General features: G+C 34.9%; 5 protein-coding genes across 8 annotated transcripts; 3 read left to right on the plus strand and 2 right to left on the minus strand.

Moving 5' to 3' along the window:
• Positions 1–12,442: 12,442 nt before the first annotated feature.
• Positions 12,443–16,674, plus strand: LOC133308709 (probable cyclic nucleotide-gated ion channel 16). The gene is made up of 6 exons (XM_061509389.1): positions 12,443–12,889; positions 14,099–14,311; positions 14,444–14,754; positions 14,874–14,985; positions 15,147–15,383; positions 15,790–16,674. The coding sequence occupies exons 1-6, from the start codon at positions 12,443–12,445 to the stop codon at positions 16,528–16,530; spliced, it is 2,061 nt and encodes a 686-aa protein (XP_061365373.1). The 3' UTR covers positions 16,531–16,674.
• Positions 16,675–29,140: 12,466 nt separating this feature from the next.
• Positions 29,141–31,529, plus strand: LOC133308713 (U-box domain-containing protein 19-like). The gene is made up of 2 exons (XM_061509395.1): positions 29,141–29,910; positions 30,034–31,529. The coding sequence occupies exons 1-2, from the start codon at positions 29,232–29,234 to the stop codon at positions 31,287–31,289; spliced, it is 1,935 nt and encodes a 644-aa protein (XP_061365379.1). The 5' UTR covers positions 29,141–29,231; the 3' UTR covers positions 31,290–31,529.
• A 15,806-nt stretch (positions 31,530–47,335) lies between these two features.
• On the plus strand, positions 47,336–48,618 carry LOC133308718 (protein DSS1 HOMOLOG ON CHROMOSOME V-like). 2 transcript variants are annotated; one of them, XM_061509401.1, is made up of 3 exons: positions 47,336–47,464; positions 47,634–47,732; positions 48,230–48,618. In XM_061509401.1, the coding sequence occupies exons 2-3, from the start codon at positions 47,642–47,644 to the stop codon at positions 48,358–48,360; spliced, it is 222 nt and encodes a 73-aa protein (XP_061365385.1). In that variant the 5' UTR covers positions 47,336–47,464; positions 47,634–47,641; the 3' UTR covers positions 48,361–48,618. The 2 variants fall into 2 exon arrangements, with proteins under 2 accessions (XP_061365385.1, XP_061365386.1); XM_061509402.1 differs by having other exon boundaries at positions 47,344–47,398.
• A 2,106-nt stretch (positions 48,619–50,724) lies between these two features.
• On the minus strand, positions 50,725–51,177 carry LOC133308705 (RING-H2 finger protein ATL56-like). Its single transcript, XM_061509383.1, has one exon. The coding sequence runs from the start codon at positions 51,175–51,177 to the stop codon at positions 50,725–50,727; it is 453 nt and encodes a 150-aa protein (XP_061365367.1).
• Positions 51,178–53,994: 2,817 nt separating this feature from the next.
• Positions 53,995–58,745, minus strand: LOC133308701 (serine/threonine-protein kinase STY13-like). 3 transcript variants are annotated; one of them, XM_061509379.1, is made up of 7 exons: positions 58,348–58,745; positions 58,137–58,236; positions 57,365–57,486; positions 55,428–55,624; positions 55,136–55,310; positions 54,642–54,776; positions 53,995–54,523 (listed from the first exon to the last, which is right to left on the minus strand). In XM_061509379.1, the coding sequence occupies exons 1-7, from the start codon at positions 58,474–58,476 to the stop codon at positions 54,317–54,319; spliced, it is 1,065 nt and encodes a 354-aa protein (XP_061365363.1). In that variant the 5' UTR covers positions 58,477–58,745; the 3' UTR covers positions 53,995–54,316. The 3 variants fall into 3 exon arrangements, with proteins under 3 accessions (XP_061365363.1, XP_061365362.1, XP_061365361.1); XM_061509378.1 differs by having other exon boundaries at positions 58,137–58,251; XM_061509377.1 differs by having other exon boundaries at positions 58,137–58,745.
• Between the last annotated feature and the right edge of the window lie 845 nt (positions 58,746–59,590).

A 59,590-nucleotide genomic window follows, 5' to 3' on the forward strand; every position in this document is an offset into this window, starting at 1 on the left:
ATAAAATATCGCCTGTATGTAAATTGCAATAAGCTTTCTACTGAAATACCTCAATATATAAATAAATGTGTATCTAAAATCACGGATCTACAACTCGTAGTCCAGACTGTATCCTGATACATTATTACAACTCCAAATAAAACAAGACATAAACAATACTATGTGTCATGGACAATCCCCATGCTCACCAAATAAACAGCGTAAACAACAAGTCTCAACATTAAACTCCATAACATAAACTGAAGCTATAAGCATATAAGCAGCATGCAAATCCAGCATCCAACATGTCAGCATAAATAACAGCAAATCTAACTCAGCTTCGGCCTCCTGCCGCCTGAGATCTCAACATTACCTGACCCTGAAATAAACATTCCCCAAACGTGGGGTGAGATCTCTAAACAAGAAACCTCAGTAAGACAAGGGGTCCTCAAGGATCTTCCACCCCAAGCTCACTTACGTGTGCAATATAAGTTCTAAAAGCATTTATATCATTATCAGTTCCAAAACTATGTAGTACAACAGATATCTATGGCATGTGTATAATCACTATCTACTGGCCAGAGAAATGTAGGAATACGTATATTCCTTACATGTAGTACAAGGAACACCGCTTGCACCTCACCCTATTGTATATTCTACATACTCAGGCTTACCGTATAGGTGGAACACCTCCATGCATATCAACAAGGCACTAACATACAATAGCTCAACAGCATTTCCAAAACATCAAAAACATGTAACACAGCATGCATATACCATACCCCCATGGGACATGGTGGAACCACAACATGGCTAAACCGAGGACACGAAAGCTTACCTTGCAAGCTAACTATCCAAGGCAAGAGTCCACACTAGCTCAAAGCCCGCAAACAGTACAATCAAAATATGTTTATACAGTAAGTAATCATCAATAACCATCTATCAAGGTTACATTAAGTGATTAAGGCTTTCCATCTCATTATAAGTCATTTTATGCATTTTCTGCAGGAGGTATTCTAATACTCCTCGATGAGTATTCGAATACTCCTCGATGAGTATTCGAATACTCCTCGATGAGTATTCGAATACTCCCTGTCTCCAGAAAGTATTCGATTACTTCTATTAAAGTATTCGAATACTCACAAGTATCCGAATACTTTTCCCCCCAGTATCTGAATACCTCAGTATCCGAATACCAAACCTTACTGTATTCGAATACTTTCCAGTATTCGAATATTTCTTCAAAGGTATCCGAATACTTCTCTTCCCAGAAAAGTATTCCAATACTCCTGCAATGAGTATTCGACTACCTGATGAACAAGTATTCGAATACTACACGAAAAGTATTCGAATACTTCTTCAACAGAATGCAGAAATTCGAGCCAACTTCTGCATAATCCCAAATTTAAAGGTCCAAATGTGATTGGGAGTCCAATGACTCCCTAAACAGATAATCACCAACATGTTATGAACCCAAAAACACATTCTTTTACTAAAATGGTTAAAGTTCCTATTTTTAATAGATTAAACAAGCTTAAGACTCCAAAATGACAAAGAGTGATCATGGTATACCTCCAAGAGGTTAAAACTCAAAAAAGACTCCTCCTTGGAGCTTCCAACAAGGCACACAGGTTCTGACTTCCAAAAAACATGAAACCCATATTAATGTCTTAGAAAGAAAAATAAAGTGTACTTGGGGTCCTTCTGAGAAATTACTAAGAAAATTTCAGTTCTTTGAAATTATAGTCCCTCTAAAATTAAAAGAAAATCCACGTTAGTCCCTCAAAAATGATTAATATAGATACTTTTTTTAAGGGATTAAAATGGATTTAGTGTATTTTATTGATGACCATATTTACTCTAAATTACCTGTATTGCTGTTATTATTTAATTGTCTATATATTAGTTAAGAAAGAAGGTTATGTTAGAGAAATTAATAAAAGTTAGTTAGATAAGAGTCATAATAAACGCATAAGAGTAATAATAGACATATAATTAACAACATAATCATAACCATACAAAAGAAAAAGAGTCATATTTCTGTTTTATTTTATCTCAAGAAATATCATTTTGGATAATCATAACCAAACAAAAGATGAAAGCATTAAATATGGAGAATTATAACCATACACTTGTCATTATTGTACGTAAAGCGGCTTTAGAAATAATTTTACCACACACACACACATATATAGATATATTGGACTTTTGTAATGTTTGATTGAAATAGAGTTTGTATATATATATATATATATATATATATATATATAAAAGATATTGTAACAACCAATTAGTATTACTACCAATCAATTTCATTGTTAGATCGACTATGTTGATCCAACGGTTATATTTATTTCCATCTTTGTATGGTTATGATTCCCTATAGTTAATACTTGGTATTTATTTTCACCTTTTTATGGTTATGATTTCTCGTATTTATTTTCACCTTTTTATGGTTATGATTTCTCGTATTTAATGCTTTCACATTAAATATAGGGAATCATAACCATACAAAGATAGAAATAAATATAACTGTTGGATCAACATAATCGATCTAACGATGAAATTGATTGGTAGTAATATTGATAGTAATACTAATTGGTTATTACAATATCCTATCTCATATATATATATATATATATGAGAAAAATATTTCTTCGGCAACTTGAGATAAGTTTTTCTCTGGCCACCCCAAAATTACGTCGTTTTGTTTATTTATTTCCTTATATTTATTGGTTCACCTTTAAATGGTTATGGTTTTCTTTTTCTCTCTCTTCCTTTATTACCATTGATCCATCTTTGTAAGGTTATGATTTAGTGACTGGAGATAAAGTTATCTCAAGCAACTTGGGAAACGATGAGCCCATATATATATACACACTCTCTCTCTCTATATATATATGGGTAGGATCCTTTGAGTCTGATGTCAAATTTAAAGTTTGACACCTCATCTGAGAGCCGTTAGATTAAAAAAGATCAATGGTGTCACATGCTTACAAATCAGAGTCGTTGATCTTTTTTGATCTAATGTCTCTCAGATGAGGTGTCAAACTTTAAATTTGACACTAATGTCAAAGGATTTTATCCCTATATATATATATATGGTTGATTCGGGGGAGACGAAAATTTTAGGAAATTTGGGATTTACTGTTAATTTTACAAAAGTGTTGCATGGCTTTCCACGTTGTAACACCCCACTTGCACGTTACTTAAACATTATGCCATGTTTGATGCGTCGTATAAGGCCTCATAGTATAAGCTTATACTATATATTATGATATTCTCAGTTATTTGGTATGACTATCGTATTCTATAAGCTTATACATCATGACCTCTTAATACATCAAAATGATGTATAACCTAATCAGGTCTACAGAGGTGGGGTTAGACCTGATAAAGTTTTGATGTATTAGTTCCATATCTCTCTTCCCTTTCTACCCTTCTCTTACCCATTCACGTTCGACCCTCACTTTTCTTCTCCCTACGCCACCAGCCTTCTGCTATCACCGGAGAAGCGTTGCCACCGTTGTCGCCGTTAACGTTGTCATCCCTTTCTTTTCTGCACTTTCAAGTCAAAAAATAATAATTCCACTACCCCCTTCATTCCTCACAAACCCATTTCGTTTCAACCCCACAAACTCCCTTTCCTGATTCAACTCTCGATGACCTCTTCTTCTTCCTCCACGTGTATCTTACCGTGCTTTAATTTCTGGGTTTTCCAAGTCCCATCGAGAACAAGAAGCATTGTACCTCTTCTTTCAGATGACAAGTTCCTCTATTGACCCCCAATGAATACACCTTTATTGCTGTTTTAACTGCTTGCATTCAAATTTTGCATCTTCAATTGGGTCTTTAGATACATGGAGCGGTAATCAAAAGCGAGCATTTGGACTCTCTTTTTGTTGCAAAAGTGTTTATGTGCGAAGTGTGAGTATTACCAAGTTGTGCTTAAACTGTTTGATGAAATGCACCAGAGAGATATTCATTTTTTTTTCTAGCAAGGTTTGAATCTGTTCTCACTACATTAGAAGATGTTGCTAACAATAACCCCCAGAGCAGCAGAGTTTCTTGGCGTATTTTTGCAAAAGTCATAACAGAGAGTGTAGTCACATTAAAAGATATTGGCAAGTTAATACATGATGGTGGAGAGGAACCTGGGAGTTTCTTAAAAACTGGACTTGCAAGTGATGTTCTTGGAAGCATTTTGGAGGTAATAAAATCTTAGAAGGGTGATGTGGTTCTAAATGAGATTCAGAAATCTTATGTAGAATTTTTTTCTTTGTGAGATAGGTTGGGTAGAATTTTATATATGGAATTTCTTTGTCTTGATATTATTTCTCTGACATCTTCACTGCAATTGTAGAAGGTTTAATTGAGCATAAGAAATTTTAGGCTGAATTATTATGTCTGCTTGATCAATGAGCATCGAGAATCTTTTCATCTTGTTCTTTATTTACTGCACTTATGGTCGAGATCCATTTTATGCGATCAATGCTGTCAAGTTACTCCATATTTTTTAAGTTGTCCTATAGTAATGTATGCATTTTTTCTTGGCGTTTCCAAATCATCCAAAAGTAGGAAGTTGTTCCATAAAAATATTTACAAGAATTCTATAAATTGTTTATTAAATGGTATTTTTATCAAAAATATTTATTTTTATCCTATCTAGTATTATACAGTGCATTACCAAATACTGAATAGTATTATCTTATACAATACATTATCTTATATAATGTCATGCCAAACGCTTGATAGTATTACTATCAGGCCATATCCTATCATATGCACCAAACATGCCCGTGTCAAATTTAAACTTTGACACCTCATCTGAAATCCATTAGATAAAAAAAGATCATTGGTGTCACATGCTTACAAATCAGAGTCGTTGATCTTTTTTGATCTAATGGCTCTCAGATGAGTTGTCAAACTTTAAATTTGACACTAATGTCAAAGGATTCTACCCCTATATATATGTGTGTGTGTGTGTGTGTGTGTATAGGAAGGTTATACTTACAACCTATTTTTGTTTACAACCATAATCTTAACCGTTGATTGTCGCCAATCAACAGTTATCATTTATTGCGAATTAATAATTAATTAATAAATTTAATTTATGAAAATAATAACAGTTGATTGGCGAAAATCAACGGTTAAGATTATGGTTGTAAAAGGTTGTAAATAAAAATAGGTTGTAAGTATAACCTTCCACACACACACACACACACATATATATATATATATATATGGTAAAATCATTTCTGCAGCCACTTTACGTACAACTACGACATGTGTATGGTTATGATTTCCCACATTTAATGCTTTCATTCTTTATATGGTTATGATTTCCTGCATTTAATGCTTTCAAGTATATATATGGCAAGTATTTGATTGTTGTACATACAACAGCTGCAGAAATGTAAACCCCTATATATATATATATGGTTGATACGAGGGAGATGGAAATTTTAGAAAATTTGGGATTTACAGTTAATTTTACAAAAGTGTTGCATGGCCTTCCACGTTGTAACACCCCACTTGCACGCTACTCAAGCATTAGTATAACACCTCGCATTTCTAAGTTTAAATATTAAAATATTAAATGAGAATTAAAGAGAAGGATTAGTGAAAATCCTGAGTATAAGGTCAAAATACAAAGAAAGGGCAAAACGGTAATTAGCCAACACACAACCCTAGGAAGATAAAATTGAGTAGAAGGTCTCAGATGATAAAAAAAACCCTGGAAATGGATTCAGAACGAAAAATCGAGTGGATAGGCAAATTCGGGAAAAATTGATGAATAGTAATTTTTCCGGTGTAAAAATACTGCAGTATAATTGTACCGATAAGCGTGAAATTTTTATCAGTATTTTTAGGAAACAAAAATATGACATGAACGAGAAAAATACGTAGGTCATGAATTTGTGGTTGAAATTAGTGATTGATTAAAGTTAAATCGCGTGTGGGGCCCACCTATGGCTTAAGTGACTTAAAAGTAACATTTACATGACACATTGTCTCTCCTCTCCTCCCTTCTTCCCCGTGGAACAGCCCTCCCCCATTGTTCTTCATGCAAGTTTTGGTTCAAAACTTGTCTCCCTCCTAACTTCATCAATTCTTAACCGAATCGGACGATTCTTGTCTTGAAATTTGATGGAAACGATCATTCGAACTCATTCCACCGATTAGTTTCCCTTGAAACCTTCTCTATTGTGAGAAAAGAGGCATTTACAGCCACGGATTTTAGGGAGAAATTGGGGGTTTTGGAGTTGTTGCTCAAGCTTTGCTTAGGGATCAATTGGAGGAGCCTTTGTGACTTAATTGTGGATAAGTTTCAACACTTTTGATGGCTTAATTTGTGGATTTATTTTCATGAACCCTAGACTTGATTTTGTTGATTTGTGTTGTTAGAGAGCTCAAATGCAAAATGTGTATTAGATGATAATGCCTTAGAATGATGTGTTAAAGCTAGAAATGCCATGAAAATTTTAGGTGAAAAATATGGATTTTAACTTAGTGAAATTTTTGGTTGTCATGACTTTGGATTTTGGAAATATCTTAGGATTGATTGGTGAGTTGTTGCATGATTGTATGTTGATATAATGAGATTGTATGAGGTGTGGAATGATTAAAATTGAGTGAGAATCCTTTGAAAATTCCAAGTGATAATTCGGCCATATAGAGTGTTTTGAGGAATTGAGGTCGTTTGCATTGCTTGCTTGATGTGTCAAGTGTTAAATGGTATTTAGATGAGTTGTGTGTTGGTTGGAAAGAGAAAGAATCAATAAAAAGTAACAAATGGTGTTAAGGGTCATAAAGAAACATAGAGTGAATTATTAAGCAAAATGATGCTTAAAAGACGTAAAACGGAAAAACAACACTTGAATTATCCTCTTGGAAACCTAAGGATATGTAATAAAATGAGAAAGGAAATTTAGAAAAATAAATTTGGATTTATGCCTTGTTTGGCCGAACCACCTAGTGTAGGTGTAGGATTTTGACGTTTTTCGCGTTTTGATGGAACTGTCGTGTGCTGACGCTTCGTACATGGATGTTGTAGGTTATCGTACGTCGATTTGAACCCCGAACCGTGAGTCGGAGGATTGCCCTTGGTCCTGGACCAAGTGGAGTGAGGTAAGTGGTTGGATCAAAGCATGTATAATTGTAAATTGGCATGTGTTGTATGAGTTCTTGAGTAATTGGGAACGTCCTATGTGTAGGCGTTCTGTTGAGTAACAAACTTGGAACCTAAGCTGCGGGGGAGCTAAGTGGAGTAACATATTGAGGTAACCTCTTGGTACTGGAGCTTGTTCCCCTTGTGTGTTCCACCACACCTGTTGAGGGTGATGGTAGGAAGTGTATATGAGTAGTGTAGAACAACATGAGCATGCATGTATCATTTATGAGGGTACTTATGTACCGAGTCTCTGGCCAGTAGAAAGTTAGCCTTCGGGCAGTTTCGGACTTCCACTGGATAGGTCTCCGAGAGGGAGTTCCAGTTGACCTAGGGTCGTGGTGTGTAATCTGGGTAGGAGCACACTAGGAAGTCTCGGGTGTATGCGGATGGGAGGGTTACCTTGGTTGGTTGTTCTTGGAACACGCCTTGGATGAGACCCGTAGGCTTATATATGTCGAGGACGTTGCGTGGTATTGGTAGCTACCATCCCGCTTCGTCGTATTTTGTATCCCGATATTCCCCAGCTTCTCTAAATCCCTTGCTATATACCGTTTTGAGAGATGTTGTTTTATATTATTTATATACAAATTTTAGACGAACTTCGGGAGAGCATATCTCCCTCCACAGAGGTCCGATAGGGACGTGCCATACGCCGTTTTGAATCTTGCGATGTCCCCTACACTTTGTTAAAATCTTAGAATTGTATGGGTTGTACGCAGCCTTGTGGAAGCCATTGAAGACGGACTGCCCAGAACGCATTTGTACAGGGGCTGTTTCTGGCAGTTTTTGGGAATTTTATTCCCGCTTCGTTTCTTGGTCAAATTAAGCGTACGATATATCAAATTGAAGGTTGAGGTGACTAGTTTATGGTGTAAAAATTTGTGAGCAATTGGATGAGTGGATTTTCTGCAGTAATTAACGTAGTGAGAGACGTTTGGAGCCCGTTTTGGGGTTGGTTGGCAGTTTTGCTTGTCCAACTTCAAACGGCGATATCCGGAGCAAAGAGATCGAAATGACTCGTGTGATGACTCTTTAGAAAGGTAATTAGGTCCTGTAAAAGATACTAAAAGGTGAGACGAACACGAAGAAAATTGGGAGAGTATGAATGAATATACCGAACCACGTTCGAATAGGTAGAAAACGTAAAAGTGTGAAATTGGTTAAGCGGGTTTATGGGAACCCCTTAGTGACTTATAATAACTAAAGTAAGTTATAAGAATAGTTTAAATAAGTATTCCGCAAGAGTTTACAGTTATGGTCACAGCTTTTAATTATTACGCTTTTTATGGTTTTAAATGCTCGCGTAATAATCGGGAAAAATTTACTCGTATTTTTTTAAATGAATTGTTGTGATTGTAACTGCGCTTAATATCATAATTAATGTTAACAATACCGGTGTACAACGGGCTGTTACAATTAGTGTCTTATAAATAAGGGAAAAATGTGTGTCATTTTAAAGGATATAAAGTTGTGTCATTTTAAGTGAGAGAAAGAGATAAATTGTGGGGGAGAGAGAGTGGACAAAAAAAAAGTAAAGGTGTGGGTCCCACCTCTTTGTGAGAGTGAAGTGATACAAGTTATGTCATTTAAAAGGACAAACACTTTTCCCTATAAATAATTTAGGGAGAATTTAAAAAATCAAGAAATATGCACACATAATTTTATTTAAAATGATACAAAGTTTCATGCTTTAAAATGATAAATATTTTTTCTTATAATTATTCAAGAAAACTTTGCAATATTATAGCACTTAATGTTTTTAATAAAAAAATATAAATATTGAATGAATGAATTACATAATTTATTAATTAAAATTTATACTACTAATAAACTAAATTTAAAATCAAAAGATGATATTACACATAAAAGTTTAAATAAGAAATTACTGATATAAAAAAAAATAAGAAATTACCAACATCCTTTGAATAACAATATGAATATTGAAACAATTTAAAACATGTTCATCAATAATTTCTGATTTTTTTATTTACTTTTGAAATGTGTTAAAAAAATTACTCAATAAATCATTATTTCAGATACACAACAAACAACCGTAAAAAGTATTAAGTTAAAATTATAAATATTATATAATAAAATGAACAATAATATAAACACTTGCATGTCAAAGTAAAAAGAAATACATTAAATACAAAAATAAAATAAAATATGCGTTAATAACAATAGATGGAAATGATAAACTACACACTTACATATATAATAATTAACAAAATAATTAATCAATCAATAATTGTTCTCTCTTAATAAATTTCAACGTAATATATATTTTTCTTTTAATAACAAACAACTAAGCTTTTATCTCTCCTGTTAGCCACTATCTTTATAAATTTAATAATTAAAATATTATTATATTTAATCAATAATTTAATGTTATATAACAATATAAAAGTACATGCCATCATACATGCACATATAACTATATAACTTAATTAGAAACAGTAGTAAATTATTGTATCACTGGTTTCTAATGATAATAAATAAATTACGGTGTTATTATTATTATTATTTAAAAAATACATTGATATTTCTATTTATTTTAAAAAATATATGAAAAACTCTTGATTTATAGTTATTAAAAAAAAAGGTACTATATAGCCATAGCTATTAATAACTTAATAGAGAGAACATTTATTTATTTAATAAATTTAATTTGTTTAAGGTAGCAAGAGACAAATGACTCTCTTTTTTTTTGGTAAGCTGACAAATGACTCTTTTTAATCTAATAAAACTGAGTAAATTTACTCACATAGTCACATATATGAAAGCATAAAAAATAGTATTCCTCAATGATTTTGAATTCAGAAAAAATATAATAATATAAATTAAAATAGAAAATCATTTAAGAGAATATTTAAATTTTAAAATAAATAAAAAATTTATTTAAATGTATTTAATTTATGTAAAATAAATAAATAAAAAATTTCAACTTATCAAACGACGTGTATACTAATTTAAAAAATTCAAAAATAAAATTATAAAAAAAATGAGGAAGGTTATACTTACAACTAGGGGTGTAAATGAGCCAGGCTAGCCCAGCCCAGCCTACAACCCGGCCTTTCAAAAAAGTAGAGTAGACTTAGGCTTATAAGAAAGCTTTTTTAACAAATAAGCCATAGGCCAATTTTGTCAAGCCCGGCCTAAAGCCTTGTAGGCTGGACTATTTAATTTATTAAAATAAAATAATAAAGTAATATTTATTTTATGTGGCAAAGTACCAATACCAACCTTAATTTTTATGTGCATCGCTGCTTCTCCCTCTCGGCTTCGTCTTTTCTCTTAAAACCCCTGTGCTTGTAGCCGACCATTTCCGACAGCCACCTCTGCTTGGAGACTTTATTTCAGCACCCGATAATTATATTTTTCTTATTTTCCTCATTTCTTTGACTTTATTCCTCTATGATATACATTCTAGAGCTGGGGTATTTTGTTGACTCTTTCTTGTTTGTCATTTTTTTCTTATGAGAAGTACTAGTGCATGCATGAATGGAACTTTCTTTGCTCTATATAATTATTTTCTTTGCTTAGTATCTACATTGGGAGGCCTACAAGGCCTGTGGGCCATGTCAGGCTTTCTTATTTTAAAAAATAGGCCAGACTTGGCCTACAAATAAAGTCTTTAATAGGCCAGTAGGTCAGATAGGCTTAATTTCTTTTTACGTAGGCTTGGGCCAGGAAGGCCAAAACCCAGCCTAGCCAGCCCATTTACACCCCTACTTACAACATATTTTTGTTTACAACCTTTTACAACCATAATCTTAATCGTTGATTTCCATTTATTATTTATTGTGAATTAATAATTAATTAATAAATTTAATTTATGAAAATAATAACCGTTGATCGGGGAAAATCAACGGTTAAGATTATGATTGTAAATAAAAATAGATTGTAAGTGTAATCTTCTTCAAACAAAATATAGAAAGACACCTATGATCACTTTTTCTAAAAAAAAATAGGTAAATTAAAAAAGGGGGAAATAATTTCTGCCGTGACAAAAATTATTCCCTCTGTCATAGATACAAAACAGGAGAGAGAAGAGCATGAGTCAATGGCAGAAAGAATAGTTTCCTTTTGAAGCATAAATGATTTTCCCATTACTAGTCTAGTGTAATTTAATATAGGAAAAAGTGTTTTTTATTTTAAATTACATAAAATTATGTCATTTTAAGAGAGAGATAGACATAAGAAAATATTTTTTTATTTAAAATTTAAATTAAAAAAAACCACTCACTTTCTCTTCTATGATTTTCATTCCTTGTGTCTATCTCTCTCTTAAAATAACATAACTTATATCATTTAAAATGACAAACACCAAACCTTTTAGTATATACATATATATTTCGAAAAAAATTATAATTATTGATATTTGTGTGATATACTCTTTTACTCATTCAAAGAAGTAATAGAAATTTTTTTATATTTTGTTTTAACGAAGAGAGAATATGATTTACTACTGATTTCTCATTATTATCAATTGTTATTTATTTGATTTATTTAAAACCATGAAATGATATTTAAAATATATAATTTTATTCAGAAAATTAAAATTTTCAAAATATAGTACACAAATATGCAAATATATATTTTTTGTGTATAAATTAATAAATAATTTATAAATATCATCGAAAAAATTAACATGTAATAAAAAATATAACTAACATATTCGTTTACCAAAAATATATATGTTTATCAGACTCGATTGATCATACGTAATTTATAAATTTATTAACTGTGTTAATTTTTTTATTTTTGAATTACCTTTTTATTTTATATATTCATTATTATTTAATGAATAAATCATATATATTAAATATTATCAAACATTTGGATAAAATTAATTTTCAAAGTTAAAATTAAGAATTTTAAGTAAATTTATAGTAATACAATCATATCTCTATTAACCAACAAAAAAAAAAAAATACACAATCAGATCTCTTTTTTTAAAACATAATATAAGTAGTTTTTTTTCATTAAAATCAAATTATTTTTTATTTTCTTTATTCATTAACTGAATTAAAAAAATGTAAATGACTGATAAGTATAATTTATATTTTCTAAAGAAATTATAAATACATTTATCCAAAACAAAGTATATAATTATGTTCATATGAAACTTGTGCGTCCTTCGTCTGAGATTCAGTTCTCCTTTCATCCGCTCCACATTTTTGGAATCATTTTCTCTCTCCCACTTTCTTTCTCCGTGATTTTCGAAGAAAGCCCATTTGTGTTGTGATGAGAGAAGAAGAAGAAGATAAAAGGGTGTAAAACACAATGATGAACAGCGATCTCCATCGATTCGGAGTGTCATCTCATTTCAGGGGGCGTTTCCCGAAATCGTTCTCTCTAAGAAAGAAAGTGCCATGGTGGTACCAAATCCTTGATCCACGTTCAAAGTTCATTGCACAATGGAACCGTTACTTCCTATATGCATGCATTGGCGCTCTGTTCCTCGACCCTCTCTACTTCTACTTCCCTGTCTCCGGAGACAAAGCATGCATGGAGACAGACTTGGTCCTCGGCGTCTTCGTCACATTCTCACGCACAGTCGCCGACCTCTTCTTCCTCTTCCACATGGTCCTCAAGTTTCGCACCGCCTTCGTTTCTCCCACTTCCCGCGTTTATGGCCGCAAAGAACTCGTCACCGATCCCGGCCAGATCGCCTCTCGCTACCTCAAGTCTGATTTCATCGTTGATCTCTTCGCCACCCTTCCTCTTCCCCAGGTAATATATATATGGGAAATAGTAGTTTGTAGGAGATTACCATCTTACGTAGTAGACATTTCGATAAGTGTGTTTTATTTTCTTTTCTTTTCTTTTTTTTTAGTGGTGGATCTCATTATTTTGTGTCTTATCATAAAATATACTATCTCCTAAGAGTAGACAAACATATATATATATATATATATATGCGCGCGTTATCTTATCTATGCAACCATGCATACAATTTTGGTACAAGGATTAGCAACAGTTCTAAGGTTGCTTCTTGTGATTATACTAAGGTTGCTTCTTGTGATTATACTAAGAGCCCGTTTGGATGGACTTTTTTTCTTCAAAAGCTATTTTTTTTAAGAAAAAAAAAAGTGCTTCTCGAAAAAAGTCTGTTTGTATACATGCTTTTATAAAAAGCAGAAGTCATGAAAAAAGTCAAAAATTTACTTTTTTTCGGAAGCTAAAAATTTTAGCTTTTAAAAAAAGCAGAAGTCAAAAGTCAAATATTTTTTTCAAAAATCAAATATTTTTAAAAAAATATAAATAGCTGTAACTTTTATAGAAAATACTTTTAAAATAAGGAAGTGATAAAAAAAGACTTTTTTAAAAAGGCAATACAAATGAGCCCTAAGTTGTGGATCAAAATAAAGCCATATTTGATGTTTTTTATATAAAAGTTTAGTCTAGTGATCTAGTTAAATTTTGGGCTCGTATCCAGAAGAAAGAGTTCGAATCTAACTAGCTGATGTGAGGATCTTATTACTGGGCAATTTATAATCACTTCTAGAAATTTTCAAAAAAGTTGGAAGGTTTGCCTTGAATCTGATGGGATGTCCATATCTAACTCCGTCTAAACTTTAACAACCAATTTTTTTTTTTATATATAATTTGACCTACTCAATTGCAATAGATTCGAATCATGGGAATCACATGTCATGGGAAGGAACAAATACTCTGAGCACAGGATGCGACAGTAGTATTATAACTATGTACAACTACCGGTTGTGATTGTCTTGATGTGTCACACTCTTGTTGGTGCGATGTACATACCACGGTATTCCCCGGGAAAATGGAGAGGCTCAAATAGTAAAATGGATTAATCAGGCTTGTTAGACACATGTATCTTAAAAAGCATGTGTGTTTTGAAAGAAGGATTGATGGGGCGCTTCTTCATTGATTAATTTTTTTTAGTAATTTTTATTTTCATGTATGGAAGTGCAGATTGTGATTTGGTTCGTGATTCCGGCGGTGAAAGATTCAACGGCAGCTCATGTGAATCACACGCTGTCCCTGATTGTTCTGATTCAGTATATTCCTCGGTCATTTCAGATTATTCCCCTGCAACGGCGAATCTTGAAGACAAGCGGGCTCATAACAAAAACTGCATTGGCAGGGGCATTGTACAATCTTGGTTTCTACATGCTGGCCAGCCATGTAATTTTTTTATTCATTGATATTAATATTTCCAAATATGTTGAAGGTGGAAAATGACATATACTATATGGTTTCACAAATGTTGATTAACTCGTGTGTTCGGGAATGTTGTGTTGTCACTTGTCAGTGCAGGTTCTAGGAGCTTCGTGGTATGTGACATCCATTCAGCGCCAGTTCGAGTGTTGGAGAATAACTTGCAAGAAAGAGATGAATAGAACGCACTCTCCATCTTGTAATCCTTCGTTTCTCGATTGTGCTACCCTCGGCAACCACGAACGCCAAGCATGGTTCAGACGCACTAGAGTCCTCACTGATTGTGATGCTCTCAATGATAAAAACTTTCAGTTTGGAATGTTCGCTGATGCTTTTACTGATCATGTCTCTTCATCAAGATTCTTCCAGAAATACTTTTACTGCCTCTGGTGGGGTTTAAAAAATCTAAGGTAACACTTTTCAATTCAATTTATAGTTTCAGCTCATTCTGCTTATTTCATGTCATAATAATAATAATAGCACTTTTTAAGGTTCTCTAATGTGTTTTGAACCCCTTTCTGATGTTCAGTTCATATGGACAAAATATTCAGACCAGCACTTACAGTGGTGAAACATTATTTTCAAGTTGCATCTGCATAGCAGGTCTAATCCTCTTTGCGCATCTCATTGGTAACATGCAGGTATTATAGAATTATACAATCCAATTCTTGTCATCATTGGGAAGCAGAATATCAAATTCAACTGTCTTTTTCTTTTCATGAAAAAAAAAAGAAATGGTTGACAAATTCTTTTAACAATGTTTCTTTGATTTTGTTTACCTTATTTTTTGTCTTGAAAAAAGAACTATCTACAATCTACAACTGCAAGACTTGAAGAGTGGAGACTTAGACAAAAAGATACAGAAGAATGGATGAATCATCGCCAACTTCCACCAGAACTGCAAGAACGTGTTCGTCGGTTTGTTCAATATAAATGGCTTGCCACTAGAGGTGTAGATGAAGAAGCCATTTTGCGATCTTTGCCTTTGGACCTTAGGCGCCAGATACAGAGGCATCTCTGTCTTGAAATTGTTCGCCGGGTAAGTCTTTTGTTATTGGTTTAAAATGTATATATATAATTGGTAGGAACATATCAAATGATTTGCATTCATAAATTAATTGGGTTCAGTTATTGTTTTGATGATAACATATCCAACTTATTTTTAGTGTATGAATTTGCAATGAAATCTTTTATTTTATTTTATTTGGAGTTCTCCCCCATAACCCCATAAGTTCTTTATGGACTAATCCAGAGTTTGAGGCGAATCCAGTATTAAGATTTCAAACTCCTCTTAAAGATGGTACTCGGAGGATCAAACAACATATTTTTACTCTCACGTACTCAGCTCTCTCATGCATTAACTGAGCTACCATCATTTTTACACTCATATTTGATTATAGGTATGGACATGGTTCATATGGATTTCTAATTCTCGTTATGTTTAGGTTCCTTTTTTTGGTCAAATGGATGATCAGCTCCTAGATGCTATATGTGAACGCCTTGTTTCATCCTTGAACACAAAAGACACTCACGTGGTTAGGGAAGGTGATCCAGTTAGAGAAATGCTTTTTATCATTAGAGGACAAGTAGAGAGCTCCACAACTGATGGTGGAAGATCAGGGTTTTTCAACACTATCACTCTCAGACCCGGTGACTTTTGTGGTGAAGAATTGCTAACATGGGCCTTGATGGCAACTTCTAGTCTTAACCTTCCATCTTCCACTCGAACAGTTAAGACCCTCACTGAAGTTGAAGCATTTGCACTTAGAGCTGAGGACCTCAAATTTGTAGCCAGCCAGTTTAAGCGCCTCCACAGCAAGAAACTCCAACATGCTTTCAGGTACTATTCCCATCAGTGGAGAGCTTGGGGGGCTTGCTTTATACAAGCTGCTTGGAGACGTCACAGCAAGAGAAAATTGGCAATGGAGTTGTTAGAAAAAGAGAACTTGTACTACACAAATGTGATGGAGCTAGAAGATGATGAAGAAACTAGTGCAGGAGAAAGTTCAATGGGGGATATTGCTAGCCTTACTCAGAATCTTGGGGCTACAGTTTTGGCTTCAAAATTTGCTGCAAACACTAAAAAAGGGGCAATTAAAAAGGTATCAATCCCTGATTCTGACAGTTTAAAGATGCCCAAGATGTTCAAGCCAACAGAGCCTGATTTCTCAAAATTCCAAGATTAGCTGAAGTCACATCTGAGGACCGAATTAAGATTGGGAACATAAGGCTTTCTTGATTCCTGTTTCTTTGTATCTATCTAGTTATTTCTCAAAATACCAAGAAACAGAGAATTTTCTCTCAATAGTTTATCTAAGTTGTTGCATATAAGATCAAGTAATTTATGTTGACGTTTGTATTTAGTAAATTGGAGCAATAAATTTTCTTGTCAAAATTTAAATATGGTAGTTTTAAGTCAAAGTATTATGTGGGCTATTGGGGTAGACTATCAGAAGTTAACAATATTCTTGACTGAATTGAATATCGCAAGTTTTTAAATGGGAATGGAAGTTGGCCTAAAAATTTGAAACGGGAAAGGCCCCAAAAAGTAAAAGAGAGATATGTAATTTAAGAAATCATGATGGGCTTAAAGAAGTTTTAATCTTACCGTACAACTGTTTTAAAAGAAATTCAACGAGACATATATATTTGTCACCAAAGAATACAACAAACCAAAGAGGGGTTCACCAAATATTGTACCTGTGATGTAGATTTGAACCATAACCTGAAGTAAGAGTGGAGTTATCATTGGCCCTGAATTTGATTTTCTGAAAATGCAGAGTTTGAAAACAAAGGAATAGAGTCACAAAATGAGAGATGGGAGGTAAACTAACTTAATGAGCAGCCATTGAATAAGTACCCATTGATGTAGCAAAATACATAAATAGAGCGTAGAAAGACATCTAAACATCAGAACTTTATATTCTGATACATTAAAAGGCTATAACTATTCCACATAAAGAACCACAAATATAATATAACACTTGACGCACACTTTGGCATCAACGTAAAAAATACAGGGGCAGCAAGACCAAGTAATCTCAGAAATTCCTTCCCTGAAGGAATGTAGAAGGCAAATGCATTGTATACCTTGTTTGTAAGGCCCGACCGCTTCAAGAATCAACGACTATCCCCACATATTAACACGAGACTTTTCAGTGCGCTTTTTCCTCACTCGCACACTTCCTAAGAAAACTTCCTAGGAGGTCACTCATCACAGAATTGCCCCAAGTCAAGCACGCTTAACTATGGAATTCTTTTGTTCCGGGCTAACGAAAAGAAGATGCATCTTGTTAGTATAGGTAGTATCAATCAATTCTTATAAGCTATCCCAAACTGCAGTTTCATACCTGCACAGTCTTTGGAATCTCTCTTTCGGGTGTCGATTCGATTCATTCGCTCATGTAACCCCCGCTGGAAGCCTGGAGCCGCTCCTTGTCCATGTCCTTTCACACCGGCGATCACTCCCCGCCATCGTCAGCGCTCGAGATGTTACATTGTTGTTTAGAGTTTGAGTCATTGGATAGGCAGCAACAATCTAGAAACAGAAAGGGAAGATTAAAAGCAGTACATACTGATTTTATTACATTCAAAATAGGTGGAACCATATACAATAACATCAATATATCCATATATTGTGATGCATAAAAGTTTGTTCTGCATACTTGTGATGCACATTTCAATTCCAACTTGCGCGTTTATAGTTGCTGAAATTTTTATACGGATGCAATTATGTTACAAAGTTTAAGGAGTGTTACATTTTAAAATGTGTTAGTCCAAGTGTATAAGGTGTCACGTGAGCAACGCCTCACGATAGGTGTTATTCCATGTGTATAAGCAGTCATGTGACCCACATAGCTTGTGACATTTTTTTTTTAAATATAGGTAAGGTTTTAGAAGGAGCCATATAAATTGACATATTATAAGTGCGATATGCCTTATTAAAAAAATAATTACGTGGTAGCACCTCATGAGAGGCGTAAGTTCACATAACGCATTCAAGACACTTGAATGATTGAAAAACATTAGAACACCCATTAACCTCAACATATAGGCTGAGATGTAGTGTTGGAGTCGGATCTCATTACCTTTGTAATTGTTCATTGACGTTTGTGAAATGATCGACCGTCTGTAAATTTGTCCTCAAGTGGTTATATGTCCAACAATCGAAATACAAGGGTTCGCTACGCTACACCATTAAGTAGGGATGTGCATGGGTCGAACCGAATCAATTTTTTTGAAAAACCAAACCGAATTGGTTTAAATGGTTCAGTTCGAAAATGGTTCGGTTCGAAAGTGGTTCGGTTCGGTTGGAAACGGTTTGGTTCGGTTCGGAACCAGTTCGGGTCGACCCTCTTTTGAAAAGAAAAAAAAATTAAAATTTAAAATATAAAGTTAGAAAAATCAATTTGGTTCGGTTTGAAAAAAACCGGTTCGGTTCATGAACTGGTTCTTTAAAATTCGGTTTGGTTTATGAACTGGTTCTTAAAAATCGGTTATTTTAAGGACGGTTCGGTTCATGGTTCGATTCAGTTTTTTAGTTATTTTGCACACCCCTACCATCAAGCATATAATGTTGATCATTAAGAATAATATTTTGTCAATTCTACACAAGATAGTTCATCATTAATTAACGACCATGTAAGGAACAGAATAAAAAATCAGATTTAAATGTAATACATTTATAAAATATGAAGAATCTAGTTAGGGCTTAGAAAAGGGGAAAAATTTGTGTAACACTCACAAAAATAAAAAGCAGATTGAAATATTTTTAAAGTTAAAGGTTGAAATATTTTTCTTGAAATTTTAAGTTAATTTGTATTGTGGGTAGAGGCAAAATACTAGTCATATATATTAGTAGTTTTTCTAATATGGTTTCAGGCCTTTTGACCATATTAGTTCAAAATATAAAAAGTTTGACTTCATTAAGCTTCTGGTCAAACTTATTACCATACTAACGCAAAACGACATGTTTTGCCTGTCACCGTGCTAAGACACGGTATATATATTATCGTTATTAGACATGGTACTCTCAGACCCGCTTTTGACTTGCATTGGACACGACATCTTTTCTACCGTGTTTAAGGTGTCAGAAGACCAAGAAAACGCCTCTGTCCATGTCGCATTTAGACACGCAATATCATGCAATGTTTTGCATGTAGGACAACGAGATTTACGGAAAACTGAATGCGAGACATGTCATACTTTTTTCAAACACGCACTGACACACACCGATTTGCATGCAAGACAAACCAATTTACGGAACATAGAACGCAGTTATTGGCATATCGTGTCTAAAATTTGTACCGGTCAAGACGTGTTTAGTGTCAACATTCAGTTAAATTGTGGCTCTCTTATGCGTCTATTTATATCGGTGCCCTTCATTTAGTTAAATTGTGGCTCTCTTCTTACGGTATAACTCTGGAGTTCTCTCTTATTTCGACGCGTATTTTTTATCTTCAACATTTGTTATAAGTTCAACTCTCTTCTTCTTTCAATACCCACACTGTCTTGGATTCTCTTTTATTTTATTTTTTTCACCTTCTTCCACATATCCTTTGATTTACCAATTGGCGGGAAAAAAATGAGTTCAGATTTACAAACAATTCGTGCACTTGTACACTATAATGGTAGAAAGGTTATGGGTTGTCGTGGTGTAACATTTGAAGAGAAAAAGAGAGCAATGTGAATTACATGTAGTACTAGTTTTTAGGAGTTGAAGGCAAAGATTCATCAGAAATTGGCGTTACAAGGGAATCAATATGTTTTCGAAGTGACTGTGAGAACTCTTGCTGGAAATATTGAATACACAATAATATCAATTATAGATGATGATGTCGTTGATATTCTATTAGATATATTTATGGATCAATCTGAAATAAGTTCTGATCAGAGCAGTGCAAGAAAGTTTGTTGAGCTATATGTAGATGTTGAAAATGCCGAGGATTTGTCAATATTGATTTGGTCACTTGATCTGAATATAACACCAAACACTAAAAATTTATACAAGTATGCATCATCATCTGTACCTCCGCCAGCATGCAACAATGCTTTATTTGAGGATGAAGACATTCCAAAATGGGACCGTAATGATGATGACGAAGAAGAAGACGAGGATGCTTGTCTGGCTGCTGAGCATGATGAAAATCAGTCAAATAGCCAAGATGATGATGATTGTAATCGATCCGCAGTGTTGACAGAAATTCGAAACACCTCAAGGATTGTCATCAACAGGTGTCGTTGGGTATCAAAAGATGGTCGAAGGTTAGCGAACAAGTGCTTTATTATTTTATTTTTTTAAATGTTTAGCTTGTTCATTCAACTATTGATTTTGATGTACGTTATGTAGGTGATAGTATATCTTTGGAATGACATTTCATATTACTCATGCATTAATTATGAGTATTCGAATGAATATCGGGAATATAAAGAGAGGGAGTATCGTGGTACATGGACTATTGGGGATGAGTTATTTGTTAAACAAGAGTTTGAATCGAAGGAAGTAGTGCCGATAGTGGTCAAGTTTTATTGCATGAAAAGTAATAAGGAAGCTATTGTTATTGAGAGTACGACTCTGAAGCTAGTCATGAGATGCAAGGACCATTATGCGGGTTGTCCATGGAGAATGAGGCAATAAAACTGAAAAATGGATTAATAAAGGTGGTGAACAGATGGGTGGGACCTTACCATTGTGTCTGCAGTAATCTATCCCAAGATCACATACAACTTGATTCCACATTTATTGCTTCAACTATCTTAGGTGAGCGATATTTCTTTAATTAAATTTGTATTGCTTTATGTGTTATGTCCCTTGATTCTTAAGTAAATTTATATATGTAATGTTTGGACATATATGGTCAAGGAAGAACCACATCTATCAGTTAGTTTGATTCAAGAAAGAATCCAAAATAATTTTGCATTTACTATTTCATACAGGAAGGAGGCATGGAAGGCTAAACAAAAAGTCATGGCAAAGATTTATGGCGATTGAGACCAATCTTATGCTTATTTGCCTAGATGGCTTGATTACCTGCTACATTTTTCTGAGGTTCTGTTTATCACATTCAAACAAATGACTATATGGTAAATCATCGAGTTGCTAATGGTTATCGGGTTTTCGGTAGGATTTTCTAGACTTTCAGGCAGTGTCGTGACACATTCAATTTATGCAAACCTATTATGCAAGTTGATGGCACACACTTATATGGAAAGTACAAAGGTATGTTGATGATTGCCATAGCGCAGGATGGAAATGATGAGGTATTACCATTGGCATGTGCAGTTGTAGAAGGTGAAACAAATGAGGCTTGGGAATACTTTTTGCCTTGTATATGTTTGTATGTCACGCAAAAAATCGGTATATGCCTAATCTCATATCGACATCGAAGCATATTATCGGCAGTAAATAATCCACATGAACTTGATTGGCAGCCTCCAAATGCGTACCATGTTTTTTGCCTTAAATATGTTGCAAGTAATTTCAGTCAAAGATTCAAAAATATGGAATGGAAGCAACAATTGAGGAATCTAGGTATGACCTTAACTTTCACCACTCGCATTGGCGTCTGACATGTTAATAGGACTTAACTTGATATTATGTTGACTACTTAAACCTATATCGTCTGACATATTAATAGGACTTGCCCAATATGTCGACTGGCTCTAGGTTTCTTGAGTCGGTGGAGGATATCCCCAATCTTAGGTGGTTGAAGAAAGTGGTGGATATCCAAAAGACTGTGGAGGCGGAGGCGGTATATATGGCAACCTAGGCTATTATTGTACCTACGAAAAACAATCAAATGGAACTGAAGCATATGTGGGATATCTAGGTAGTCTGAAGCACATGTGGGCTCGAGGTTCGGGTGCTTCTAGATTGCGTGTCTCTGCAGGGATGCACGTGCAACGATGATGTTATGTGACCTTCCCTAGCCCTAGGTCACACCTCAACACTTGTTTCTGTTTCCTCTAGTATTTGAATAGGAGGTGCCAACGGGCCAGGCTCGGTCAGCCGACCGTACCGAAGCAACATATTAATGAATGTGCCAATAATTGCATGAATCTCAATCTTTGTTGCAGTGTTATCATCGTCTGCCATCCACCATGCCATCTCAGTTTTATCAACCTACACAACCTAAATTCCAAATATCAATAAATTATTATATTATACAATAAAAGATAATAACTCACCATATGCCCATTTCGTGCGGCCTTAATAGTCGTATATCATTTAGTTCGAGGCCAATACCATGCCATGTACTTATGATGAGGTGAGATGTATGCAGGTCCTCTCTATCCTCCCCAACGACCACCCACATGTTTCGCGCCTCCCATTTGGCCAAAAATGGTTGCAACTTAACTAACCAATCATCTATATATTTAACGCGCAGAGTAATATCATGGACTCTTCCAAGTCTAGTAGGGGCACCCGGGATGGATGGTTCCAACCTAAACTGACGCATAACCCTATTCGACTGGTGAGCTTCCACAATATCGAAGGAGATAAGTGGTGTCACACTCCTCCTTATCATCTGAGTCTAAAATGATGCACCTAGAAAATTATAATGCACGTACAGCTGCCAGTTGATCTATGTCAAAACAACAAAGTTAATAAACAACGATCAAATAACCTAAGGTATAGACATGTAATGAAATAAATAAGCATTTTTTACATCGATTCTGGCTATGGTGTCAAATGCCGATCTATAGTGCACCAATTGCTTTGTCTGAACTCAGCTCTATAAATTGTTAAATCTGAAAAAAAAAATTAGGAGCAAATTATAATACAATTAAATAAGTATTGCAACCTTTACAAGTTAAAAAAAACCTTAGGCCATAATGATCATTTACATCGAACTCGAGTGGTATAACCACTCCAAGGGGCAAGAATCTTACGCATGCCCATATTTGCAACAAGGTCATGCAACCAGCCATTTCCTTGGTTGTTGGGTTGGTCGCCTGACATATCTCCCAATACAGATTTGCTAACAATGTCGCACCCCAGCTACAAGAGGTCATATTTGCGAAATCTCTTCCTAGAAATGGTAAATATCACATTGCAATCTTATTTCTTGACTTGTGGCATAACAAAAATCCACCAAAGAGGCACAATAGATAAGTCTGCGTGTAGAGTAGCTCTGCCATAGGATCGCCCTGGTGCACAATCCAATGTTTGTACTATCGGTCTAAGAAGGACATCCACAAATAGCTTCCCCCAAGATCCTGTGCTTGTGGATGGAATCCCAGCGTTTGATGTATAAATTGTCCTCATTCAGCGAATTTCGCTGCAATCAGTGCTTGTTCGTCTGAAGACAAACCAAGAATAATTGTAACAACTTAAAGAGTTATGGTGACTTCGCCCTGGGGCATGTGAAATGTATGAGTTTCAGGACGCCAACGCTCAATTAGTGCACTAATTAGTGCATGATTGATCTGCAATATGTTAACCCATTAAAAATAGTAATTATCACATCAATCAAATGCAAACATTTGTAGTTTAACCATTAAATTACTAACCAGAAATGTTGCATGCATGCAACATGGTAAAAACTTGAATGTCTTAGGTGCTCAGCCACTGGCTCGGGAATATTATACGAATCATGAGGATCATTATCAGCACCCTATGTCGCTCTACGAATCTTCAAGGTCCTCGGTAGTCCCGTGTTCCATACAACTTGGGAGACATGAGTTTCTTACATATCCCTACTTAACACACCATATTCTTCGGGACCCGAATTAATCATGTTACCATCCATGATGAACCTGTGTTACACAAATATAATAAAATAACATTAATAAGCATATCATAAATACATAGTTTATGTAACACAGTAATTAAACTATTAAATTCAGCAATAAAAAATTGTAATTAGTTTTATTATTAGTTATTATATTGGAAAAAGATTTCAAGTTATTTCTAAATGATACTTTTTGAGAAAGTACACTAATAATATGAATTTAATAAAATTTAGGGCCACTAACTTGAAGTTATAATAATATAAATAATTAAATTAATAAAATTTAAAAGTCACCAACCTAAAGTTTGATTAATATAAATACAACATTAATAAAATTCAAGGTCACTTACCTAATTTTTTTAAGAGTAAATATCCTTTTTAGTCCCTGGCAATATTCACGAAGTCCTTTTCAGTTCCTAGCAATAAAAAAAGGGACAAATTGGTCCCTGAAATAACAAAAAAGAGGCCACGTTCACCCTTCCGTTAACTCCCACCTAACGGCCCAACTAACGGTGCACAGTTGGCACGTTAATTTGCTGACGCGGCTTGGATGTGGGATACCGTGGAAGACGAGACGATGACATTTTGGTACCTGTCAAAACCACGAGGGTCATTTTGGTCCCTGTCAAAATGCACGAAGACGTTTTTAGTCCCTGACAAAAAGCACGGGGCCCTTATTGGTCCCTAACCAGAGAAAAATAGGCACATGACTTCATTGCTTTTCTATGGAGTCCAATTTTGCAAAACAGAAGTGCATTACATCAGAAACAGGAGTGCAATCTAATTTTACAAAACATGAACATGACATTAAATTGGATTCGTATGCAGTCCAATTTGTTAAACCAGAAGATATGTATGTACAAGAACTACAACTACATATATTAGTTAAAAAACATCAAAAATGGTAAACTTAAACATTCATCAACTCTGTGAAACATAATAGCTGGAACATGATTTCAGTATCATTATATTTGAAGACGTGGATGTACAGTAGTGCATTACAAAATAAAGCCAACTGCCAGGAATTAAAAGAAAGTCCTCTAATACAATATGGCCAGAATTTACAAAAAAAACATTTACATAATAAGGCCTCCAAATACATAATGGCCAGAATTTTCAAAAATAGTCAGTCACATAATAATAAACCCTTCTCAGTTGGCTCATGCACTACTCTCAGGTCATATACAGCAGCAGGTCATTTTCTTGAGGCAGGCCTTGGTGGCCTAAAACCAGGTGTGCTCATGAAGGCCAAGAAGCAAAGCGTGTGGAAGAATGTTTGCGTGTAGTAGATACATGATATGACCTGGAAAGCACGGACACACAATTTTTTTTTAAATTTGCGTGTCGGACACGTGTCCGACACGGACACGTTCGGACACGCGTTCGACACTCGGTCAACATTTGGGGACAAGCGGTCAACTCTCCGACACGTTCCGACAAGTTTTTTCGACACGCAGTCAACTTTTTTCGACACGCGGTCAACGCTCGGACACGCTCGTACACGTTTTCAGACACATTTTTTTTGTTTAAATCTTAATTTTATTTTGTTAACTAAATATAAAAGAAATAATTTATAAATTAATTTTTTTCTATTATAAAATTTGACATGAAAAATTAACAAAATACGAAACATTATTTATATTTATATTTATGTTATGAAATTTAAATATTTGATTTGTTATATGATTTATTATGGACTCTTATATGTATTAAATACACATTATATTATATATATTAAAAATTTTATTTAATATCAAAATGTGTCCCAACGTGTCAAAATATGACATTTTTTAGAATTAACATGTCATCCCTCGCAATTAAATCTTGAAAAAATCCAAAAGAATTTCTAATAAAAAAAAAAAAATTGTCATTTTAGTGAAGCACGCAAAACAATTAGGAAAGCCACTTTGGACATTGCACAAAGGTTAACCTGCCTCTACAGTGTGGACCTTAATGCGAATGGCCAATTTAGCTATTATCTTTCAAAACGGTGGCTTCTAGCACACCTGTAATCCATAATGCATGTTTGATCTGATCCACCAAAGGGATAATGACTTTTCTTTTTTCTTTTTTTTTCCTTGCTAAAAAACGTTTGGTAAAGAAGATTTTTTTTACCAGAAAAAAAAAATTCTGAGAGTATAGTGTAATTTTTTTTTTCTGAATAAGTTACAAAAAGGTATTTAATAGGTCTAAATTTTTTTGAAGAATGATGTTATGAGAAAATAAAAATACCATATATCAAATGGTATTTTCATTTAAAATTTTGTAATTAAAATTGAAATGATGAAAAAAAATCCAGAAATATTTTCAATTTCCTCGTATCAAATATTGGAAAGAAAATTTACCTCATCCCATTTTTCTAAATTTCTAAAAAAATCTCGATATCAAACAGCCGCTTTAGTGTCAACATTTTCCCTTATCATATAGTAATTAGATATTATTATTTTTCAGTTGGATAATTATGATGTGAAAAGGAAACGCGTTAGATTGGTCATTATGTGATTGGCCCACGTCAAGCTTAGTGCTTTTCCATCGACATCATAGTTTAATTTGTAAATAATATCAGAAGCTATTGCATGGATTGTGACCCAAATAAGGATTCCTAATGAAATACGAATCGTGGAATGCGATATGTTATTGTACGTGATATAACGATCCATTTGCATTCAAATTAGACCGTGTAGACATCAATACTGGAATTGATCATAACCAGAAAAATCTAGATATATCACCAATAGATTATGTAGCACCGATATCGATACAGGACACGGGACACGATACGACACCACATTTCGACACGTTAATTCTAAAAAATGTTAGATTTTGACACGTTAAGACACGTTTTGATATTGAATAATTTTTTTAATTTATGTTGCGTTTATTATATTTATTATTCAATAATTTAACAAAAAAACATAAAGCTAAACTTATAATACTCATTAATTTTGTAAAGAAACATAAGATATTACAAATATTTATATTAAATTTAATAAAATGGTAATAGTAATCCAACGAATCTAATAATTAGAACTAAAAACGCAATGCAACATAACCTTTAAATCTTTTTTTGAATTTCAACAAGGCGCGTTGAAGTGTCGGAGAGTGTCGGAGTGTCAAAGGGTGTCAGATACGACACGTCAGAGTTTTTGAAGTATCGGTGCTTCATAACCAATAGACACCTACAGTTCTCCTACCAACATTTATTATCCTAATTAATTTTCTTCTTTTTCTATTGCATGCTGGGCCTATGCATGTTTTTGCTATATATGCCTCTTATTTTTCAATATATTAATATCTCAATTATTTATAAAAATATTAATTGATTAATGCTTATATAGATAAAATCTTAGGTCAGGTCTAACGAATAACAAAAGCCACCTTGATCTTATATATATATTAAAAAAAAACGCCACCTTGATCAGCATGCAATCTTGAATCTAAATTAGGTTTTGAACCGAAAGCCAACGATTAAAGTCATTACCTCATCCTTAGCCTTGCCGACAATCATAGTGAAATATTCTAGACGTTATTTTATTTTTATGCCTCTGAACTTAGTAACATTTATACACGGACGTTCCTTTTCTTAAGCAGGATCAAATGTGCTTCTAAAAAAAAATTAAAAGCACTTCCATTACTAATCAAATTTATACAAGTCGCTAATTTAGTTTGATTCTTTTGATAGCTAATGTGTAATTTTATCATGATTTATTCAGTCTTAAAAAGAAAAAAACGCATTGTCTCACCCTAAATTTTATTATTTTTCAAAAAATATAATAAAATCCGGATATGTGATATGTCTTTAGTCTCAAACTCATCCTTGCTCCAAACACGCTCTGTTATCTTCCAAAGTGGCACACGTCACCAGATGGTATGTCCACGTGTGAGGCCGGTGCTTAGGGACCCACAAGGCATTCCTTTGAGGCTTTCGGGCTCATGTACCATATCATCTAAGGTAAGGTGGTGTTTGGTTGGGAGCTTTTCAGCAGATATCTTTCTTTTTCAAGTATGGCTTTTAGAAATATCATATTTGTTTCAACGTTATTCACCAAAAACCCATCTATCTAATTTGTCTGGATTTATGAGAAACATAGATATCCGCACTGTTTAGAAACCTAATTTGAAGGTGGGATTTTTCGAAAAATCGGTTATCTGGCTTTTAATGCACTGTTGATTTCATAAAGTTACCTAATTTTTCCAGTAAAGTTTTTCCCCACCAAACAACTTTTTTTTACATTTTTCTACTTATCTCATTTTATTTATCTTTCCAATCATTTTTCTATCTATCTCATTTCCTTACTATTTCAAAAAAATTTCTTGAACCAAACTCCCCCTAAAATCAAAATCCTTACCCATTTATCCATAAACAAGTAAAAAATAAAAGAAGAAAAAAAGAAAAAAACAAATCAAATGATGGTAAGTTGGCATAGGAGAAATGAATAAGTGGGGTAAGAGATGAATAAGTGGGTTTAAAATCTTAATATTCAATCCTTTTCGAATAGATTTGGCTTCTGTAAACAATACATATGATTTATTAGAAAGGAAAAAAAAAGAAACAAAAAAAAAGGAGAAGGATAACATAAGAGTGCATTTTTTATGCACGGGGACCTTCAATTTTTATAGTATAAATGAGAGGATCAAAATGAAAAAAAAAAATACATGAATAAAAAAAAAAGTGATCTCCGGTAACGTGGATAGAACGCACCCTACCTCACCATCTACTAATCCGAATTTTTTATATAAAATATTAATTAATTACCAAATAAACCACCATCCCCTTTGACTTACACAATCATCTGAGTCAACTCACAGCTCACTAGGTTCAGAATCTCAACCACGTGCCACGAGTCGAGAAGATGGTCCAGTCAGCTTAACGAACCATTTTCAAAAGCATATTTTTAGTATAACAGTAATAGATATTACCTTACAAAAAAAAATAAGAATATAAAAGTAAATAATTATAAAGATAAAGATAATATAAACATATTTTATTTTTATATTTGATAAAAACTATATCCAGTGATCATACATACTGAAAATATTTTCTGTATCCAACCTATAAGAATTGAACTACCTTCGTAGTACAATAACCAAACATTCGGGAGATTCAGAAAAACAGAGTTCCCCTGTTTTTCCTCATTTGTTTCAAATTCAAAATGTCTCTTAAACCCTATCCACCATCAACAGATCGTCGTGCCCTATCATTTCCAGCAGTGCACCCTTGCGAAGCCATATCTCAAGCAACCCTCCTCGCCTCTTTAATCACTCTCTCACAAAACATATGCAATTTTCAATCAAATTCCTTCATCACACAACGAAGAAACGCCAAAGAAACAGCGCGCCAGATCACCATCCTTCTCTTATTCTTCCAAGAAATCCAAGGCAGTGGTTCAGTTATCCCAAACGACGTCGTTCTCTGCTTCTCAGAGCTCCACCTCACCTTCCAAAAAATCCACTTCTTAATGCAAGACTGTGCTCGCGAAGGTTCACGCCTTTGGATGCTGATGAAATCCCAATACGTCGCGGCACAGTTTCGGGTCCTCATTCGAGCCATGGCCACAGCTCTCGACGTGTTGCCCCTCCATACCGTTGAGGCATGCGGTGAGGTAAAAGAGTTAGTTGAGTTAGTTACCAAGCAAGCTAGGAAAGGCAAGTTCGAACTCGACCCAGACGATGAACGCCAAGTCAAACATGTTCATTCAGTTTTGGATAAGTTCGAAAGGGGAATCGAGCCTCACGTGGATACCATTAAGGGAATAATACTTGACTACCTTAAAATTACAAATTGGAGTGATTGTAACAAAGAAATCAAATTCCTAGAAGACCAAATAAGAGGTCTGGAGGATTACGATGAGCGAGAGGTTCCATTGTTGAGTAGCTTAATGGGGTTGTTATGTTATTGTAGAGGAGTCATATTCGAAACTCTTGATTTCCAATCCCTTAATGGTGCATGTGCAGGTGCAGGTGCAGAGGTTTTAAGCTGCGGAGTACCAGAAGATTTCCGTTGCCCAATTTCGCTCGAGCTAATGACGGATCCAGTGACTGTATCCACTGGACAAACATACAACCGAGCCTCAATTCAAAAATGGTTGAAAGCAGGAAACATGATATGCCCCAAAACATTGGAGAAGCTAACGACAACAGAGTTGTTACCAAACACAATGCTTAAAAAGCTTATCCAACAGTTCTGTTCAGATAACAACATCTCAATAACCAAGTCGAGTGATTGCAACCGTAACATAGCCAGGACCATCGAACCAGGTAGTCCCGCTTCAGCACATGCCATGCAGTTCCTGTCGTGGTTTCTTTCTCGTAGGCTAGTTTTTGGAACCGAGGAACAGAAAAAAAAAGCTGCTTTTGAGATTCGTTTGCTTGCAAGGTCCAACATTTTCAACAGGGCGTGCTTGGTTGAAATGGGCACGGTGCCACCACTGCTAGATCTTCTAGCTACGGATGATAGAACCACGCAAGAAAACGCAATCGCTGCTCTGATGAAGCTATCAAAGCATAACAGTGGCCAGAAAATTATTATGGATAGTAGGGGTTTGGCACCGATCCTTAAAGTTCTCAAAAGGGGGCATAGTCTAGAAGCTCGCCAAGTCGCAGGTGCTACAATATTTTATCTTTCTTCGGTGAAAGAGTACAGAAAAATTATAGGGGAAAACCCAGAGGCAATTCCTGCTTTAGTTGAAATGATCAAGGAAGGAACAACTTGTGGGAAAAAGAATGCAGTGGTTGCAATTTTTGGGCTGCTTTTATTTCCTAGGAATCACCCAAAGGTGCTTGAAGCTGGTGCTGTTCCTGCGCTTGTTGGTGTCTTAGCTTCTTCTGATAAAGCTGATCTTATCACCGATTGTTTAGCAGTTCTTGTAGCCTTGGCAGGGAGTGTTGAGGGAGCTAATGGTGTATTACAAGCCTCTGCTTTGCCATTGGTAACTGGGATTTTGCAATCTGCAACATCGCGTGCAGGGAAGGAACACTGTGTTTCAATTTTGCTATCCCTGTGTGTCAATGTTGGTGCTGATGTACTGGGTGTTTTAGCAAAGGACCCATCACTTATGCCTTTGCTTTATTCACTTCTTACGAATGGTACACCTCATGCTGCAAAGAAAGCACGCTCCCTCATCAAAGTTCTACAAGAATTCAACGAGAAAAAAACTTATGGATCGGTGGAGTCGTCTGTTTCGCCGCAAAGATTAGTTCACTTATCTTGAATTAGTTAGAAGCTTCTTCCGTTTTCTCCCTGTGAATATATATATATTATGTCATTAGCTCCTCTTAGGCTCTTACCACTTGACATTTATGAAATTAGCTCCACGTTTTTGTCCAACGAGCTGATTTCAATTGAGCAGCTTTTGCTGCACTGGAAACTTATGTATACTAATCACTGTTTTTATTTTTTTATTTCCTTTTTTCTAAAATCATAAAATATATGCACATTTGATTTTGAATTACCTGCTGATTCAGGTTTATCTATGGCGACCGAACCAAAAGCAGCCACCGAGGTGGTATTTGAATGTTCTTTGGGTATTAGAGACTTCTCATTAGATAATGTTCTTATACATGGTGTTGATCCTGTTTCTCATTAGTCATGGGCACATTTTATGGTGCAGATGATGGGATGCACTTAATTGCTTGGGTTTATTTTTATTTTCAATTGCTAATGGTGGTATTTGAATGTTCTTTGGGTATTAGAGACTTCTTGTTCAACTTGATTTGTTTGGGGTCTTAAAACTTGGAGCTTTGGCAATTCCACCCTTGTGCTAACGTATGCGTTGTTATGACTTGGGTATTTGAGCTCTAGGTGTTTTCTTGCCTGCAAAAGAAATGAAAACTATGCCTTGATAGTAAGCAAGTGTAAGACAGTAAGAACACAACATAAGGACATAATTCTTCTGTTCTTTCTTAAATAGCATATGCATAGAAGTTATTGAGTGCTTGTGATTGAACTGAATTCTTTCTAATTAGTTGGCATATGGCTTTAAACATTTGGCTGGCAACTTCTGCTATTTTGTCTTATCTTTATTTGGTTTTTTTTTATCACTACCATCGTCGCTGCCATCACGACCATCGCCATCATCACCCTCACCATTGTCGTAGCCACTGTTGTCACCACCACAACCATGCCATCCTCATCACCACTACCATCACCACGTCATCGCCACCAACACCATCCCACCATTATCACCGCAACCACTGCCGTCACCACCACCACCACCACCACCATCCCATCATCATCACCATCACTACCATTGTTACGCCATTGTCACTGCCACCACTACGTCGTTGCCACCACCATCATCGCCACCATTACTCCCACCATTATCGCAGCCACTGTCGTCACCATCACCACCATGCCATCATCACCACCACCACCATCACCACGCCACCGCTACCGACACCATGACCATAACCACCACCACCATTACCACCGCAGCCACCGTCGCTGCCGCCACCACCACTATGCCACAATCACTACTGCCACACTTTATGAAAAGGAAAGTGATGATCCGAAAAAAATTTATGTTTAATAGGAATAATTTTTTATCTGTTATTTGTTGTGTAATCAAACGCAATTCTGATTCTCGGAAAAAAAATATAATATGTTATCAAACACATTTTTTTTCTCAAAAATTGTTCTAAGGTACAAAAATAGAAAAGAATTGTTTCTTTTTAGATCCAGTTCCAGAACAGAATGTTTGTCATGCACACCCTTAGTTCCAAGGGTTTTGGAACTTACAATTCTGTCCTCAGATTAAAAGCACCTCAATCTTTTCCTAATGAAAAAAATAGGGTTTCAATTTTCTCATGCACTAAGAAAAAAATTGAGTAAACACCCTTTTTGGTCCCTAGCAATATTAGAGAAATCCATTTTAGTCCCTGACAATAAAAAATTACCAAATTGGTCCCTAATGTTATGAAAAAAGGGCCACGTTAGTCCTTCTGTCAACTCCTCCGTCACGGTCAAACTAACGGTGCCCATGTGGCACGTTATCTGCTGACGCGGACTCCACGGTTGACACGGTGGAAAGCTGGACGACGACGTTTTGAATCAAAAGGATTGCAAAGCTTTCCATGGAAAGCACGACGTCGTTTTACTTGAATCCAATTAATTGATAAAACCCAAATAATGAACCCTCAAATTGAAAAAAACCCAAATGCCTTCAATCGAACCCTAAACCGAAAACTCCATCCCCCAAATTGATGAGCAAATCTGTAAACAACAAAACGCCCCCAGAATGTTTGCACTTTGATGATTGAAACTCGACGAAAGACATTCAGCCATCAACCGAATTTCTGGGCGTGGGAGAAGATGAGTGTTTCTTCTGGCATCGGGGGGGTCAAGTGGGAGTAAATCAATGGGGGGAAGAACAATGGCAAGGACCACTGGTTGGAGGTACAAATGTGGGAGACAAAGTATTGTCTATACCTCCAAAACTGAGAGGAACCCAAACAGGGCTTTCCTTGGGTGTCCTAATTTCAAGGTACGAATTTGTAATCTGCCCCTTTATTGAGTTGGAACACTTGCTAACCATGGTGTTTATTTTTTTCAGGAGAAGAAGCCCTATTGTGATTTTTTTAGATGGGTAGATGACATGTGTAATGAACCCATGGAACTGGAAGAAGCAAGAATTCACATTGTGGAGTTGGATGTTGCTGAAATGAACTTCAAGTTGAAGTATGTGGAGATGATGATGAGACAGCAAGATGTGAAGATTACTGAGCAAGGAATGAAGCTTCATCAGCAGGATAGAAAACTGAATGATGTATACCTGAAGTTGGTGGGGGAGTTACATAGGATGGACAAAAAAATTAGGACAGTTGATAGGTCAGCTAGGGTCTTAGGTGCTTGTGTTGCTGTGATAATGATCTGTATGTTTGTTGTTAGTGTGGTAAAAGTGAAAACAAGTGACCCAAATGTATTTTTCCTTCAGTGAATTGTAATGAGTACTCCTTCTTTATGTTATTCAAATTATTTGTTAGTTCCAATCTGTTTGTGTGTATTATCATATGGCCTAATTAGATTGCTACTGATAGAGATGCATAACTCATGAATTGCACATACAGAAGTTGCATACTGATATGCATAATGTTGTTACCGATTGCAAAACACAAGGGCCATTTAGGTCCCTGACAATGTTACTCGAGGCACATTATGGTCCCTGACAAAATGCACAGTGGACTTAATGGTCCCTAACTTATTGCATAGTTATGCATGGAATGAATAAGCCATGTACAGATATAGATGCATAAATCATGAAATTGCTGTTATAGAAGTTCTATATTTAAAAGGGCCATATTTGTGCACCAGGGCAAAATAAATACTACCATTTTGGCCCCTGACAAATTGCACGAGGACCATTTTGGTCCCTAACAAAATGCACGGGCCCCTTATTGGTCCCCAAACAGATCAAAATAGTCACATTTCAAAACAGATGTTGTCCAGTACAAGTTCAAAAGAGAAGACAGATTTCAGTTACAGATGTTGTCCAATATGTCCAAACATAGGACAAAATTAAAAAAAAGTCCAAAATTAAACATTGTAACAACCCTGCATCATTCATCAGCCATCAACCAAAATAAATGGCACTTAACATGCATGTATAGAATATAACCAGTATCCACAATAATTGTCTTCCTAGAACTACAAAACAGTAGTGCATTACAAATAAAAGCCAACTAATAGGAATCATAAGTGAGGCCTATAAATACAATCTTGGCATGCATCAGAATGATTACATTATATCTGTAAAAGGCCTCCAAAAAAAATGGCCAGAATTTACAAAAAAAGGGCATTATATCCACTCATTTTCAGTTGGCTCATGCACTACTCCCTTGTTCTTCTTCATCAGCAGCTCATTTTCTTGAGGATCGCCTTGGTGGCATGAAACCAGGTGTTGTCATGAAGTGCATAAATCTGCTTCGTGTGTAAGTGCTGGCTGCCTTCATTGTCTCTTCAGTCAACACTGCATTTGCTTCTTCTGGATTTGAAGGAGGTGGGTTGCATCCTCTCAAGTTGACTTGTTGTGCCTGAGAACTACCAATTTCTGACGAGCCTCCTTGACTTAATGGGATTTCATTTACTGAGTCTGTGCCAATCCTCACAGATTGTGGTCTTCTTGGCTCTTATCTGTTTTAGAAGCTGGTGGCCCCTTACAACTCTTGCCATAGTGTCCAGTCTGACCACACTTACTACACTTGGCTTCATATGTCCTTTTAACTTTCTTTGTCATGCTCCCTTGGTCTTCAGTTGGGTCCTTCTTCCTGTGTTTTTGGGACGCCCAATTGGCCTTTTCAGTTTTGGTGGAAGAGGTTTGGGTTCATCAGATGCAGGCCAATACTTGTCCGAGTTAACTGGGTTTAAGGTGTGCTTATATGTGGCATGCAATGCATCCACTGTAAGCCATTGATGGACATAGTTCTCGGCTGGCTCATTTTTGTGACAAATTGTTGCTATAGCATACTCACAAGGCAGTCCAGTCAACTGCCATACATTGCATGCACATGTATGTGTTGTTAAATTGACTCCAACTCTATCACCTTTCCCACTGACCTCATACATATCTTGCTGCAGATTTCCAGTCCAAGTGGGTGTCCATGAATTGCTAAGAACCTTTAACTGATCCAGTTTCAATTGCTGAGCAGGAGCTATTTTACCCCGAACAGTTCTTAACACCCTATGATGTGCAGCCATCCTCCTCATAATGTAGCATCTATGTTCCTCCAATAGAGTGATAATCGGTTTTGACCTATATCCAACGATCTTGGCATTCCACACCTCTGCCATGTTGTTTGTGATATTATCACATTTCGGCCAGTGGATGAAATAAGCTTTCACCCAACTTGAGGGCTGGATGCCATCCAAGTACTTCCATTCAGCCTCATTCTTTACTTTCAACCGTGCCATGCATTGCTGGAACTGGGGGACAGTGGTGCATCTTGAACACTCCCAAACCATGGCTCGAATTGCCTTGTCTTTCCATTGCTTTATGAAATTCTTCCAAACGTGCTGCACACAAAAACGATGATATGCACCAGGCATCACCTCTTGCAGTGCTGGAATCAGCCCCTACACAAAAACGATGATATGCACCAAGCATCACCTCATTCTTCAACCTGCTTTTTTTTCTTCCTTTTTTGCTTTTTTTTTTGGACAGCTTTACTCTTCCCCTTGCACTCCTCTTCACTCTCTGTTTCTGTATCATACATAGGTGGAGGAGGTTTATATGCCTCATCCTCCACACTATCTTCTGAGTCAGTAGAAAACCCATGACCACTGCCACTATCATCCTCATCACCATCACTGCCACCCTCATCCTCCAATCCTTCACCACTGCCACCCTCATCCTCCTCTCCACCACTGCCACCCTCATCCTCCTTCCCACCACTGCCACCCTCATGTGCATGTGCAATAACTTATTCCGGTGAAACATAGACAGGGGTTGCAATGCAATCTTCAAAATAAATTTCTATGAGCTTGCCATTACTCAATGCAGCCTTCACCATCTCCACAATATCAGCGTCCGTATTCAAAGGCCTTAAACCTACGTCTAAATCCGTTGTGTTTGGCATGAGCCACAACATTTGCTTACACATCTCATACACATAACCCTTGAACAGAGTATCAAGGTCACACAGGTTGACGAAGTCAGCATCCATCTCAGGTAAGTCAACCACTTTGCCATTTACATAGGTTAGGACCCCTTTATCATCTCTCTTCAACACACCCCCAGATGATACCTTATCACTTTATATTCATCCATCTGGAAAAAAAAATCAACACAGGGCTGTAAATTACAATAAATTCATGCGAACATCAGGGTCCACAAACCAATTTAAAAAATGGCAATAACCATATACATCAAACTCATCACTGCCGAGAGGGGGGACAAGCCAATAACGTGGAAAAAAATTGCACCTTTACAAATTATGCATGCACTAAAAAATTCGTGACCACAATGCACTAAAAAATGGCAATATACTTTACAAACCGGTAGTGAAGGGGACCACATACATAAATGGGTATTTTTTTTTTAAACCCTAACCATGATAACTCACAATGGAGCGCACATGGGGGACCATCATCCAACAAAGAATAGACAACATGAGGTGAGGGGGGACCACAAATATTGAAGATTTTCTAAAACAACACTTACCTTACTGCATGTAAGAAAACCAGCAAACTCGAACTTCCCATCACCACCACAGGACCAGCCTTTCGACAACCTTCAAAGTCCACGCTCGATTGCCTTCCCTGCAACCACCGTCTTCGACAACCCTCACCGTTCAACGAAGCTTCCAGTGGAGGTCAACAATGGTCTTCCAATCATATGCAATAACTTAGTGAAAAAAATGAGTCTCCACGGTTACTTGCAGTGTTGGTGCCTCTTGATTTCTCAAGAATAAAACGACGTCGTTTGGTTCTTTTGAAAGCTTTGCAATCCTTTTGATTCAAAACGTCGTCGTCCAGCTTTCCACTGTGTCCACCGTGGAGTCCGCGTCAGCAGATAACGTGCCACATGGGCACCGTTAGTTTGACCGTGACGGAGGAGTTGACAGAAGGACTAACGTGGCCCTTTTTTCATAACTTTAGGGACCAATTTGGTACTTTTTTATTGCCAGAGACTAAAATGGATTTAGCTAATATTGCTAGGGACCAAAAAGGGTGTTTACTCAAAAAAAATTCTTATGTTATAGACACAACTTGTGTGGGACCATATCTATTAAAAAAAATGCTGCACGAAAATTGAAGAATCTCTGATAAGAGAAAACAATTCTCTTACAACATGAAAAAATATTTTTTCTTAAAAAAAATAATTTATTTGATTTCTTCAAAACTAAACCAAATTATAAACAATAGTTCCAAAGGCCCAAATTGATCCCCTTCCTGGCCTTTTTGTTTTTAATGTAACAATTGGATGAAATTTTGCCTGTAGGTATTCTCAACCGGAGATTGATTGCCGATATTAAGCAATTACTGTTGTTAGTATTGTTACTAAGGAATTAATGGGGTTAATCGAAACATCATTTAATCGAAACACTCCTATTGAAGGTTAATTTCATCCTAAACTATAGAGTTTTTATGATTATTTGAATTCAAATAAAAAATGATTTACACATCATACAAGTTATTTACTTGGTGATTTTTTTTATGACAATCTTCGTAGTTAAAAATTTTCATTTTAAATTATTAAATATTGTCATTTGAAATTATTTTTTTAGCAGGAAATAAACTTACAAGTCAAAATGAAGGTTCTTGCACAAAACTTTTTATACAAGGAGGACATTCGCAATCATTGATTCATACGCCTGCAATATAAGGTTTATTTGACATTCAATTTCTTTTTCCTACTATGAATGTGTTTTTATTTTTTAAATGAAATATTTTTTTTCATTTCATAATGAACTCGTTCTTTTTTTTTCTTTCATCAAATGCAAAATATTTCATTTTGCAGAAACAATATCTTCATTTTCACCGTTGACTAATTAAAGCGCAAAGAGTACCCGATTGATAGACTAGCAAGCACGTCATCCAAAAAATGATATCATTTCCTCTATTTTATGGAATGGAGCAACTGATTTCATTGAAACTGGAAGGACAATTTTTTATCCCTAAGAGAAATGTAAAGATGTCTTATTATTTTCCAACCACACGTAAACAACTGCAATTTATAATTTAACAGTTACTTTCCATTTGATTTAAAAATAAATGTTGTCTCATGTGCAGTGCCAATTTAGATTTCAAATGATTAAAATCGAATTGACAATGTTATACCTGAAGATGGAGAACAACAAGGTACTCAGTAAATAATAAAATATTTTTTTTGAATTCATGAGTTTCTGAAGAAATTTAACTAATATTAAATTGTTTTTTTAGAAGATATTGATCTTGAGGAAACACCACTTGCAGATTCCAATGAGTAAAATGATTTTAATGATCCCATATTCGATGGTGGTGAACAACAAGGTAGTCTTTTATTGGTATAATAAATCTTCGAAAATATTTATTTTGTTTGAAAGAAATGATTGTCATATTTAACTATGTTTGCATAAACCTATGATCTTGGGGATTTTGCTTTTCAATGTAATTTTTGCGGAGCTTCATTTTGGTATGAAGAAAAAGCTGAAAAGACAAAAGAGACTTATAATCCTAAATTTACAATGTGTTGTATGAAAGGAAAGATTCAACTTCCATTCTTAAGAAAACCTCCTCACCTACTGTTTAATTTGACGAATTAAATTGATAGTAGAAGCTCCCACTACATGCAAAATATTTGTCAATACAATAGCATGTTTGCATTCACTTCAATAGGAGGAAAGGTTGACACGACTTTAAAAAATGGCACAGCTGCTCCACAATTTATTTTGAGTAAGAATAATTTTCGTAAGATTGGTTTCTTACTCCCAACTGAAGAACGACAACCAAAGTTTGCTCAATTGTATATCTATGATACTCAAAATGAGATTTCAAATAGGATGAACCCCTTTTATGTGATTCAAAATTTTAACAAATATCTCATAATGCTTAACATATTCTTTTTTGTTATAAGATATATCAAATGTTCATCATTATAGTACATAACACATCTATTATGTTCTCTTATTTTTCAAAAATAGGGCAGCAGCCAGCAATACAGGAAATTTGGATGAATTTTTAGTTCAGATTTGAAACAGATGATTGATGAACATAATGTGCTGGCAAAGAGCTTCAAAAGGGTTAAAGATTATTTAGATCAGCACCAAACAACAAATATTAGCCCTAGATTGTTTTGAAATCGCTCAAGAGATTCAAGGACATACAATCTTCCAACTACTGATGAAGTAGTTGCCGTAATTGTTGGAGATTTTGATGCTTCTGAATTTGGAAGAGATGTCATTGTTAGAAAAAATGATGGCGAGTTGCAAAGAATTCATGAAACTCACACTACTTTCATACCTTTGCAACATCCTTTGTTATTTCCATATGGTGAAGATGGTTACCAAAAGGACATACCATTGAGAGAGTCTACAATAAATAACAACAAATATAAGAGGGCCAGGGTCACATTAAGAAAGTTCATTGCCTTTAGAGTTCAACAACGAGATTCTGAATATGGCAACATCTTAAATGCCAAGAGGTTATTCTAATAGTTTTTGGTTAATGGTAATATAATGATTGAAGCCCAAGGGATTCGATGGATTAGGTTAAACCAATATGTCATTAGATCAGAAATCTTGAGTGGATTACAAGAGGCAGTTATGAGAGGTGAGATGTGTCAATAGAATTGATGAGCAGAATATTTGGCATTATTTGTGCAGATTTGTAATTATATCCTTAATTAATTAGCCAGCTGTAGGTTATGATTTGTAATTATATCCTTAATTAATTAGCCAGCTGTAGGTTATGATTGTGTAATTATATCCTTAATTAATTAGCTAGCTGTAGGTTATGATTGTATAGTTATGATTGTGTAATTATATCATACTATTTAAATGAGAATTCTCCAAAGGAGAACATAAGGTTTTATCCCAATTTCTCTAAGTTTAACATGGTATCAGTCTAGGTTTCGTTACTAAATTTTTCGCTGTGCTCACAGTCTCTGAGTTCCCAAGTTCTAGTCTTTTGCGCGTACTGTTCACGTCGCGATTCTTGTTTTTTTTTTCCTCTCGCGATTTTTCTCAGCATCATGTCTACTGAAAAATATGATGTTCTTTTTGTTCGTCTTAATGGAAAGAACTACTCAACCTGGGAATTTCAGTTCCAGATCTTTGTCAAAGGCAAGGAGCTTTGGGGTCAACAGGAAATTTCTCTTTTTCAACAGGATAGTCTCTCAATTTCTGAATTCTATTCTCATTTCATGAATCTTTGGGCTGAATATACTGACATTGTCTATAAAGATTTGTCGACTGGAGGACAAACTGCAGTCCAAAATGTTCATGACACCACAAAACGAGATCAATTTCTTATGAAATTGAGATCTACTTTTGAGGGCATTCGCACCAACCTAATGAACAGGGCTCCTGTTCCCTCCTTGGATGAATGTCTAAATGAATTGCTTCGTGAAGAACAACGTCTCCTTACTCAGACAAACATGGAACACCAAAAATCTGCCTCCCTTCCTGTAGCGTATGCAGTACAAGCCAAACCACGAGGTCGAGACATGAGTACTGTCCAATGTTTCTGCTGCAAAGGCCATGGACATTTTGCTTCAAACTGTCCTAAAAAGTTCTGTAATTACTGCAAAAAAGAAGGTCACATCATCAAAGAATGTCAAATCAGACCACCACGGAGAAATGCAACAGCCTTCACTGCCACTGTTGGCTCTTCTACTACTCTTGTTTCTGTGGATCAGAATCCGCCTGTTTCTGTGCCAACTTTAACCCCTGAAATGGTTCAACAAATGATTGTTTCTGCATTTTCTGCTTTGGGTCTTTCTGGTAAAGTTTCTTTATCCAGCTCTCCTTGGTACTTTGACTCTGGCGCATCCAATCATATGACCAACAATGTTGCTTCTCTTACCAATGTTACAAATTACTCTGGTAATTTACAAATACACACTGCGGATGGAAACAATTTACATATCACAGCAATTGGTGATATTTCTTCATCTCTTACCAATGTTTATGTTTCCCCTGATCTCACCAGTAACCTTATTTCAGTTGGTCAATTAGTTGACAGTGATTGCAAAGTTGAATTCTCAAAGTCTGGTTGTCATGCGCAGGATCAACACTCAGGGAAGGTGATCGTGAAGGGGCCTAAAGTTGGACGTCTTTTTCCTCTTTATTCATTGTTGTCACCATGTTCTTTTCAGCCTTTTATTTCTTGTAATTCTGCAACTGTTAATTTTCAATTATGACATAAGCGTCTTGGTCACCCAAATTCGAATGTACTTCATGCCTTAATGAAATCTGGAGTTCTTGGCAATAAACATTTCCCATCTTTTAGTGCTGTTCAATTTGATTGCAATTCTTGTTAACTTGGTAAAAGTAAAATTCTACCATTTCCAGTTCATCAATCAAATGTAAATCAACCTTTTGACATAATTCACAGTGATTTATGGGGCATCACACCTGTAATATCTCATGCACATTACAAATATTTTATCACTTTTATTGATGACTATAGTCGTTTCACATGGGTCTATTTTTTGCGATCTAAAGCTGAAGCTTTCTCTGCATTCCAATTTTTTCATTCCTATGTTCAAACTCAGTTTGCATCAAAAATTAAAACTCTGCGTTCTGACAATAGGGGGAATACACATTTCATTTGTTTCAAGAGTTATGGCAGAAAAATGGTATATTATCTCAAAGGTCGTGTCCTTCCACACCCCAACAAAATGGGATAGCTGAAAGAAAAAACCTTCATCTTCTTGATGTTGTCCGTACCTTAATGTTGGACTCTTTAGTACCCTCCCGTTTTTGGGGTGAAGCTCTCTCAACTGTTGTCCACCTTATTAATCGGCTGCCTTCTCCAGTCTTGCACAATGATTCCCCTTTCTTAAGGTTATTTGGTAAGCAACCCAATTATTCAACTCTTCGCACCTTTGGTTGTGTCTGTTATGTTCATCTTCAGCCACCAGAACGCACCAAACTCAGCTCAATCTGTTAAATGTGCTTTTCTTGGTTACTCAGCCCATCAAAAAAGTTTTTTATGCTATGATCCTCACTTACATAGGATTCGGGTTTCTAGAAATGTCATCTTTCAATAAGATACATATTTTTTTGCTACTAACCAAGACACTCAATCTTCTACATCCAAATCTGTCTTGCCATTGTTTCCTAACAGTTTTGCAGAAGACCAAGCTCGTCCTCCTGTCATTGTCTACCAAAGACGTCCAACTGTTCCACCAATTCAGACTCCAATCCCTTCAAGGCCCCCTTCTGATCATTCTCTGGCTGCTGATCCAGTGCATGCACTAGAACCTGCCCCTTTTATGTCGCAGTACTTGCATTCGTAAACCACCGGAAAAGTATGGTGTTTCTGAATCTTTATCTTTGACAGCAACTTTAGCATCTATTCCTATTCCTTCTTCATATAAACAGGCAATGGAGCATAAATGCTGGCAGGATGCTATAGAGACTGAACTTCTTGCACTAGAGGAAAATCAAACATGGGACATTGTTCCATGTCCTTCATCGGTTAAACCTCTTGGCAGTAAATTTGTATTCACTATAAAGTTGCGTTCAGATGGATCCATCGATCGATACAAGGCTAGATTGGTTGTTCTTGGAAATAAGCAAGAATATGGCCTAGACTATGAAGAGACCTTTGCGCCAGTGGCCAAGATGACTACTGTGCGGACTATTATTGCCATTGCTGCATCTGAATCTTGGCCAATTCACCAGCTAGATGTCAAAAATGCCTTCCTTCATGGTGACCTCAAAGAAGAAGTTTACATCAAACTTGCTACGGGTATGCCCTAACTATTACCTAATATTGTTTGTAAGCTAAAACGTTCTTTGTATGGATTAAAACAGGCACCAAGAGTGTGGTTTGAAAAGTTTAGCACAACGTTACTTGGTTTTTCCTTCATCCAAAGTAGCTATGATCCATCTCTTTTTCTACAAAGGACCTCCAAAGGAATTGTGATTCTCCTTGTTTATGTGGATGACATTATCGTCACCGGCTCAGATCAAGAGGCTATCACTACAATCAAACAATTGATGCATACAACTTTCCACATGAAAGATCTTGGACAGCTCACTTATTTTTCGGGATTAGAAGTACAATTCCAACAAAAAGACATCTTTGTCACTCAGCACAAATATACTCAGGATCTAATTCAGCTAGCTGGTCTCACCACTGCAACTATGGTTGACACTCCCATGGAAGTTAATGTAAAGTTAAGACGGGATTAAGGTGACCTTCTACAAGACCCAACTTTATATCGAAAGTTGGTAGGAAGTCTCATCTACCTCTCCATCACAAGACCTGATATCTCTTTTGTTGTCCACACAGTCAGCAAATTCATGCAAAATCCTAGACACTTGCATCTTCCAGCAGTACAACGAAACATTAAATATTTGTTGGCCACTCCCAGCCGTGGTATATTCTTTCCGACAAATGCAACAATACAACTTCAAGCATACAACGATGCTGATTGGGCTGGATGACCCGACACAAGGAAGTCTATTACTGGCTGGTGTATGTTTTTAGGAGATGCCCCTATCTCCTGGAAATGCAAGAAACAAGAATCTGTCTCTAAATCCTCCACTGAAGCAGAATATCAGTCCATGTCTGCAGCATGCTCTGAGATTATTTGGTTACGGGGCCTTCTTTCAGAACTTGGTTATTCACAAGCAACACCAACTCCGTTGTATGCTGATAATACAAGTGCCATACAGATTGCAGCAAATCCTGTATACCATGAAAGAACAAAGCACATAGAGGTCGATTGTCATTCAATCAGGGAAGCTTATGACCGTAGAATTATCACTCTACCTCATGTCTCAACATCTGTTCAACTAGCTGACATCCTCACCAAGTCTTTGACACGTCAACGACATAATTTCCTCGTCAGCAAATTGATGCTTGTAGATTCACCAGCATCAATTTGAGGGGGGATGTCAATAGAATTGATGAGCAGAATATTTGGCATTATTTGTGCAGATTTGTAATTATATCCTTAATTAATTAGCCAGCTGTAGGTTATGATTTGTAATTATATCCTTAATTAATTAGCCAGCTGTAGGTTATGATTGTGTAATTATATCCTTAATTAATTAGCTAGCTGTAGGTTATGATTGTATAGTTATGATTGTGTAATTATATCATACTATTTAAATGAGAATTCTCCAAAGGAGAACATAAGGTTTTATCCCAATTTCTCTAAGTTTAACAGATGAATCTAGCAACCTGTCGAATCTAGCAACCTCTGGAAAGGATTATTTTACCATCATCTTTTACGGGAGGAATAAGATACATGTTTAATAATTGCCAAGATGTAATGGCAATCTGCAAGAGACTTAGATATCCATATTTATTTATCACTGTTATATACAATCCTCAGTGGCAAGAGATAAGACGTTTTACAGCAAAGAAGGAATCAAACTAGATGATTGTCCAGATATTGCTTGCAGGGTATTCCAATTGAAACTAAATCACCTAATGATCGACTTCAAGAAAGGATGCTTCTTTGGGAACATTGTGGAAGGTAAAGTTAAAATCCTAACTACAACAACTTACAACTTACCCTTATCATTCTTAGTATGTAGAGTTAATCATCTTCATAAATGAATAAGTTAACCTATTATTTAAATTTATGATGTAGGAATGTATACAATAAAGTTTCAGAAGAGAGGATTGTCTCATGCTCATATTTTGTTGTGGCTATACCCAGAAGACAAGCTACAAATTGTTGATATGATTGACTGAGTTATATCGACAGAGTTACCAGATAAAGATAAAAACCCTTGATTGCTTGAGGCGGTGACTAAATTCAGTATGCATGGTCCATGTGGTCTATAGAATCCCAACTCACAATGCATGAAGGAAGGTGGATGCTTAAAGTTCTTTCCTAAGAAGTTTGTTAATAACACCTCATTTGATGAAAACGATTATCCTGTATATAGATGAAGGAATACATAAAGGAAAACCATAAAGAAAGATATTAAATTGGACAACATGTACGTTGTTCCTTACCATCCTAAATTACTAATGAAGTATGAAAAAATATATTATTTATGATAAATTAAATATGTATTATCAAAATAAGATATTTACTTTCTTTAGCTAATTTTATAATGATATCGGGAAAAAAATAGATAAAATAAAATAATATTTGATTCGAATTTATTTTCATGATAAATATAAATGAATTTTTTAATATTTATTTTTATTTATTTGCCTTAAATGCATTAGATGAGGATATAAATAAAAAAGAGAGAAAATAAAAAATTATATGTACAAAATAAAAATTAATGATAATTATATAAAATAATAATTAAGAAAAATAATAAAAATTGTATATATAAGATTACAAGAGAATCCAAGTGACATATTTTTATAACTACAATAAATAAAAATAAAAATTTAAAATCACATTAAGTTAAATAATAAATTATTTAAATATAATGAACCTAAATAACAAGTTTAAAACTATGAGAAATTATTTAAGAACAAGACAAGTTTAAAACCTAGTCTTAAAAAGAAATCAGATTTCATAATATGAACCCTAGATTTCGTAACAGTACATTCATAAATGAAATTCTTACATTATAGGAAACGATTTTAAATAATTTTTGTGTCAATAGATAACTAAAAATTTATTTTTCAAAAGCCTCAAAAAATTTAAGGTTTCAATGTATGGATTGAAATTTTTTTAGGAATTTTCTAAACTTTTATGTAATAAAACACAGAAATTCAGATTCAAAATTTTCTTAGAATATTCAATGAAAATATGCGTATGATTATGGTTAGAAAACTCTCATCACATGGAACAAAATTCTAAAGGTTTTTAAGATCAATTGCAACAAAATTCAAATGAAATTCTATAATGAACTTTATGCAAATTTAGAATTATTTTAATAATTAAAAAAATTGGGTCTTATAATCATATATGCATAGCTTTGATATCAAATGAAGAAGATAATTTTTAACCCATTGGTCAAACCCAAGAGTATGAACGAGAAAATGTTAATATGTGAAGAACTAGTATAACTTTAGATATGTGAAAAACTGTTGCTTAGTAATTTTGAATGTTTGTTAAAAATTATATTATGTTTGAGGAAGGTTATACTTACAATCTTTTTTTTTACACCTCTTACAACCATATCTTAACACCGTTGATTTTCGCCGATCGACGGTTATGATTTTCGTAAATTAAACTCATTAATTAATTATTAATTCACAATAAATGATAACCGTTGATTGGCAGAAATCAACGGTGTTAAGATATGGTTGTAAGAGGTTGTAAAAAAAGGTTGTAAGTATAACCTTACTCATTATGTTTTACTCATTAAGAAAATTATATTAGGTGTTACCTTTTTTTTATTAATTTCATTGCATTTCTTTGTTATTTTTTTATTACTCTTGTAATTTTGAATATTTGTTAAAAATTCATTTATTTTTTAAAATCTTATAAATTTATATTGTCCTTTCAAATATTATAAATTCTATTAAAAAATTTTAAAATTCAATCTTATAAAATCATGATTGTAAAGAAAGTTTTTTAAAAAAAAATCTTTAAAATTCCTCTAATTCTAAATAATTTTTAAAATTTATAAAAATATTTATTTCAAAACAATATTTTAAAATCCTAATTCAACGCACCCCGTTTAGTTTTGCTAGAAAATATAAACTTTACTTCCTTCATTCAAAAGCAGACGATTCGAGGTTCATCAGGTAGACGACACTCTAAGATTATCGTTGTTGCTTGTTTCTATTCTATTCTACCCATAGCCGGTAACTGTAAGTGTTTCTTTCATTCCAATTACTAATATACCAAAGTTTTAGCTGTTTGGTTTGATGGCGCACCTTATTGGAGTTTATCAAACTTAAGTTTTTTTTTTTTTTTTTTCCTTTTTCTAAAATTCATAAAATATATGCACATTTGATTTTGAATTACCTGCTGATTCAGGTTTATCTATGGCGACCGAACCAAAAGCAGCCACCGAGGACGTCAAGATCGATCTCTTCGAAGACGATGATGAGTTTGAAGAGTTTGAAATAAATGAAGGTAAAATATCAGTAATCTTATTCTTTCAGGAGATCTCTGACGCAGATCGCTTTGCTTCTGCTTCAATTTAACCTTTTTGTGCGTTTTTGTTGTTTATTTCATCACGTTTTGATCCCTTAGTCATTAGTTTACTTCCATGGAAGATGAATATCGTTTAACAAATTAGGGATTTCATCACATATTGTTGCACGTTTGAGTGAGATTTAGTACGTCCAAATTAGACATTTTTCTGTCATGAGTTACATGGTGTTGATCCTGTTTCTCATTAGTCATAGACATTAGACACATTTTATGGTGCAGATAATGGGATGCACTTAATTGCTTGGGTTTTATTTTTATTTTCAATTCTAGTGGTGGTATTTGGATGTTCTTTGGGTATTAGAGACTTCTTGTTCAACTTGATTTGTTTGGGGTCTTAAAATTTGGTGCTTTGTGCTAACATTCTAATGTGTGTTTTTTCCTATTTCTTTTGCATTTTATTGTTTTTCAACTTACAGAGTGGGATGACAAGGAGGAAGGGAAAGAAGTGACTCAACAGTGGGAGGATGATTGGGATGATGACGATGTTAGCGATGATTTCTCTCTTCAGCTGAGGAGGGAGTTGGAGAACAATGCTGATAAGAATTAAACCACCTGCTGATTACTATAGCTTGATATAACGTATGCGTTGTTATGACTTTGGGTGTTTGAGCTCTAGGTGTTTTCTTGCCTGCAAAAGAAATGAAAACTATGCCTTGTTAGTAAGCAAGTGTAAGACAGTAAGAACATAACATAAGGACATAATTCTTCTGTTCTTTCTTAAATAGCATCTGCATAGAAGTTATTGAGTGCTTGTAATTGAACTGAATTCTTTCTAATTAGTTGGCATTTGGCTGGCAACTTCTGATATGCTGTCTTATTTTCATTTGTTTATTTTTTTTTTTTTTTGGGGGGGGGGGGTCCTTTTCTATTGGTTCATCTCAAAATTATGTTACCTATGCACTGTACCTAACTTTTCACTGAGATTTTCTGTTATATCAGATTATTCTTTATACTATTAATAACGCCAAGCTAAAATGCTATTATAATTTGAGCCTGTGCACTTACACTCTACCTGATCAAACTGATGTGTTTATGAAACGGGTAGCTCTTGAAAGAATTTACACTAGAATCATGGTAGAATAAACTCCAACGGAAATATTTTTACTAAAGCAGATCCGAGTAGGAATAAGATAGATGAGAAGAGTTGTTTCACAAATCATTCTTCTATTGATACACTATCTTTTTAACCTTTAAATAATTGAGTCGAGATCTTTTTATTAGCTTTGAAATATAGCCACTGCAGCTTTGGATCAAACTTTAGCCTCTTGAGAAAAGCTAGCATTGTATAATCTCTTCTTGACTCGTCCGCATGCAAGTACAAATTGTCATGTCAGTAGTTGAGAATGTTCATTAATCTTTTTCATAACTTTTTCAAGTATTTTTCTCAGGTCTTGACTCTTCTCATATTGATTTAAGCTTGAAATTGTTATGTTATTCTGTGAATTCTTCAATCTTTATCATGTTAGATGTGACCTTTCTTAAGTTCCAATTGCTAGGTTTTGTATAAATTTTCTAAAGTTGTCAGTGAGCTTTCTCATCATGTTTTGGTGATCCTCCAGCCTTTTACAATGTACCTTATCAAGCATTAAAACCAAGTAGAACGAATTAGTTCCAAGGGTTTTTGGAACTTACAATTCCGTCCTCAGATTAAAAGCACCTCAATCTATTCCTAATTAAAAAATAATAATTAATTTGATTCCTTCCTTCAAAACTAAACCAAATTATAAACACCAATAGTTCCAAAGGCCCAAATTGATCCCCCTCCTGGCCTTTTTATTTTTAATGTAATAATTGGATGAAATTTTGCTTGTAGGTATTCTCAACTCGAGATTGATTGCCGATATAAGAAATTACTGTTGTTACTAAGGAGTTAATGGGGTTGTTGGGTTGTACCAAATAAAAAAGGAGAGGGGGGGTTGTTGGGCATTCTGATCAAAAGCGACGAAATTTTGTGAGAAATTCGGTGTGAAAGCATGAAGTTCACCTATGATGTTGGATTAAACACATGCTTTATCCCTACGAAAAGGTTGCTATACCAGACGTATAAAAAAGCGCTTTAAGCTACATTCTGTAATTAATCGGAGCTGAAGATTTAGAGTTTTAATTTTATCAAGCGTCCACATTCTTTTCTTAAGATTTTCATTTAGAGTAATCCTTCCTTTTCGCTCTACTTGTACTTTTAAATGGTGACTGCTTTGTATTAGTCACCAAGCAAAAATAGGGAAGAACATTGAAGTGAAAGCATAGGATCAAGATATCGTTACAAATAAGTCAGTCGAAATCTTCTACATAATAGTTGCAAAGGGCATTTTACATCTATATATTTTTAATAATGACAAATGTAATATAAATAATTTATTTACGTTTAAGTACCGTAGGAATGAGGAGAAATCTTAGGATATTGTATATGTACCAGAACCAAAACAAACTGTCCCAGATAGAAATCACGCAACCTTAGACAGGCCAAAGTAATTGTGTCCATTGGATTTGGATAGGACGAAACGACAAAGAAACATTTGCAATTTTCGTAGTGTGGTTTGGAATCTTTCAGCTGAAAATCTGTCCACGACACCTTGCCGTCTGAATGGATAAGCTTTGCACAGAAACCAACCAGAAAGAACGATGTTTGATCGTTCAATTAATTCGCCTCAGATTAAACTGATCCTGGCACTAAAATTAGAGTGTTAATCTAAATAACTAGACATAGATATATAAAATATTGAAGAGTGTGTTTGTAACACGATTGGATAATGATCTGACAAAGATATATATGTATATATCCCTCAATTACTGGTCGAAGAAAAATTTTCTGATGTTAACAAATTGTAACAGAGAACCACCAAAAACATTACTTCCATCTTTGGGGTTGACACAGAAAATTAGGAGCTATCAAGAGATATGCTTTATCACTTTATGCCATTTCAATTTCTACATTGTGAGAAACAGCACTTTCTTCTGTCAAAACTGGGGGAATGATATGAACCCATGTTCGACAAATGGGACAAATGGGTGTCTTTAGTATCCATGGGTCTATACACTGAACATGGAAGCTGTGGCTGCAGTTAGGCAACAACCTGCAAGCATCACCAACCTTGAAATTCTCCAAGCAAACAGCACAATCTATAAGACTGGAACCTTTCTCTGGTTCCTCATAATCAAAGCAAGGAAGGTTCTTCAGGTCACTACTATTATCACCAGTTATTCTTTTGGTGTTACTGCTACTCCTCTGGCCTTGAGTCCATCCACCATGACCATGATTAATATCACTTCTGAATGCCCTTCCAACTATGCAGACATGGATGCACACCAAAACAGCAATCCCCATAAACAAGATGATCAAAGAAATCACAATCTCCAATACCATAATTTTATCTTATTCTGATCAAATTTGTTTGCTCCTCAAAACACAACAAAGCACAGATTGTAGCAACGGCAAGCTACCTGGCTGCTCTCATCATCATGTGTTTATTTTTCTTTTTTTTCTTTTTCTTTTTTTTTGTTCAATAAGAAAAATACCCAGAAAGCTGAAAGTTTTGCTAATTGTGATCCAGTTTTGTTGCAACATGAATCCTATCGAGATCCAATTCGGCAAGTATTGTAGTTAACTGAAGTCCAAAACAAAAACTGCATAATATAATAATAATAATAATAATAAGGGTGTTACTTTTCTTCAGCGACAGTAAAAAAAAATTTGTCTACAGCTGAGACAAATTTAAGTGAGGCAAACCTTTAAAATTAAAAAAATTAAAAATGCATATTGGTAGACGTGAGGGGAACAGGAGAAAGCAATTCTCCTGTGGCATAAGACTGTGATTATCCTAATAATAATGACAAATATAGAAACTGTAATTTAATCTCAACATTACACGTGTTGGTCGAGGAGTGATTAGATGGGTGGTAGGTTGCATATTGTCATGTGGGTTCAAGGGGAGTCCATGGTTGGGGACTATCATCAATGGGCTAAGATTACACCACTATCTCTTAATTCATTTATTATATGGACTTCACTTAACCCCAGTGGCGGAGCCAGCCTCTCAAGCTAGTTAGAGCCAAGAAAAATTTAGTTGATGTCAAACACTAAAATGTAAAAGATTATTTAGTTACAATGAAAATATAGTTAATTTTCGAATATTAGCTAGGGCCAAGTCACCCCCTCCCTCCCCAACCACCTACACCTAACGTGGCTCTGCCACTGCTTAGCCCATTACCAATCTCCAGACTAGCTCAAATCGAATCTGGCTCTGATACTAAAGTGTTAGACGAAGGGAAGCTTATGGCGAGATACCACCACCAATAAACTAAGATTATATCTCTATATCAAGTGGGTCCAACTCCATATATATCTCAACCCAAAGCCTTAAGGCATTGGATTTATAGGTCCTCCCATTTATATGAACTTCACGTAGCTCATTACCAACCAATACAGGAACTCATCACACTTAAATATCCCAATAATCTCCTTCTCAAGTGTGAAATCCTACATTGATATACTTTATCTCAAGTGTGGGACTCATTACACTTGAATATCCCAACAATATCTTCCACTAACTTTTATGTAAATGTGTGAGAGAAAAATTTTCTGCAACAAAAACAGCTATATGGCATTTTTAGTTTATTAGGGTGTGAAAATTTTCTATACGTGGAATCCAAGGATATTCTTTTTATTTGCTTCCTTTTATTTAATTCTTAATTATTAGTTGCATTCAATAGTTGACAATAATTTTTATTTTTCTTTAAAAATTATCCTAGACTGAAGTATCTACATTTAATGTTAATTTAGTATTAGTGTAAATCTTATACTATAATTTAATTATTATGTGCTATCACATCAATAATGACGTCTAAATATTATGAAAACAATTGTGACTTTTATATCATTATGATTTTTATTTAAGTATTATTTTCTTCAATCTGCATCTACCTAGAGTCCAGGTACTGTTAACTAATCTCACCTTAAAATAATCCATTTCCACTTTCCAGTCTCTGTCTTTGAGGAACTTCTACAGAAGAAATACTGTTTTTTGGTTTGCGTCATGCGGTTGCCGGCAAACAATTGTGTTAAATTATACTTTGGCTGAATAAATTAGCCAAGAATAATTAGGTTGGATGAGGTAGCCAACAAGAAGTCAAAAGCAATAATTCAGTAATACTTCCAAACTAATAGTCCCTGATGAGATTATTTATTGGTTGAAAGTTTTATATGCAAATAGCAGTTGTTTGTGAATAGTTTGAAAAGATCCTTGATCATTAAGAATGTGCTTGATCCATCTCATAATAAAATCAGAAACTTGATGAAAGAATTAAAGAATCAATACTCAAATAACAAATTACTGTATAATGTTACTGATTATGCCTTGAACCGCTTCAGTTTTACTTGGAACTTAACCATGTGTTTTGGCTAAGCCCTTGTCTTAAAAGTATTTGCAAACAAATTAATGTGCAATAGAAGATGTCTTATTATCATTCACTTTAGCTTATATTTATCTCATTGATAAGGATTTTTCAAAATTATTATTAAAATATTTTTTCATTAATAGTGTGTTCTGTATTTTCTGAATAAACCATTGTCTATAACCGCCTCAACTCAACAGTAAGATGGCCATGGCAATATGGCTAGTTGCTTGAACTTCGTAAATGGCTGTTGCTAGTCTGAAGACAACTTGATGTTTCGTGTTTTAGATTCATTGTTTACCAAATGAATACAATTATACATGCTACTTACACATACATCACCTCACACATACATATTTTTTACCATTTAATTAAAGTTAGTCCCATCACATTTTCTTCATACCTACAACTTACACTGATTCTGTCACAGCCCCATATGAGTTATTTGCATTTTCGCCGTAAGCATTTTTCTTACCAAATCTAGTCGAGTGTTTCCATGTCTTTTCGGTTTTGCTTTTTATTATACAAAGGCAACTTTGCAATCAATTGTATCTTACTAATTTTGTATGTGTTTATTTCCTTTCTGTTTCAATCTTTAAAAGCATATTAGACTTTGATTAAAGTGCAGTTGAAGAAGAATGCTGTGAAGGATGATTTTGATCCCATTTTCATTCCATTCCCTATATCCATATACCAAGTAGAGCATTGCTCCACCACCTTCTTTTGGAAAATAAAACAAGCTTTCAAGCAAACCTACTGAAACAAATGGTAGAGAAAAGAGAATACCTAGCAAATTGATCCAATTTAATCACATCAATCATGATTACAACAGTATAATGAAGATCTTACAAGGTTACAATGACAGTTCTGCAACATTGCAAAGATGAAAGTAGTACCACATGGGGATTAAAGAGGTAAGAAAAAGAAAATAAGAGGTATGGATTTACATAAGAATGACACGTCACCAGATCCTCCTTCCTATATCCTCTACTGTATATTCCTCTCATCTTGGCATCCAAATCCTGTTTCTCACCATAGATACACTTAATGATTCTTTAAATAGTGAAAAATCATTGTACCTTAAATTGTTTGCTGGACTAAGGAAATGAACCTCAAGGCCCTCTGTACTTACGGAAGCAAAGACAACCCTGTTGCTGATCAACAGGGATCATACCTCCACCTTTGGATGTGTCAATAGCCTCCAGCATGGAAACTACCTCATCCATTTCAGGCCGTTTATCATGATTGGCATCCCAGCATCTCTTCATTACATTTGCCAGAGAACTTGGGCAACATCTTGGAATTTCTGGTCTCAGATTCTAAAATTTCAACAGAAAATACTAATCAATATCATAGATTCATCTTCGATCCGAATCCACAGTGACAAACACGCATTGCTCAAGTGAGACAGATAATCAAAACCGGAAGAAGGTATACCTGGCGAACAACAGCTGAAGTAATCTCTGAGAAACTTAGGTCAGGATATGGCATGTCACAACAATATATTTCCCATAAACATATGCCAAAACTGTACACATCACATTTCCTGTTATAGGGGTTGCCATTTAAAACCTGTAAACCACCACCCATTTATCAAATAAGTGAGTTAGTCAATTACACAAGCTCTCTTCTTTGATCAAATTAAAAACTTCTATATGATATTTTTTATTTTCTTACTGGTACACTACTTGCTACATTATTAAGGCCACCATTTAAATTTATTGAAGAATGCTAATTATGAATGACACTGAAGAATGGAGAAACCCATCTCCATTCAGATAACATATGGGGATTGAATATACCCATTTTCGATCAGAAGAAATATGTTTTGGACACTGCAAGCCTTTGCACTAATGCTTCCACTCTGCCATAAATGCTTGTACAATAATATCTAATTGTAGTAAAGATTGGTAGGGGAGCTGGTTACACACCTCAGGAGCCATGTAACCAAGTGTACCAGTCTCCCCAGTCATGTCATTAGGATTTGACGCTTCAACACGTGCAACCCCAAAATCAGCAATTTTAACTGTGCGTGTCTTATCCAACAGCATGTTCTCGGTCTTTACATCTCTGTGGACAATTTTCTGAGAGTGAAGATAACTCAGCCTGCAAAACCAGGTGAATTCAATTTGAGGGGTCATTTAAAAAATTATGAACAGTCTTTGTTCTCAAACTTGCTAAACCATTATTACATCAAGGAAAAAATTACAAAAAGATAAATACCCTCGCGCAAGATCAAGTGCCAGCTGGATGACAACCTTAAAAGCTAACTTCCTCCTCCTATTCTTTATTAGGAAAGATTTGAGGGCACCTCCAGCAAGATACTCTACAACTACACAGCAGATATTGCTTGGCATGCTAATTAGACCATTATCGGTTTGTATCTGTAATTCTGAAGACCCCATTGTTGCCCCTATAAACTAAACATGGAAAAAGAAAATAGTTTGAGAAATTAGGAAAGAAAAAGACTAGCAGAGAAGTGCATAATGCCCTTTTAAAAGACGGGGAGAAGGAGGACGGGGGAGGGGGGAATTAACTGTAAATGTCCAGGAAAGAGAAAATGTCATTAAGAAAAAGAGTTGATAGGTATTATGGTTAGCCTTGTTCTCTGCATCTACAATCACTTTTGTCCTAGAAAATAGTAGGACAAAGACCAGGCCACCGCAGCCAAGCATACAAATGAATGAACTTACATGTAATCAAGATATGTAATATCTTTTCTTGCTATCAGAAGTAAACGCTGAAGTTCATTAAAGGGGACAGCTTGGTACTATAAAGCTCTCGTTCTGTGCAAGCTCCAGGGAAGAGTCTATAGAAAGCAGCTTACCTTATAATTTGCAAGAGGTTGATTGCATGAATCGAACAAAGGCGTAAATTCATTAAGAGCAGAAAATAGTAATAGAGACAGGAATTCTTCCAAAGAACAGATTCATCAAAAAGAACAGAAACCTGGCAACTAGAAGCTTTCATGATAAGTAGATTTCAAAAAATGTAGCTAGGCTTGTTTATTTCTGTTCAATATATACATGGGTGCAGAACCAAATGGAAAATTCCTAGTCACATTCATTTCCATCCTCCAGTACTAAAGATTATTTCAGGCGTAACTTAAGCACCTTGAAGTTGCAAAAAAAAAGGTATAGAACATTATAGCTAAACCAATTCTTTTTTCTATGAAGTTATCAGTATCTATTCTTACATCAACAACATCAACAGAGTATATATTAATGTGATAGAAGTTAGAATTATGTAATTTTATTATAAAGGATATAGTCAACTAAGTCCTCTTCAAAATTTGCTTTATCATCTAAAAACTTAAGAACTTGAGCTCGATGCCTTGTTAATATGGTCTCATTATATGCAACCAATGCTGTAAACTTTGCAAATGGTATTTCTTAGAAGATCCTCTACAGTCTCATACTAGCTATTTCAAACTTGCATATCACAAAAATCTCACCCCATAAAACCCTTATCTTTAACATTATTCTAACTTCCATAACTTTAGTCAACCATTAAAAAAAAAAAAAAAAAATATCAACATATAGAATAGGAGAATAAAAATGTAGGACAGGCAAGCTCAAATCCTTGAAAGTTTACTAATTAACAAATAAAAAGATCTGGAATACTATTACAGAAGGAAACTTGCACACATCATACTCCTAAAACAATTTGCTGAACATCAAAACACCATAAAATAAGGCCTCAAACAGTAAAATAGAAACTCCATCTCACAATTTCCAGCAAAAGTTAAGCGAAAGCAAGGGGGGAAGAGGTGGACTCATTTAAAAATGAAAACCCTGAAAACTATGTAAGTTTGAATCCTGGACCATAAAAGAATTATCAAAAGAACTATATACTGATAGTCTTGAAAGACAAAGTACAAATTTGATAGCAGGTATGCATAGACATAACAAAGGAGGGCTGAATAACCTTTTCCTGAAATTGAGACTCTCACTTGACAATCTAATTATCTAAGTTTATATGACCTTATGCCTTTTGATATCATAACGTGAACCCAAAACCTGCTTCCCCCCCTCCCACACACAACAAACAAACAAAAAAACCAAACGAAAAAATATGCAGATGGTATGTTACATTGTAACTCACAAGCTCAACTAACAACAACAACGAGAAGAAGTTGAAGCTGAAGAAATGAAACTGACCTTAGTGACATTAGGATGATCAAGTTTATGCCAAACAGCAACTTCTTGTGTAAATGCCGACCTAAGGGAAGCAATTTCAGCTTCTGTCCGTTGCCCTTCTTCACCCCAGTCCAGCATTTTAACTGATCATTAAGTAAACAAGCACAAAATGGTTCTAGTGAAATGCAGAGAAGCAAACCATTAATTCTATTAAGCGTTATATGCAACAGAAAAGTGCATTACAGATTCCATACAAAAATTAAATCAACGAGTGAAACAATTTCATCAATCATTCTTGTCCAGTGAGGTTTCTGTACATAGACTATCTGACCATTTAACTTTTCCCTTCCATAACCAACCTAACAGTAACATTCTACTTAAATTATATTCAGAATTCACCACAAGACCAAGACCACCAACTAGGATCACATGATTTTTCAGTTGCAAAACAGCCCCATCACCAAATCATCGTAAAAGTTAACACCTTTCAAGAGAACACAGAATAAGAGGAGCAAATGAATTGGCACGTTCAACAGTGAATCGATTGAAGTAATAATTTTGCTGAAATAGATTCTAATTTTTTTTTGTAATTACATGGCTTGATGTTTATTTTCTGAAGTTAACTAACAATATCATTAGTTCATTTTGAAGAGAAAAATGACAATTGAAAAAAAAAAAAAGATTTTTCAATGAGGAAAATAAAAATATACAAAAAAGAGAAAGAGAAAATTGAGCCCAAAAGAATAGAAAACATAAAAAAAGAAAGAGAAGGAAAGGGGTGAGTGGAACTTACCAGCGACATCTTGGCCATCATAGACACCACGGTGAACAGTACCGAAAGTGCCACGAGCTATGACACTCTTGATGATGAGGTTAGAAGGGTCAATTTCCCACTCCAGCCTTTGCTTCTTCAAGGTAACACCACCAACACCACCACCTGTTGCTGCTACACTTTTGAATTTAATGGCAGTGGCAATAGAGCTTGTGTTACGAACATGATCAACACCATCTTCCTCTCTCTGCTTCTTCTTCTCAATAGTCAATGCCTTGTTTAGGTGCCTCTCTAACTGTTCATCTATGCTCTTCAGATCAATCTGATCAGCCCTCACAAACCCATCACTGTTTTCCTTCATCTTTGCTCCTTCTTCTTCTTCTTCTTCTTCACCCTATCTTCTCTCAGTGAGTGATTGTGATTATTGGTGCAGCTTAAAAACCGGGAACAACGAGAATTTTGGGGGTAAGGTAATCTATTTTGCCAGATATGGTTGTGGGTGTTTCAGTTGTCGTTTGATGATGTTGTTTTTCTTCATCTTTCCCTCCGCAAAATTGCCACGGTCTCTCTAATCATCCATGTGGGCACATGGAATTGCCTGTGCTATAACGTGTTCCTGTGACCCACTTGCTCTCCTCATTCCCCTTTCTAATTTATCACACTATTGTTTTGCATTTATTGCCCACTAATATTTTATTACCAAAGCTTACACGAAGTAGCAGTAACAAAGTGGTATTCTTTGACAAATTTTTTAGCTAAATCACAAGCGAATAGTATTTTTTATCGTACTGATTTGATGTAATTTGTTATAATTGGCAGAGAATTCGTCTATATGTTACGTGTTATAAAATTATTAATGAACATAATCATTATCAGTCATACCGAATTATGTCGCATCACAGTCCGATAAAAAATACAATTTGCATGATATTTGAATAAAAAAAATTTCCAAATAGTAACACTTTGGTTGATGTTCCTTACATGAATGTATGTGTATTAAAATATTTTCAATTTCATATATTCTTTGACCAATGGGTAAAATATTATAACGTTATTTTTAGTGTTTAATATCTCTTATATTATAGAGATAAAATTATTTTTTATATATATTTAAAAATATGTAACACTTATATTTTTTTTTCTCTTTATTCTTTCACATAAATTCATATATTTTTATTTGTATAAAAAATTATTTTATCTACTATAACATAACAAACAGCACACCCTTATTTTTATCCCAATTTGTTGACAAACATAAATGCTTTCCTTTTATGAAACTGAAATGAATCTCATTTTAGATTATGTTGAGGACATTTTGACTCAAATGTTACCAATATCATTAAAACCTGCTATTTACGGTTGCAAGGCCCTAAACGTGACGTACACATGTATGTAACTTTTTTAATGAAATTATATCTATTTTGAAAAGTAAGTCATAAATATTTTAAGGGTTATATTTATTTCATTTTTTATGA

Source organism: Gastrolobium bilobum, unplaced genomic scaffold, assembly GCF_033153095.1.
Source record: "Gastrolobium bilobum isolate Gb01-03AN ecotype WA unplaced genomic scaffold, APGP_CSIRO_Gbil_v1 utg14120, whole genome shotgun sequence".
NCBI classification, from domain to species: Eukaryota; Viridiplantae; Streptophyta; class Magnoliopsida; order Fabales; family Fabaceae; genus Gastrolobium; species Gastrolobium bilobum.

Bases quoted from the DNA above. Each gene is read 5' to 3' on its own strand.
- LOC133308709 (XM_061509389.1), top strand. From the start codon at position 12,443: ATGAACAGCGATCTCCATCGATTCGGAGTGTCATCTCATTTCAGGGGG. The intron at 14,755-14,873 runs GTAACACTTTTC...TCTGATGTTCAG, and splicing joins TGGGGTTTAAAAAATCTAAG to TTCATATGGACAAAATATTC. The intron at 14,986-15,146 runs GTATTATAGAAT...TCTTGAAAAAAG, and splicing joins ATCTCATTGGTAACATGCAG to AACTATCTACAATCTACAAC.
- LOC133308713 (XM_061509395.1), top strand. From the start codon at position 29,232: ATGTCTCTTAAACCCTATCCACCATCAACAGATCGTCGTGCCCTATCA. The intron at 29,911-30,033 runs GTCTGGAGGATT...GTGCATGTGCAG, and splicing joins CCTAGAAGACCAAATAAGAG to GTGCAGGTGCAGAGGTTTTA.
- LOC133308718 (XM_061509401.1), top strand. From the start codon at position 47,642: ATGGCGACCGAACCAAAAGCAGCCACCGAGGACGTCAAGATCGATCTC. The intron at 47,733-48,229 runs GTAAAATATCAG...TTCAACTTACAG, and splicing joins AGAGTTTGAAATAAATGAAG to AGTGGGATGACAAGGAGGAA.
- LOC133308705 (XM_061509383.1), bottom strand. From the start codon at position 51,177: ATGGTATTGGAGATTGTGATTTCTTTGATCATCTTGTTTATGGGGATT.
- LOC133308701 (XM_061509377.1), bottom strand. From the start codon at position 58,476: ATGAAGGAAAACAGTGATGGGTTTGTGAGGGCTGATCAGATTGATCTG. The intron at 57,487-58,136 runs GTAAGTTCCACT...CTTAATGATCAG, and splicing joins TGATGGCCAAGATGTCGCTG to TTAAAATGCTGGACTGGGGT. The intron at 54,524-54,641 runs GTATACCTTCTT...TTGAAATTTTAG, and splicing joins CTTCAGCTGTTGTTCGCCAG to AATCTGAGACCAGAAATTCC.